The sequence below is a fragment of the Falco peregrinus genome, chromosome 7, assembly GCF_023634155.1.
Source record: "Falco peregrinus isolate bFalPer1 chromosome 7, bFalPer1.pri, whole genome shotgun sequence".
Classification (NCBI taxonomy): domain Eukaryota; kingdom Metazoa; phylum Chordata; class Aves; order Falconiformes; family Falconidae; genus Falco; species Falco peregrinus.
In genome coordinates, this window is record NC_073727.1 from 51293419 (window position 1) to 51365507 (window position 72089).

Genomic DNA, 72089 nt, shown 5'->3' on the forward strand with positions numbered 1-72089 from the left:
AGCCGCCGTCCTCACCATTTTACTTTGCTCATCCTACAGCCATGAGAAGCATGGTAGAGCTGCTGGGAAGGGACAAGAGGGAGGGGTTGCCGTTCCCAGTGCTCCTCTCTTAACATTCTTCCCCTTTTCCCTCCTGCCTCTCCATCCATCAGAGCTGTGACTAAGGCATCCCTCTGACACCCACCCCCTGTTTTTTGCCCCACTTCCACCTCCCCAGGCAAGGAAGGACACTGGCCCTGCAGCCTTGGAAACCCCTCTGGAAGGTGAGTCAGCTCCACAGATGCAAAACAGCACTGCTGGAGATCCAGCCAGCATGGATGTGCAGCTGCAGCGTGGCAGCATCATTAACTTGGACAATAAGACTGAGCCATAGCAAACCACCCTGGATTTGTATAGTTCTGTGTTTGTTTTTGCAGTATTTCTGGCATAAACCCCTTTTGAGGCACATAGTTGTGAACCTTTCAGTAATATGCCTTGTATACAATGATAGAAACAAATCCTTCTTTATATGCTCGTGATTTCAAATACATTTGGTTTGGTTTTTTGTTTGTTTGTTTTTCTAAGAAGAGCAAGGAGAAAGCTTTCATTTTATAGACAGTTTTGATGTCTTAATGTATGTGTATAGGTCTTTTCTTGTATTTTTCTTTTTCAGGTTTGTCTGTCTACAGGTTCCATGACTGTTTGAAAGCAGATGAACAGTAAGTAAGGGTTTTAATCCTAGAAGTAAATTGTAACATAATCTGTTAATGTGGAAACTCTCTAGCTCAGTATGGAAATTAATCTGAGATGTGTAAAAAGGTGCTACTGACTAGAATAGAGAGGTGAAGGTGAATTTTGCAGAAATAAATCTCACATTTACACCTCTACGGTGTAATAGATACATGAATATGCTGGATATTGTAACATCTTCTATGCGTAAACCTCGTCTGACATCACAGGATCTCAGGAAATTACAAAGACTGAAGGAGAAGTTGCCTATTCAGGTCAGCCCCTCAGTGAAATAGCATCCTACTCCATAAAACATAATACACACTGCAACTTCATTGTACATCTCCTGTCCAGTTGTGTGGGTGCTTTATCTGAAAGAGCATTGACATACCACTTAATGAGGGGTGTTGACCTTTCCAGAGACAGTGAGGTAAAAACATGCATGGGGCATCTTTTGCTGCCAACCCCCAATATTCCAAAATCACGAGTCAGACCTCCCCAACTTGCAAATTATAAGAGTAGCTGAAAAATATGTTCATGAAAACACCAAACAAATGTGTTGGTGTTCTCTGCTATGCATTTTATTGAGTCTCTGGTTTTGAGCCCTCAGAGGTCATTCAGGTTAAAATTTCAGCCTTTTGTTCTCTGTAAGTGATACCAAATTCTGCTGACATTCTTATCCATTCAATTACAGGACTCAGTTACAGAAACTGGGGAATTACAGTGAACTCCGAGGGAGGCACCTTCACAGCGCTTCTGATGCACATCTCAGCCAACATGTGCTGAACTGTATGAATTAAATTCTGCATGAGAGATTGCTGGGCAAAAAGCATTAGGAGATACAGAAGAGCTGGATTTGTGTCCACAGGGATGGTGCTAAAGCTTCTGAGTTTCCTGCTCACTGCTGCCAGGACACTGAACTGTTGATTGATTTAGGTCCCTGTGATCAGAGATCCCCCATCCATGGGGATTGTGGCGTAGAGAGGAAAAGGAGGTCTGGATTAGTGGAAAGCCAGGATAGTGAGCCATGGAGGGACCCCCCCATCCTTGATGTGATTAGCACCTGGGAGGAATGAGTACACCGTGCGGGAATGGAACCCTCCAATGGAGACACTGAGGGAGTATTTACAGGATCCTTTTGGTAATGCAGGTAACACATGCCAAGCACCCACACCTCCCTCACTCTCGAGGGTAAAAAGGCCAGATTTTACCACACAGCAATGGCACACTGTGGTGCTGAGCAGTGGAGCAGGGGCTTAGGCACGTGTCTCTGTGTTGCAAGCACCACCTTCACCACAGCTTCAGGCACAAGCATTACCAAAACAAATTAAAGTCTTCTGCAGCAGTCACAGGACTAGGGTGATCAGGTTTGGTGCTTGTGAGAGGAATGATTTCACACCAACATGGGGTTTATTTTTTTTTGCCTTTACACTCACACTTTCATCCACGCTCTGTTACTGAAAGGTCAGTTCTCCTCCTTGTCCTCTGCTGTCTGCTTCTGAGAGACCTGTGCCTGCTCATGTGCCCTTGACACTGCCGGTAGCCCCAGCACAACTGAGGCAGCGGTGGCAGCAGGAAGATCAGTTAAAGCAGCTGGTCCCAGTGGTTGTACCTGTGCTTGGGAGCCAGGCCTTGAGCACAGCCCCCTCCTGCCTGCAGTGGAGTGCCACTGCTTCTTGCAGTGCTGGAGAAGGAAAGGTTGAGAGGGATGCAGCAGAGAAAGCTATGCACAAGGATTGTGCTTCCCTGGCACAGGAGAGGCTGAACACTGCAGTTGTGTGCACACATGGATTTCTGAGGAGGTGGTTTCAGAGAGCTGCTTAAGGTAAGAATTTTAGGCACTTACTGCATTTGAAATATGGACTGAATTTTCAGTGAGAACCTGCCAGGTACTCAGCATTGCTTGAAATTAGGCCATTCCTTAAGCTGTGGGGTAGCCAGTACCATCCATGCTACTGGTTTGTGGCTCTGCCAGACGCATTCAGGCAAGGATGTTCAACCATATGACGTCTTCTGAGCTCCTATATCTTATGACGTTTCTGCTTCCAAGGGCGCACGTCTGCATTTTGACCACTGGTTCAAAGTCTTCATTTGCTGCTTGCTCCTGTAAGGTTATTATTTCCCTCCTCTGCACTAGCTCTTTTATTGCATAAAGCTTTGGTGTCTTCATTTTAAGATGTGTCTCTTTCAGCCCCAAAACCAGGTCTTTTGGACCCTCCGGGTGTCTGGCTTGAATCCTACTAGTGTTGGGGTGCCAGAGCTGTCCTGAAGGTTGCAGGCATCAACTCCTCAGCTCTGCACTGCTTTAGCACATTTGGCGTGCCCTTTGGCAGCCACCGCTTAGTGCTTTGACACCAGAGTTTTGATACTAAAAGTGGTGTTTCCTGGGAGCATCGCTTTGATTCTTCTATCACTGGTACAAGACTTGTTATTCTATAAAGCAATGCATTTTCCAAGCCTCTGTAGCAGAAGTCATCTTGCTCCAGCCATGGATTCATGGGCAGAAGATGCCAGTGGGATGCCCTGGCTGCAGCAGCTGCTCATACCAGTGTGTCTGTTTAGCAAGTACAGATGGAAAATGCTGTTGTTTTCCCCTCATTGATCACTGTCCAAAGCATCTGAGGCTCCAACAGAAGAGCCAGAAGGGAACAAAGTTGCTGTTCGCACAGCTCTGGTACTTCCTATTACATCTCAATTTCTTTAAAAGTTACTTCAGGTTGCGTGGTGTAGCTGTGTTGGCCCCTCATGACAGGCCTGTTCTGGCACAGGGCTGGCTGCAGGGACCTGCAGCAAGCAGCTTGGCTCAGGTGTAGGGACACACAGGTTTCTCCAAGACTAGGGCCCCGTTTGTTCTTTAACTATGCCTTTTCTTCTCCCTTTTCTTTCTTTCCCTGTTGTTGATGCGGGTGGCTGGAGTACCCCGTGCAGTTCTGTTATTTCAGGCAGATAAAGACATCTCTAATTGTCAGTATCTACCAGCCCTGTCCCTCTGCCATTTTTCTTCTGTTATTTTACACAGCTATTAAAAGTGGCTCCCTCTCAAGTTTCTGGTGAAATTAATAAGGTCAGCAGAGCCCGTAAATCTGTTTCCCTCTGAAAGTGGAGGAAGACACTATTGGCACAGGAATGCTGCTGGAGAGGCTAAGGAGGACATGATTGCAATTAGGCTGAACAATTACAGCAGCTTCTCCTCATTCCTCCTCTCCTGCCCCAGCAAGGCGTTCATCTACCACCCACACAGCCTTCCCAAAAAAGGGTTTTCTGCAATACTACACTTTTCCCAAAAGCAGCAAGTCCATAATGGGGGTTAGCCCTCAGCTTAAGAGACCCTGTCAGTCCCCCGCCACCTCATCAGCTCAGGGCCTCATTGCTTTATTTAGTTGTTTCTTCCGGTAAGGTCATCCTCTCCCCCCTTTTCTGCTTTTGCCCATGGTAAAACATCATTGCCAGGAGCGATATCAAGGTGCCACCTGCTCCGGCAGCAGCTTCAGCTGTGGTGGTTGAAGGCGACATTGCTGTCGGCCACCTCCCCTGGCCCCTCGATCACAGCTTGGCACGCTGGAGCAAGCTGCCGCCCCTCTGGAGACTTGGGAGCGTTGGAGCCTGACCCCACGCCAGGAGCGCGTCTGCGGGGTGGCGGAGGCAGCCGGGTGCAGGGTCGGCACTCCCGCGGCTGCCAGCTTCTGCGTGGGAGCTGACAGCCTCTCATTTGTGGGCACCTTCCCTTGGAAATTTGCCCCTGAAACCTGGCCCGGCGCTGGCTGCTGCCCTGACAGGTTGCCACAATGGGAACTTGGCCGCTCTCTGCTTAAACAGGCACCGTGGCCCAGCAGACGGCCTCTTCTTTCCAGGGCCTCCGTTTGCACCTGTGCCTGATTGTGTCTGCAGGCAGGAGAGCTGAACAGGAGGATGTGCCTGAACAGCTATACCATGCTCTCGGAAAGCTGCTTAAATTGCTATTTTGATCTCTATCACTCCTCAGAAACCTTCTCTTTGTTTAAAGGCAGCTAAGCTTTTGCTAAGTCAGTCCAGCAGGTGTTCCTTGAAGTGACTTTCCTCTTCCCTGCCGGTGACAGGCTCGCTGCTGAGAGCTCACTGCGCAGGATGCCATGGGGGGCTGCACCAAAACCTCCTGGTCCCCGCTCTTCTCCTCCTCCACCTGGCTGTGGTTGCCCTGGCACGGGCTCTTTTTGCAGATGTGGTTATTTTCTTGAGTGCCAAGCTCCTTCTTTGCAAAACCCATAAACTTGCAACTGCTCACGTGGCGAGGCCCAGCCTGGCTGTGCAGCCAGGAGTGGTTTATTATGAGAAATGGTCTGTCGGCTGCTGCAGGCTCGCAGCAACATAAACGTGTTGTCTGCAGAAAAAACAGAGAAGTGAGGGGAGGCAGGGAGAGATTAGCTGTGAGTGGGAGGGTGAAGATACGGGGAGTAGAGGTCAGAGGAAGCGTGGGTTTGAAAACAAGACCAGAATGTAATGCCATTGCTCTGTGATTTTTTTTAAGTAAAAAGGCAGATAAAGCTGGCAGGTTTTAACATGGGCAAGTGTCCAGAAACTCCTTCCAGTGCTAGTAACTTATCCTTATCAGTTCTGCCACCCAGCTCCCATCACCACTGCTCATCAGGGCATCGGGAGAGTGCTGTGGTGGCACTGGGTTGCTTGTTTCTCAGCTGTCAGATCACAAATAGAGGTTGCTATTTTTCGAGACTTGGAGTAAATTGGAGAAAAATCAGTGGGTCCTCATCTGGCTGCTGACCAAATCAAAGCCTCAGTTCAGTGTGGGAAGCCTCAGAGAGGATTTTAAGTACTGAATATTTGTCACTGACTTCGCAGGCTCCATTGCTCTTACCCCTAATCTTCCTCACTTGCTCATGCTCTGCATGTAGAGGCAGGGAGGGATGATAATGGACTTGCAGTTGTACTTGCTGTTCCCGTAACAAACGGCAGGATCCTCACATAAATTGTTTGAACATGTAACACTGCTCTTATTTCTTAACGATAAGGGCTTAGGAGCTGCCCTTTTCCAAAATGAAAGAAATGAACCAAATGTTATCTCTTTGTTTTAAAAATGATCCCTGCAACTACAACAACAAAAAGTCATTATGATGATCCTTAAAGGTCTTACAAGTTTTATGGGAGAGATTTTCCACTCACCAAGTCTGGCTTCGCTCCCGTTCCCTCTCCCTCTTCCCAACCCATGTGGCTCAAGCTTTCTAGGGCAGCTCGAGCTTCTAGGTAAAGCTGAGCTGAACAAGCTTGTGCCAGAGGGCATGCCAGAGATCAGAGCTGGAGGGAGAAGTAACTCCTTTGGATACTGTGTCTAAAGCCAGGTGCTCTAGAACTTGCCCCAGTCCCAAGTGTATCCATCATCAATTATATATATCTATACTCAGTGTTTACACAGGTTTCTTGTTTATCATGAAACATTTACTTCAAGGCTTTGCATCTGCTGTTAAGCCCAACAGTAGTGTCTATTGCTTATACCAAAGAAATAAAATTTCATCATAAGCTTTTGGTGCTATGGCACAGATCTATTAGGTGGCTGGAGCTGGGCTCGTGCCAAGCCGCAGCAAGCTGCCTGCTGACTCTTGCTTGGACAAGTGAACACAGTAGTGGTATGTTTGAACTTGAAAATTTCTGAGCGTAAAGAAACAGACCCCTCCTTTTTCATGCATTTAATAGTTCTATGTTTCTGGAGGTGGTAGGGAAAGATTAAAAAAATCGGTTAGAGGAGCATATACAGACACACACATGTACGCAACACACATACGTATAGGTTTGCACTGATGAGTCTTGGGTGAAAAATGTGATGATGTGAAGTCACTTTTCTGCCACCCCAAGAAAAATCTTGAACCCGTGGAGCTAGTTTCACAATCTCTGGAACAGAAGGCCTGGAAACTTAACCCATTTGATTTCTGTATAGCCCTGCTAACTTAAACATGCTTATGTAGGTTAATGCACGCACCCATTAACTTTCCCACTGTCAACTGCTGTCAGTGTAGCTGCTTAACACCCTGCTGGGAGGGAGATGGATGGGCTCCTCCAGATGCCATCTTGATGCTGCTTTTTTTAGCTCAGCCCTGGGGGATGGAGATCCTAAATGGCTCTCCTGGAGCTGCGTGCAGCCCTGCAAAGCAGTCTGGAGACACACTCTCTCACCTTAAATTTCCAATTTAACAGCATCCCATGCTATTCTTAGGTATATTAAGTGGAAATAATATCTTTCCTAAAGTAGATAAGCATAACTGCCTTGCAGGTGGGGAAAAAGAGCTGCTGAGAGCTTCAGTGATATGGGCTGAGCCAGCTGCAGAAGTGTGAATTGCCCCCCCAGGTATAAGAGCTGCCACTCAGCCCTCTGCCCAATCCACTAGACAGTGGCTGAAATCTGGAGTGGGTGTGGGGAGGTGTTAGGAGTGGAGGGGGAGACAAGGGAAAAAGAAAGAGGGTGATGCATGAATGAAAAGAACGAGGCATGTGAAGGCAAAGTCCTCATCTCTCTCCAGAGGCCTCATGAGCAAACTGAATGGCTACTAATAAGAGCAACTTCCTTCAGCACATTCTGTACTGGGTATTTAGCCTGGCTGTGTCTTAGCAATGTGTTTCCCTGCACAAGATTGTAAGGAGGTGGTCAGCATCAGTATGCTGCATATAGTAGAAAGCAGGTGGATTTACTTAGCTTTTTGGGTGGCAAAAAGTGGGAGCATGTTATATTGTCCAGGCAGGAGTTAATATTAATGTATTTTTCACTGTCTTCCTTTGCATGTATCACAAAATCAGTCTGTGCGAGGAGGAGCAGGGGGAGGAGGAGGGAGAGAGAGATATGTCTAGAGCCAGTGCAGACGGGAGGCATGGCTGAGTAGTGAAGAGTGAAAAATGCTGACCAGGCTTAGGCCACACACAGAGGGCTGGCTGCCCTTCCTGACCCTCCCTAGCCGTGGAGAAAGACAGACCTCAACAGGGCTGCAGCTGGAAGGGAGCATGCTCTTTTCTGCTCACATCCATACGGGGGTACTGTGAAACTGTGGGGTCGGTGCCATCTTCCAGAAGAAATCTCCTGTTGACAAGGAGGAGAAGTGGGTTTTGTTTGGCCCTGTATATAGTTGCTGGGAGTGTTGTGCTCCCTCTGCGGAGTTAGAAAGTTGGGTGGAAAGTCTTCCAGCTGCTGGACACCCACTGCTGGAGTAGCTGCACCTCCCCTGCTCAAGAAACCAGCCTGTCTTGGGGGTCCAACCCATGGGTGGAGACAGGCTCTCGTGGGCTGAAAATGATTCCAAAGCCTAAGCAACTTCTGCTGTGCTGAGGTATTACTGCTTTGTACAATTCATTTTTGAGCTCTTATTGACAATTACCCTAAATTAAAATGAATATGCTGCTGGCTGCACATATGGTGATGGGTGAGAGGAAGGCACAGAGATGCTGTGTCCTGACCCAGACATCACTCCTGCTGCTTAACCTGGGTCTGCAGCAAGGAGAGGGGACAGCAGCGCTGCCCACCAGTGCTGCTCTGGACATCTTCAGGGTCTTAGTTGCTGCCCTATACCTAGCCCCTGTGCAGCCCAGGAGAGGACTTGATGTCCATAGGGACATCCACCCATGCTGGCCAGAGCAGACAAGGTGGCTTCTCAGTGTGCTCAGTTTGGATCCGAAGTCTTCAAAACAGCTGCAGCAGGGTGGAGGACCTGGCTGTGCTGACCTGGCCCTGGGGTGGTGCTGGGCTGCTGAGCCTTATTGTCATGCACGCTGCAGCCCCAGCTGTGCCCTGGGCCTGGCCAGTTCTCACAGGCAGATGGCATGGGGCGGAGGCGGGGGACAGAAGTCCAGTGGGTCTGCCTGAGGGGGCCTCTCTCGCCTGCGCTGACTCACTGGGCTCCACGCTGGATGTCTGGCAGGGAGCCTGCTGCCGTTTAGGAGAGAGGTAGTCATCCTCACGTGCCCGCATCTCTCCGGTGTTTGCACAACCACCTCATCCCCAGGCTGGGGGAGGTGAAGGCTGGACAAATGTGCCTGGACAGAGCTGTGGCATCCTGAGCTCAGGGCTGTGCTCCCAGGGGAGCTGCTCCATACCGTACTATTTAGGCACTTTCCATTGCCTAATTGGAGTTGCCAGGGATCGTGTGTGTCATCCAGCAGTGCATGAAGCGATGTGACGACAACTGTCACTTGTCTCTGGTATTCCCTATTCTCCCTGAAAGAAGTCTGGACAGAAGAGTACCTGGGTTTGTCATCCCACAGAACAGCACGTGCCAACATGTGTGCGCACACCCTTGATGGCACATGCTTAGGGGAGACACGGTCAGAGCTGTGCCCCTTGCGTGCAGACCGTCAGCAGCCCCTCTCTGCAGGCAGAGCTCGGGCTTGGAGGCAGCTCCAGCTTCATCCTGTTCCCCTGTGCTCTGCAGCCGGTGAGAATGAACACAGGGCGTGTGAGAACACCCAGCACAGGCCAGCATTTATTTGGTTTGCATGGTGGATTTTCCTGTTTTCTGAGAGCGGGAATGCTGCTTGCTTGTCTGCCTCCCCTAGCACAGCTGCACCTCTCTGTCCCAGCCTCAGCTGCCACAGCTTAGCTTTGCTTCAAAACACATTCTTGTGCTGGGTGCAGTGCCTCTGCGCTCTCGGATGGAGATTGGCTTTTAGCTGCCTCTGCCTGCATGGCATCTGCTTCCCTTTGCCTTTTTAATCCTCTGCATTTTCCGTAACCTAAAATAAACCAGTAACAAATCTGGGATGCACTTCTCCAGCCAAGGGGACAAATCTGGGGCTGTGGTGTTTTGCACCTACTGTAATTTCTGCAACGGTCCCTCTTCCTTTTTCTTTTATCTTTTTTCTTTTCATTACACAGAAGAATTGTGAGAAATGTATTCTTATGTCAGTAACATTCAAGAGCTAAAAGAAAAACTGCCAGAGAACCTTAAAAGTCTGACATATTATCATTCAGAGGAGAATTTTCAGTAGAATTATGCTGGAATTTTTCCAATAAATAAATTCTGCAGACTTTAAGGGAGAGCTTTTAGATTAATGGAAATATTACTTAAATTAAAATTCATCCCATTAAGCCATCAATTCCATTGTCATTGCAGCATTATGTGTTTAATGTTAATGACACGCACAAATAAAAAGGAAGAAACCTATTTGTTTTATTGTGCCAAAAGCTATGTATGGTCTGTTATGGGAAGTTAAATACAAGCTGGAGTGGGCACAAGGCAAGATCAACAGAGACTTGGTTAAAATGCACTTGCAGAAGGTATATTGCGAGGTACTGTGTACGGAAATGCAAAGAAATATGTTTGGGCTTGTATTTTCAATGAACTGATTTTTTTTTTTTGCTTGATCTCTTAGTGACTTCAGGAGAAGGCCTTCTGCAGCTAACAAGCTCTGTCCCTTTGCGTTTGGACTCTCACAGAGAGGAAAGTGGATCTCAGACTCCAGCTGGGACAGGTCCCAGGCTCGCTCTTCTTGCACCAAGGAAACAGTGGGCAGGGGAGCTGGCGAATTCAAACCCTGTCTTGAGCTCTCTCACTTCCAACATGACCTCTTGCAAGACTAGGTTTCATGGCACCTGCATCAGGACCTTCTGCTTCCAACCAGGCTGGACAGCTTCAGGGACAGTGCTCTGAGCCTTTTGGAGCCTCCACTTCGAGGGACAAGTGAGTAAGCAAAGGGGAAGAGCTGTCTTCTATGTCGTCTGCCTTTTGGTATGATTTATGCTAGACTAGAAGTGGGGAAGGCAGCAGAGAAGATTTCTGTGTTTTCTGGTGTGTCCCTTGTCAGCAGGTGACAGGGTTCTTGCCTGGGATGGATGGGAGCTTGACTGATCTCCCACTATAGGGGTGTTTGTTTTGCTCCACCCACCGTGGTGCAGGTGTGTGTTCTTGGGGGACATCCCAAGTGTGGGGTCTGCTTCTGGTGCCCTGGGGAGGGTGGATGGAAGAAGCCTGGAGAGGCAGTGGGGCTCCAGCAGACATGGACTGTGTCCCTTTTGGAAAGGGTGGCTCCTAGTAGCAGGGCTGCGGGAAGCAAAGACAAATTGGGCTAGCCCATGTGAGAGCTGCTGCATCACAGCCACTGGTGCTGTGTTACATCCTCACCCCAAGAGTCTGCTTGGCCTTCTCATGACAGCTGTTGTGTTGTGGTGACCAGGATCTCTCAAGGCTCTTCCCCATGTTGCTGTGGAGAGCCCAGCTGTCCTGGCATCCAGATGCAGATAACATCAGGGATTTTCCCTGCATTCTTGTTGGAAAGCAGGTGAGCTGCATAGGAAGGGGACAAGTGTCTAGCATTTAAAGCACCGTTTATAAACACAACCTTCACGAAGTTCAAGTTTAAGGGCTTTACATGGGCTTGAGAAGGATTTGAAGGCAACATCTAAATGTATCTAACTGCAGTGAAGCTATTTAGTGACTCAGTTCAGGCTCCAGCCCATAGGCTGAGGCATGCTATTCAACAGAATAAGCCAGCACAGAGATTGAAAGGTGAGAGGGATCATTGCCCATTGGTATCTTCCGTACCCATGTCAACACCCAAGGTCAGAATAGCTCCAGTAACAGCAATCTAGGTGATAGGTACCTTCCACCTTTCAGAAGACAGACCAGCTGCTGTTATTGCAGATGGAGGAGCTGCATCTCAGGAAACGCTCTGTCCACCCTGTGGAAAGGAGTGAGCAGGTTTATCTGGCTCTCAGGGCAGGGCTCTCCTTGCTGCATTTATCCTTGACTGAAGGTGAAAGGGTCTTTGGGCTGGAGGGCCAGTTCTCAGCAGAAGGCTACAGGTAAGGCCTTATCCTCCCCCAGACCTGGGAAGGTTTGACCTGGAACTTGTTCCAGTGTTCCCAACTTCTTGGTCTGGGCAGCAACTTGTTGGGAAAAGTATTGGATCAGATTTCATACCCCATGGGGCTTGGGAATGTTTGTAGCAAATGGAGAAATGATTCAATTTGAAGCTTGAGGTGAGTTTAAGTGAACAGAAAACCAAAGCAGGTCACTAGCACATCCCTGAGTTTCTCATGCCCTCTTCTCAGGCTTTGCTATGCAAAATGAACACTTTCCTTGCTGAGGTTACGAACGCCTTCCAGGCCAAGTTCCAAGGTCAAGCCACCCATTTGGCCTTCTCCATCTATAAGAATTAACTGTCTTCAGCATGAGTTTGAAACAGTTGAAATGCCTCGTTGTTAGAGCATGTTTTGAGAACAGCTTCAGGAGCCCTGAACAGATCATTACTTGTACAGAGGCAAGGTTGCCAGACATTTAACTGCAATTGCTATTTAGACTCAGTTACCACAGTGGCTTCCCAGTATTTCTCTTCTCCCCACGTCCCTATCCATACTCCTTCACCACAGAACAAGTATTTTTCACCAGTAGCGCAAGATGTATTTCCCTTGGATTCCCTTGAGTGTTCCTTGCTTGTGGTCAGTAAAAGAGAAGTTCACAGCAAGTCTGAATGCTACATATTGTTACGGCTACTTTTCCATAGCTCCATTTCTCTTTCTGCTGAGGTAGGGGTGGGCTTTCACTCAGGGGCACTCCTGAGTGTCCTTTCATACAGGAACACTCCATGTTCACTGGGTTTTGTTTGTTTGGTTTTTTGGGGTTTTTTTGTTTGTTTTTTTTTTTTTACTTTAGCAAAAGTCTAAAGGACCTTCTCCACATTCTTACGAAATTGTTCTTGCTTTCATCTTCACCTTCTGCTCCTCTAGAATCCTCAGACATGGTTCAAGGCGACCTTGTGCCAGCAAACTTCTTCACATCTGGTGCAAACCAGGGACAATTCACTCCCAGAGAAAGAATGGGCAGTTTGTGCATTCCCATCATCACCAAGGATGTCCTGCAATGGAAAATAGTTTCCAAGGCTCCCTTCTCCCACAATAAAATTAGCCTGTGGGCAGATGTACAATCAGAACATCTCTATTTTTCTTGGCCGTGAGCCCTCTGCAGCGAGTATTGTCTTCTTTGGGAAACCAGTGAATTGCTTTGTATTACGCTCCGCTTCCCTGCACTCGGGACTGCTTTGCAGGACCCTGTATGCTTAATGCAGTCCCAGGGTGAATTTAGTTCTTTCCATTTCAGCAGAGTCTTTTCTCCATATGACTCCACCTTTTTGGCAATGGTTGCCATTTGCCACAGCCGTAGCCAAAGGCCTCTTTATAGGCCTGTATTGGTACAGACAGACATTTGAGAAATGGGCATGGCAATTCTTCTTAGGGGAATTCTGAAGAAAATGTTAAATTATCCTGACCTCTGGTCTGTATGATTAGTATATGTGATAACTTCCTACTGTCAGCCAGGTAGATGTATGTAGCAAGGCAGTGTAGGGTGTTAAGATGGCCCTTTTAGCTGTGGGACAACTCATCATTAACAAATGCTCGGTGGTCACGTTGACCTGAGAGCAGGGGCAGACCTTGTGCTTTCCTGGTTTGCCAGGAACACCCGCACAGTTTGAGATCAGGAAAATCTCTCTTGGTGGTCATCCAGAGGTGTGAGGCTAACATCCCATGGGGGAAGAGTTCAGACACCATCCAGTACATCTATACAGCAGTCACTTGTAATCATTGCTAATCTGATCAGAGTAATAAGTAGTTATGGTCTCCTGCATGGATTTATTGGTCTGAGGGGATACCACTGGCAGAGATAAAGCAATGGACAATATTTACCAGAAATAAATGTTGACATTTATGGAAACCTAGAGTGTGTATTCACATCTATTTTGAATGTTTTCATGAGAGCTACCTGGGAAGCCTCTTTTATGGGTATTTTCCTAAAGGGTAATAAGTTTTTCTCTTAAGATAATATTCTAAAGGGATAGATTAAATTAAAGGTTCATTAAAAAACTATTTCTTTTCTCCTGAAAGGTGAATAATGTTTTTCACTTACACTGCTGCAGCCCATCATAATGTGTTTATTTGCATGTGTAATTTGGTTATCTGGTATTACTTCAAACTCAGTATCGTTCATTTCTGATGAGTAAAGAACAATTTGAGCCCTGGTCCATTACATTAATCTCACAAATTAATCCCACTGAATAAAATCTTGCCCCCATTGATGTTGACAGCAAAACTGCCATGGACATTATTGGAGCCAGAGTTTCACCTGCTACTTGTATGCTTAAACACACATCTAAGGGTTTGCAAAGTCCACATTCTACTGAGCTGCTGTATGCCAGGGGCTTGCCTTGTGTTCAGGCAGCAACTCCTTTCCTCCCATAGTGATATGGAGACCCCAGGAGGACAATTCTGTTGAAAAAAATCAAAGAAGTCCTGTTGCAAAAATCCTGACCTGCTTTTCATCTTCCAAGAGTTGAACAGGTCAAAGGAGTGGAATCTAGACTGTCCACACCATTTGCACGTGGTGGTTACTCAGGGTCAGCGTCTCCCTGTGCAGTCAGGCAGGGATTGATTTTTGTTTGTATAGGTCTGTCTTGCAGCAACAGAGAAGGACGTTATAAACATGGGAAAATCTGATGTGGAAAAGCTGGCAAGGGAAACTGTTCAGTCTTTAGGACTAATATATGTGCATGCAACTAATGAACGGTATATTATGCAGCCCAGAAAAAAAAAATATTGAAACATACAAGAAATATGAAGTGAAACATTGGGCTATGGATGGATGGTGCTTCCTGACTTAATAAATATCCTTTCTGGTTGGCTTGGGTTTATTTTATCTCTTTATTTTTCACTCTCACTATTCAGTAGGGGGTTTTGGGTTTCCTAGACTCTGCAGAGGATCAGTCATTTTTTCCCTGTGGCATTCTCAGTGGAACATCTTCATCCTGTGCATATTTACAGATGACTGGGTGCACTGAAGTGCTCTTATTCTTTTTTTTTCCTGAAAAGCTTAGTTTTAGAGAGGAAAATCAGAGGGTCAGCTAACTGAGAAGGTCCCCGTAGGGAACTCCAGGACCTTGCTTTTGTTGAAATTCCTTGGAACTTCATAATGTTAATCTTTTCCACCTGATAAGTTAACCAGATACTAGAGGTCATGGTTAGTTTTTACCAAAAGAAGAAAATGGTTGGTTTCTGGGGGGTTTGGTTGGTTTGTTGGCTATTAATGCAGGATGGGCTTCTTTGCAAAAACATACAAATCCTGACCACAGCCAGAAACAAAGTGCAAGTGACAGTGTCTTTGCACTCAGCTTTCTGCCAGCACTAACTGGCTGGCTGTCTGGATTTCTTTTTTTTTTAATTTTCTGGGGGTTTTTTGTGTGTGTGTGTCCTGGGCATAAATTCCCAGTTCTTGTTTCCTTTTTTTATGTTCTCTGCTTCCCTGGACTATTGCCGCTCTGCTGCAGACACAAAGCAATAAGCAGATAAGCTCTCCCCTTTGCACCTGCATTTACTTGCCTGCCTTTAGAATGGAAGCGGGAAGTCCTTCGCAAGGGCTGTGCGTGAAGGACAGCAACTGCATCTAAACGGCAAGAGTCTCTGCGCACAAAGAGGAGATTGTCTTTCCTCCGCTTCCAATAGCACCTGCCTACTCTGCAAATTAATCTTTGGATGCCTGAAGATGGGTACCCAGAAAATGAGGTACAGACAGTGGCAGTGTGTGACAAATTTAGATTAGGAGCAGTCTGTCACAGCCAGAGATGGTATCCATTTCTGAACTCATGGGCAAGAAATACTCATTGACGTTAGTGGGAGCACAATGGGGGCCCAGCTCGCCCACAGTTACTATATTAAATGACCTGTAACTCCAAAGGTCTTGGATGAAATTTATTATTCTGCACCCAGCACATCAGTTTGCAGTGACATTTAGATCAAGACAAACTCTGAAGAAGTGATAAGCTAGTGGGAAGGAAGGGAGGAAAAAACCCCAAGAATAAATTTAATCTAGGTAATTTTATTAATGATTTTTCAGTTTAAATACCTGTGGCTAATTTTGTTCCAATCCACAGAAACAGCCCCCTTTTGCAGAAGGAATTGCAGATCCTACAGAGTTTCGAAAACAAACCAGGCACTAGGAAGATTTTATCATGGAAACTGTTTTCATTGTCAAGTAGAGAAATTTCCTCGTATTTCTCATCATTGATACAGGTCTTTGGCTGATCTGCCACGGTTTCCTACTAGTCTGTTGATCTGTTCATGGTGCTAATCAAGAATATTGCCCCTTGTGCTATCTACAGGTACATGTCTGTGTTGACATGTATGTGAAATGGCTTCTTCAAACACTGTTCTATTGCTTCTTCAGTTTGGGAATTAAAATGGAAAACACTTTCACTCCTTAATGTAGAAAGAAGAATGGAAATGTTATTTTAAAATATTTAAAGTGGTTAAAATAGCAATCAGCACAAAGTGAGTTTCGTCCATTTTTTTAAAAGCAGCCCCCCAATGGCAGGTGAATTGCAGGCTGTTGTACCTGGATAGAGTCTCCCTTCACATTTTGATGAGATTTCATGGCTCTTTCATTCATTTATGGTAATGCATCAAATTACGCTTCAAGAAAGTTAGAAATGAGGAAAAGAGATGCCACTTGTTTAAAAGTATTTTGCATAAATACAGTGACTTAATTTGGGGTAATGCCAGAGGTTAATAATGCAGTCTAGAAGTGAATAAAATGCTGGCATATCCTTTGCAAGGTTTTCTTCCATTGTTAGATATCCTTGCTGCCACGGATATGTGCATCTTTGTCTAGCTTTTTCCAGCTGTGTGCTGTAGTACAGAGCAATCATTTTATTTTTGGGGCAGATAGAAGTCCTGAATGTATAGGCCAGTAATTTGTTATACTTAAGAGCCTGATAGAGATTTCTGAATGTTATGTGGCTTTATCAGGACAGGGCAAAGAGATTTGGACAGTCTGATGATCAAAATCAACATGTATAAGAGCACTCATTGTGTAGCATTTTGGTGTTGTTTTCTGGCCTGAATGTAGCTAGCACTTCAGATGTGTCTATAAGTAATAACTAAGACATGCCTTCATAACTGCAGATGGCAACCCTGCAAGGATTGTGCTGCACTTTTGGCAAATGAAGTTTTCTCCGAAAACAGTTGTTTAGAAAAATAATAAATTATTTAACTTGTGCTTCTACAAACTAAGGACTTTGAAACGACTACTTTCTCTTTTCATTTTTGTGCTTTGTTTAGGAGCCTATTTTTTGTGATATTCCTCCTTTTAACTCGGTTTGGTAAGTGTGTTACAATACCCTCCGTTTGACAAGTCTTCTACAGTACCCTTCAGAGAAATGGTGGCTAAAAGGAGCCTGGGAAAGTACTCAGGGCTGTGGGAGTGTTCTTCTTATTTGCTGGGCCTGCTTATCATGAGGAGTCGGGACAACAGGGGAGATTTCTCTTCCCTGGTCCTCTGCTCGCAGGTACTTTGAGAGTGCAGACAGAAGTGCTGCTGAGCCAGAGCAAAACCCCATTGCACAGGGGGGCACTAGGACTGAATCTGTCTATTCCCATGTGAAGATGTGGCCCCAGAAGCCTTGGATCAGCTTTTCAGGGGACAGTGAGATAACAGCAGGAGCAATGGTGATGGCCAGGTCTGCAGAGCTGTCACACTCTCCGGTGGCCTGGGAGGTGCACACTCCCTGAGCCCCCACAAAACACTAGACCCAGCCAGGTGGGTTGGGAGGTTGGATGATCAGCATTCATGAAGGCTGGGTGATCAACATTCAAGTGCTGCTGGTGATGAAATGCTGCAACACCTTGAGGTCAGACAGTGACCTTCTAACCAGCAATAAGCTGAAGGTCTTAATGTACCACAACAGGGGGCCAGAGTGCATACCAGTGATTAAAAGCAAGTGTGGCTTGTGGTAGCTCAAAAATGTAACACTCGGCATCTTGCCCCCTCCTGGTAGACCTAGATACTGGGCAGTTTTAACTTGATTTTAATACTGGTATATCTATGAATGAAATTGTAATATTTATGCAGGGTAGTTTTTTAAAAAGCTTACTGGATGTGAAAACAAGTTTGTGTGTTTTCCCTTTTCATGGAAGCAAGCTGAAGGTCAGATTTACAACGTTTCAAGATACATTCTGTGCTCATTTACACAGCTGTAATCTTGAGTTATGCCACCGAGGACAAGCAATTGCTCCAGACTTACAGGGCTATAACTGACAGCAGAATTTAGCTTGGGGTTGCCAAAGCGAGACAGGAAAGAAGCTGTAAGGGTGGAATTTGGTGTTTGTGGAGTAGCTTGCCTACATTCAAAGAATACAAGAACCCACAGATTTATTAGTAGTGTTTTAGAGCATTATTGAAATTAGGCTTAATTATCTGTGTAATTTACTGGAACCAGCATTTTAGCATTTTTGATCAAGTATATGCCATTAATTTTAAAAAGAGATGTACCAGGCTGCTCTCAAAAAGTGAAATAAGATTTCAAAAGAAAGCCCATAATTTCTAAACTGCATGTTTCAAAAGCTTCGAAGGTTTTCGTTGGTTGGCTCTCTCCCCTCACTTTGCAAACAAACAGCCTGTTCGCAGTTTATTCATATGGAAGAAAGCTCATGTCGCCCCAGAGGGTTATCCCAGCAAGCAGGGAAAGGAAATGCCTCCTCGTTCCCAGGCTTGCCAAGCTCTGGCATCCCTCTCCCTCCTGTCCTCGCTCCAGCCCCACGAATACACCTGGAAACAGTGCTGGCCACCCTTGGAGGAAGGAGCAGAAGACATGGAGCTGTGAGCAGTAACCCACATGCTCCTTTGCAGCGATGAAAGTGCAAGGCTCCTGTTCAGACCTGTACCTTGTCCTCTCCATTCAGACACACTCCACAGGTACCGCTTGGTTTGGAGGTATCAGCCCCATGCCTAAACATCTGTTTCTGCACTGTCTTCTTGCCAGCCCTCTGGTGAGGTGTTGCCTGAGCTCCTGGCAGAGGGACGTTCTTGTGCTGAAAACAGCAGCCGCGCCAAGGTGCAGTGGACCTTGCTTTTCTGCTGGTTTCTGTGGAAACTTTGGAGAAGGTCCTTTAGCCATGGTCATGTATTAAATAGCAATAAAGATGCTTCCCTCTTTCTGAAAGAGTGCTTTGAGGATACAGACATTAATATGTATGAATAGCTTCAATCTTGCATGAACACTGTAATGTTGAGGGCCAGAGGAATGCCAACACAGCCAGGTTATTAGCTGCCGTTTTGCCAAACCTCTGCCCAAGCAAGCCTTTGTTTTCGAGACAGCTGCTGAGTGGTGTTTTTCTGTGGTCAGCACCTCTCTAGTTCAGATTTTCACTTTTTTCCCTGTATACTTTCTCACCCCTGCCTCCTTGTAGGTCTCCAGCAGCACTGAGGTGGTCAGCATGTAATTTTGAGAGGCAAGCAGTAAATACAAAGTATAGGATGTTGTTATGGAAATGTTCTATGTTCTGGCTCCAACGGCAGAGAAACATCAGCTCAGACTTTCCCAGTGAATGATTAACTTTTGTTTGCACAGAGGACAGAGCCACAGTAAGAATGCAATTAATTACACTGGCAGTCCAGCCAGGCCAGCAGTCAGCAGCGCTCTCACTTGCAGCTTCTCGCTCTTCAGGTCTGATTTGAGAGTAACTAATTAAACGCAGGTGCAGGCTAGAAGACTTGTCGAATTAATGCACAGTGTCTTTTTTCCTGTGTTCCCAGGCATTTTGTAGCTCACAAGAAAAGAGCAGGCGCTTGATGCTGCAAATAATAATAGAGTGCTGATGACGGAGGTAATTAATCCTTTATTATTCTGGTGCGATAGGCTGCTGCTAGGGCTGTCATTCAAGTACTTCTCATGCAAAAACATGTCTCAAAGGTGAAAGAACATGGAGTAGGTGAAAAACTGAATCGTGTTTTAATGGACTTTCTGGTGTAATGGGCATAGATATGTCTTCCAAGTTTTTTGGCAAGATTATCAAGACCTGGTAGTTAAAACTCAAGGCTGGACATTCACTGCGTTAAGTCCTGGGTTCTGTCTGACTCACCAAGGCAATTTTAGCTGGCAGGAGCTTGAAGTGAAAAGTCATGCTGGTTCAAATGACACATGGACATGGAAGAGCAATGCAAAGCTATAACTGTGGCTCACTGTGGGTTTTCTTCGCTCTTTTACTGCCTCCTGGACATCCTCTGTTGGCCGCTGTCAGTAACAGGCTACTGACTTCAGCGGATCTTAGATTAATCCCAGCACTGTTCCTCCTGATGGTGCATAAGGGTGACTGTCTTCCAGCGGATGTCTAAGGAGCTGCAAAAATAGAAAATACTATTTTGGTTATTTATTACCAACAATGAATACTGCCAAATGGTGTTTGTTGCTAGTAATTTTCTGTTCCCCAGATAAGGTTCCTTACTGATTCATATCAACCTCCAGGACTCAAATATCTTTCCCGGTTAAAATTAAGGATAAATTATGAAAATGTTGGCCTTCTGCTCTCTCTGTTGTCATCTACTTGCTTGTAATACCCCTTCCTCCCAGACACTGGAAATGTGTGATTTTACGAGATGGCAAGGAGGAAATAACCTTCTTCAGTAGAAGCCCCACAGAGTGCCAGGCACTAGGGGATCAGCCTCTACACAAGGAAAAAACCCAAAACGTAATGTATGTGTTTATTTTAAAGGCAGTAGTGGTTTCTTGCTCTTCTTGTTACTTCATGATGAAAATGGTCCAAAGCTATTAGGAATGTTTATAGTGAGAAAATAATGCCGAGTCTAATCAATGGATTGGGTAGGACAGACCATGTTTTATTCAGTGTGGGAACCAAACACTGCCATATTGTACAGATTTGCTGATCTGGAAGAATTGTACTTGCTTTACGGAATGCAGCTCAAAAGCCGAGCGCATGAATATGACAGAATTTTAAGACAGAAACATTGCTTGGAGAGTTTTCTAAGGGATTGTAATCAACTTACGTAAGTTCAAGAAATCAACAGTAATTTATTATCCTGCCATATTTTCCAGTGGCTTTTGTTTTCCTTGCGTGACAATTCTTAACCCATTAGAGGCAATTTGCATTCAAGTATTTAGATGAGGATTGTACTCTGCTACAGATTTTAACACTTAACTCCATGTTAAGGGAATAGCTGAGGGCAGTTCTTAAGGTGAGGACAATTCTTTTTGATTCTTCTTCTTTTGCTCTTGGCTAGTTTCATGTGGACCTGTGGGAAATTTTATGTGGTAGAATGTTTGTCCTCATTGGGTGCATAAAAAGTTTGAAAAAATGCTTTCCTACCACTGTTTGTATTTTACAACAGCAAGAAACCTCACTGCACTCCTGGATGTGGGTCCTGATGGGAAAGAGCTTGGGGAAGGGTGAGGCCCTAAATTACTGCTCAGGTCACAGGAAATTTAGTTGTAGTGTATGTGTGTGCATAACCATCTGTTGTGCCTGTAACAAGTATGATTTTTTTTTTCTGAAGACCATGCTTCTGAAATTTCCAGGAAGCTGCTCTTTGCTGCTGACAGTTGCTACAGAGGCGATGGCAGCAGTGAGGTGGTTTTTGTTCATGTCTTCTTGTCTTCATTAATTTCCAGTGTGTCATTTTAGCCAAACATATGCAGTTGCTATTAACATGTTCAAAAGCATGATGCTGGCTAGGCAGCTATTTACGTGACAGTAAATATTTGATGAAGAGTTGTGTTATTTTTAGCCACAATCACAACATCATATTGGGATTTATAGGCCTGAAATATGTCACCTAACACATGACCATTTGTTACCTTTACTGTTTCCTGAGAGTTTCTTTCCATTTTCCTTCATAACTTCAGCTGGAAAGGTGGTGATTCAGAGAGTGTTGGTATGAAGTGTTGCACCTAAGCTACATAGTAGGGGGAAACGTCACGCTTAAAATCCCAGGTCCCATACCGATGGGGAGTGCTGCAGCCACTGAAGCAATAAACCCAGAAAGGCTGTGCAAATACGTGGATGTACAAATGGATCTCAGAGCTGTGATTTTCATATTCCAGCAATCACTGCCGTAGGAGTGCATGACTGACAGCAGAAAGGGCTTAGATTTACTGTAGAGAGATGTAAATTGATAAGCCAGTAGACAGCCATCATTTTTCTTTTATTCTCTCTCTGTATCCCATGTCTTTCTCTGCTGGCATAATCAAAGCTGACATAGTGCATGCTATACCAAGTTATGTTTTTTGTAATTATAAGACAGTACATGAGATGTGAGGGTGTTACTCAGGAAATGGCACAAAGCTCACTGAAATACAGGTTTTCAGAGTGATACTCTGATAATATTGTTTTTCACATAGATTCTTGATACTCAGACACTACATCTGTGTCTTTAAGCTGTCTGGGTGCTTTAAGAAGGGATAAGGACAGTGGAAAAAATGAGAGAGCTTTTCCTTTTACATAGAAGAAAATGTACAAAGTGTGAGATATTAGTTTTCTTTCCCCTCACTTTCAGCTGATTCTGAAGCATTTTGCTGCACCATATATGTTTCTTAAAAAAGGGAATGGGGGGCCAACTTAGGGGGAAGAGGCAAAGAAGTCAGGAAATCAAAACGTAGAGATCATCTGGAAAGACCCATAAGAGCAATCAGCCTTCCCCTTAACACTAACTGGTGTGGCACACCTCTCGTGTCTTGAGGCTGAAGGATCCTTTTCCACTCATCCATCTCATTAGGCTCAATTGCCTCTGACTTGAGCTGCAACATTATTAGATCTAAAAAGAACAGGCTATGAGACACAATAGTGTTGTTATGATGCAGATGCACTTGGAAATCTCATTTTTCCTCAGGTCTGAGAAAGTATGGTAAAATCTGAACACCAATATTGCAGCTCTTTGACCTGAAATACATACACTGAAAATTCAGATCCCATCTGGATTCAGTGAATGTGCAGCTTAGAAGAAGGTAAATGAATGAAGCTTTCCTCACTCTGAAGCTCCAGCAGGGAGGTACTCCAGATCTTCAGGGCAAATCCCACAGCTGTGAGTAATTTTTCATGTACTTTCACTTTAAAATTCTGTAGAATTTTTATTTGTTTAATCAAAAAAGCAAAGAGAAAATAAAATGACATTTGGATTTTTTAATTTAGTCATATTACGTTGAAAATAGTAGAGAAAATGGGATTATTTCACTTGATAAGGAAGAGATTATTACCTTCCATTCAAACACTGTTGTCTTTTTCCATGTCAGCCTCCCTCAGACTCACTTGCATTTCCAGAAACAAACTGAGAAACCTATAGCTATACTTCATGGATGTTTATGTGCAGGCCTTGTCTGCTCACTGGTGCACGGGGTTGCCGCATGGGCAGGAAAACATATGTCTGTACAGTACAGATGCGTAGGGGACAGGCCCTTAATGACAGAGCAAGTGGGATGAACTGTATACTTTGCATGTAAAATTTGATAGCGTAGCCTCATATTTAGCCACAATGCAGTTCAAGCACTTCCTCCTGCCTTTGCTAAATGTGAGCTGCCTTCTGTGCTTGTTTCGGTCCCCTCTACAAAGATGGGCAAAACCTCCCTGCATGACAGTGTGGGTTAATTTATTTATTGCTGTGAAGAATGCTATAGAGTCATCAGGAGATACCAAAGCAGAACAAGTCCTTGTTATTTGCACAAAGACTGATATTTCATTGTCCTACAGGCCCCTGCCCCTTTGCCTAAACGGATTCTCACAGACTACACCATTGGCTTTGCTCAGCGGGGCTCAGGCTCATAATATCTTAAGTCTTGCTTTGCCACGCAGTGACCATAAGGTAGAAAGCAAGGTATTTATCTCCCTTTCATCTTTAAAACAGGGATCTTGTTACATCCCATAGCTCCTCTGCTTAAATATAGCTAACAAGTAGTTTCAAAGAGGCAGATTTGATCAATTTTTATTTTTCTTTAAGCAATTAACTCAAGTGCCAAAATTAGGAGCACGTTTGTGCTAAATTGCCTCTGTAGTTGTTGGAGAAAGAGAAATGCTTCTGAAGGGAGATTTAGGTCTTAGAGGCCCTTTGGAAGTGCCTGGTTCCTGACACAGATGGTACCTGATTTCAGCGTCTCAGCTTTAAATCCTTCCAATTAAGCAGGATGAACCATGGTGTTGGGAGCTTGCTGAGAAGATGGAAGGAAAGGAACTGCTGGTCATGCACTCTTGTCAAAAGGCAGCTCCTTGTCTTATGGCAACTTATGGAGTTACAAAAGAAGGAAAGAAGTCCAAATGGTTTTGGCTAGAACTAGTGAATAAAGCAGCATGTTGAACTGCTAGTAACTTAAGTGAGAGTGGTTGTCTGAAATATTCTTAGAGATCAACCCCAACTGACTCACATCAATCCAAGTGCTGTTGAAATCATTCACTTGCATGCATTGATGCATTATTGCTCTTGTTGTAGGACTTTTCAATGGAAACTGGCTTGTTCGGGGATTATGGAGAGCACTTTGCAGAAGGACAGAAATTTCTCAATAATTCTTGCTGTGCAAACATAGCTCCATAAGAGCTGCAAAATGATTTTACACAGGTCACTGAAAAACTTTGCAATTGCTATGCTGACTTGCTATGAGCACAAATTAGTTTCAAACACAGGAAGAGAAGATGCGAAATCTTATTACCAATTTCCGAGGCCATCCAATTCACAGGACACCCATGCCAAAAACATGTTTACTGGACTATTTTCTTAACAGGATCGTTATGTTTCCTTCAAGGTCGTTCTTAAAGAAAGGTTTTATTTCTTCTCAGTCTTTCTTGTATGTTTCTCTGGCAGGAATAGGCCTTTGGGAGCCTCTTAGGAGCGAAAGTGTAAGAAAAACCATCTTCCAAAGTGTAAGAAAAACCATCTTCCAGAATGTGTGCTGCATGCTTGTTGCTGCATATTCCTTCAGAATTTGCTTTTAAAATGTGTATTGGTTACAAAATAACCCCAAATGAGCCATTATACTCTGGTGTGTAATTATGTATTTAGGACACATACTACACATAGCTTTAAAAGAAATCTGTATGGAAACAAATTGCATTAGATTTACAATAGCTGAAGGTAGTTGAACAGCAACACCTCAAGCCTTTCAAAATACTAATTTACACCATTTTCTGAAGTAATTATCTCCCAAGCCTCAGATTCCAGTTTCAATGCCTTTGCTGCATAGCATCTGTAGAGGTCTCAATATAGCATAAAAGACCTGGACTTGGCTGTATAACAGCCCTGATATAGATTTAGTGCTCCTGCATCATGTACCATCTTGGAGCAGGATTGCTGGCCTTTGGGACAGAGCATAACATGGATCTAACAGTGCATTGAGAGTGAAGATATGTGCCAAGGAGAGAGGCATCCCCAGGTGCAAGGGTAAAACCCAACTTTCTGTCTCCCCAAAGATTAGCGAGGAGCAGGGCTGTAAGTCTTGGATGAATGGTTCTGGGATTTACCTGAGAGATGGGCGTACCTATACATCTGAGAAGATGGAAAGGCCTCTGGCTTCTTGTTTAAGGGATTCAAACTGCCACTGGAGCAGCGTAGCACATCTCCACAGCTTTGACAGTGTTGTACCACATATTCTTCTTCTTTAATTGGTACTTGGCAAAGTACCTGCCTCTTGAGGGGCCAGTCCTCGAAAATAACCATGTGTAACTGAAACGGCAGCAGGCATCTGTAAGGAAGCTGTGCGTCTGCCTGGGTCGATGGTATGAACAATATCAAGTGTGCTTCCCTGCCTTGAGACAGCAGTTCCTGCATTAAATCTACAAAATGCCTTTCTTTGCACAGTACAGTTGGAAATATTAAGTCACGCTTATTAACATTGGCACATATAAAGCAGAGCTGCAGTAAACGAGTTCAGTGTCCTGAGGATTTGAGGGTTGGGGTGTTGTTTTTCCTTTACTGGAGCTGAGCACTCAAGAGACTTTCATTAAACCTGGGTCTTTGCAGCTCCTCATGCTGATTCTGCCACTTATTTATTGTTTGGCCTCAGGCTAGACACTTAACCTCGTGCCGCCCTAATTTCCCCATCTGGAAAATTATATTTACTTACTTCTCCTGAGGATTGTGCAGGGCTTAATGAATGCCTGTAAGGGATTTGGAGATCCTCAGACCTGACATGATGCAGGACTGCAAAAGATTCACTGCACGTGCAAGGATGAGGGAGCGGGTGCCCAGACGGGAGAGTCTGCCTGCGTTCCTGGCCTGGAACGGAGTCCAAAAGTGTAACCAGCAAGGGAGGACCATACTGCCTATTTTTAGATGAACTCCTCTTCCTTGTGGCCTTTTCAGATTTGCTGGGAGAAAAAGGAGGCAAGTGAGTGAAGGGAGGGAAAGGAGGGCAGCCGAGGTTAACTGCTTTCTCCTGTTGGTCCCCTGGATCTTCTTGCCAGTGTGATAACAACTGGATCTCCCAGGAAGGTAATGATCTTCCCGGATACTTCATCTTGCTGCAGGCTATTAGTGAACCCAGGCAGTCCCTTTGCTGCCCATTTCTTTAGCAGGGAAAAATGAATCTCTGACCAAAAAAAAAAAAAATCCTACATATAATTAAGCAGCATTAGAATGAGGCTTGTGCCTTTGCTGATGAACTTCAGTGAAAGCAGATGGTCACAATGGTATTAAAAACTAAAGACTTCAGTCAAGCTTTTAATTGAAAACAATTGGACCCTGCTGGATGGTAATTACCTTGGCTGCTTGCAAATAATATCACAGCACTGCTACCTATGAAGAAAGAACGGAAACTGAGTTAATAAGAACTGCTTGATCTGCATATAATAAACAAGGAGCATCTAAAACTATTTTCTCTGGTAGCTTCTCCCCTGCAAGATGCTTTCAAGTGGTTAGTAGTGTGAAAAGGAACACAAAAGTGGCAGAAATTGAAACATGTGAAGTGTTTGGTGGGTTCAAAACTTGAAGAGCTTGCCTTCCTGTATCTCCCTCCTTTTTTTAACAGCTGAAACCCCAGACAGGTCAGAGAAAAACAGCAAAACAAAATAAAAAGGAAAAGCTCTAGATTATCCAGCATTCCTCCTCTTTTGAATGACAATGATAATGGCAGGCTGCCTTTATCTCATTTTATCTGCTTTCTTCTTCCCTTGTCTGATGGACTGGAAGGCTGGGGCCTTCTAAGCATCCAGAGTTGTTTCCCCTGTTCTTAATTGGATTTTAATGATCATTAACTCAATATACCTCAATCTCTAACAAAGCAAAATGGTACGTGACATATTTTGCGGTGCTTCTTAAAGTGATCTGACAATTTTCTCACTCCTCCCCCTTTTCTGTGCCAGTATCAGGTGAGGTTTCGTGGGCTAGCCTACCTAAAGAGTTCCTAAATCCTGGTGTGCTATGTATTTGTTGACACAACACAACATTAAATACCACATTACAGTTTCTTTCCTGCCAGAGAAAATGACCTGTATTGCTGTGGATGTGTGGGTGGAAAAAACAATCCTAATATTGTCTCTTTCAAACACAGGTCCTGGCTGTGTATAAAATGAACCAAATCTTGTCACCTTTCACATAAACACCATTTTTCTTGTAGTGGTACTCTTGGGCATTGCTTTTTGTCCCCTTATGAGCAGGCAAGATATTCTGCTGCTCCAGAAGACCTCAGAGAGTAGCAGCTGCTGCAGTTTTGCAAAATTAATGAGTAGCTGTGAACTGCTAGTAAAAGTGATGCAATGATTTTCCATAACATATCATTTTAGAAGCAATGACTTTACCCGCTCTTTCTTTTCCTATCCAAATATTTGTCTTTTCAATGCACCAGCCAAGAGTTTGTCTTGTCTTGTCTGGCAGTGTGATGAAATGGACTTTTCCAGTATGTTTCATCTGGATTTGATGATTTAATGCCTGAAGTTAGCTTTCATTCACTTAACTTGCCATGATTAACACAGAGAGTGAGGTCCTGGGCTTGTGGAAGTCAGTACAAGTTTGCACACTGTGTTCAGTAGGATTTTGCTTATTTTTATGGAATCAAAATATGCTTAAAGCTTTATTGATGTAATGCTTCTGAAACTGCTGGCTGAGCACAGTCACAAGACATGAGTGTATCTCATAGAATCATTAAAATTGATGGCTTTTTTTGCCCTACCATCTAACCTGGGGTATTCTCATTTGTGCTTAGGACTTCCTGGTAACCTTACCCTTGGCCTTGCCTCTGCTGCTGTGCTCTTGGAGGACAGCTCTGTATTTGATGGGGCAGGTGTCCTGCTCTGTCTCATGGCCCTTATGTTCCACCTGATGGCAGGGTCTGAGCAGAATTGTGCACACAGACTTTCCAGTCCCTCCTTTATCAAAGAACTTGGGACAAGTTTGCAACTAGGAAAGTCCACCTTTCAAAAGTGTCTTACACTAGTGGCTGCGACGATTTTGTCAATTTTATAACAGCTACTTACTTTTAACTCTGCAGAGTATGATCACTTACTGTAATTACTGCTTGCAGTTTCAAGGGAGCTGGTATAGAGTATACTATTTTAAAGGTATAAGTAAGGCATAAGCTCTATTGATCTAAAGTATTCTGAGCGATAAACAGCTGCTGGGTGTGATTAAAGCTGAAGGGAAGCAGAGGCATTTAATCAATCTCCAAAGCTGCTCCACGTATATTACAAAGCAATTGTGATTATTGCTATTATATGACAAGCTATAGCATACTAAAGAAAGAGGGATCATTTTTCTTGGAAGCACTTAGAAGTGTTGTGGTGCTTCTTCTCAGCCTGCCTGATGCTGTCACCTCTGACACTTGGCTAAGTGACAGAGCGTGCTAGCTCAAGCAGACTAATCCTGAAGTGAAAATGCAGGAGCAGGGCCTTTCAGCTCCCCAGAGCCTTCTCTTCCCTGTGCCTAACTGTGGCCGACAGCAAGTGCTTGGGGAAGGAGCAGAAGAAACAGGGCAAGTGTACAATAATGCTGGCCACACCATTACCCTCTCTGATCCTTGGATCCTGCACAGCTCGGGATGTTCTGTGGGATATGTTTGTGCCTGTCTAACAGCCCTGAAGGGACATTTCTTCCATTATTTTGTTTAATTGTTTCTTGAACCTTTGGACAGTCTTGGCCTTCACAACAGCCTGTGATGGTGCACTACACAGTGCTGTCACGTTGCTTTGTAAAACAGTGCTTTTTCGTTCTTGTTTTCCAACTTTCTGCCTGATGATTTCTTTCAGTTCTTTCTCACTCTTGTGTTAAGCAATGGGTAATAGCTGTTCACCTTTTCTATTTCATAAACATAGAGACGTCTGCCTCATCCTGCTCTGTTGTCTCCTTGTTTTCCGAGGCTTATTTAGTCTCACCTTTTCCAAAGCTGACCCATTCCTCTGATCATCCTTGTAATCTCTGCATCTGTCCCTTTCCTCATTTTGCTGCATGCTTTTCGAAAGGGCATAACCAGAATTTCATATATTACTTTAAGATGTGGGTTTTTCTGAGTTTATTATTTCTTCCTTTTTCAGGTGTTCAGTGATCTGTACTTATTACATAGCTTATAAGCAACATGAAGATATGGATATAAGAAGGATTTCTGAAAACTGAGAGCTACATGAAATAATCTTAGGTTTAAAATTTATCTTATGTCGTGTTTAAACTATAAAAATGGAAAGTCTATGAACAGAGTAGGACTTTCCCCTTAGAAAATTTAATATGAAAATAAATTAATAGATAAGTATATTAAAGATAATAAATTAATAGATAAGGTTATTAAACCTTGCCCTTGCTCTATTTGCAACAATGAAGTTATAGCACTTAAGCCTGAAGAGGATAGCATTTACAAAGGCTAACTTTTGCCGAGGGTGTTTTGTGTCAGTCCTCTCAGTTTCTTCAGTCTTTCTCCACTGAACATAGAGAAATATGAACTTCTGTGGGCCATAGTTGAATTGTCTCTCAAAATTCTAAAGTAAAGAATAAAACTTAAATGACTCATCTGATCTTTATTATTCACCTAGGGAGAAACACCAAAAGTAAATGGAGCTTACATAGTGATAAATTAGTTAGGACATTAGGCATAGATAAAGTAGAACGGCATTAAGAAGCAATAGGTTGTGCTTTTCTACCTATATTAATTTAAAATTGACATTGCTCTTCCGTGTTTTATTTCCTTTTGGAAGAAGGTGACTTTCACTGAATCCCTCTAGTCAACTGCAGCTTGCTAGCCAGCCCAAACCAGCCCAAACTGCCAGCTGTTGCTGGAGATGAACTCCTTTGAGTTAACGCTTTGAACTAATTTTGGAAAAGCAAAGGGAGAAGGACAAGCCTCCTGCCATCTTCTGTTTCTCAGTCTGTCTTGCTTTTACTCCTGCCTTTGGTGTAGTACATGCTGTGTAGAGGGATCTCCAAAGATATGTTGTTGGAAGCTTTGCTTTTGCTGAGTGAATCCCATACAAGCAAGTCAGACCCATTTGGTTTAGCAGGCAAATGCAATACATCTCTGCTTTTGTTTCTCTATTATGATAGCTCTTTTGAAACTTTAAAATATTTGAAGCTTCTCATGACCTTCATGTGAAACCCTATGCATGGCCCTAGTGTGCTGGAGGCTGAGCCTGGTGCAGTTATCTTTGTTGCATAAGATTCCTACTGCAACAACCATTAAATCTTCTTTATAGTGGTTTCACATGAGAGTCACAAGTCTTCCGGGAAACTTATCCTGAGTGTCACTTTCTAATGCTATGAGAGTCTTGTGAGTCTTGTGAATGCAGGTTTTTAAGTGAGAGTTTAGACCAGTAAATCAAATTTCAGTTGGGAAATGTTGAGGTCCTCCATGGATGGCTAGAGCTGGAACACTTGCCCTGTGAGGGGAAGGTGTGGGACATAGGCCAGCTCAGCCTGGAGAAGAGAGAGCTGCAGGGAAAACTAACAGCAGCTCAAGTGCTTGACTTCACTTGAGTATCATTGAGTGTGCTAGATGAGTTGGACAGTTGAAACTACAGACCTAGCTGACAGCCGTTTCCCATTGCAAAGTGGACCATAGCAGTCTATTGACAAGAGCCTTGCTTTCCTTAGGATGATTGCATCCTAAGGATTTCCTAAGGATGATTGAGAAGCATTTGCGTTCCTGTGTTGTTCACCCAGTGATGCCAGCAAAAGTCTGGTACGGCTACATAGCAAATCATCCTGAGAACCAGTTCAGGTTAAAAGTAGTCCTTTGTTGTTTGGTTTTAACCTGTTTTTTTGAAGTTGACTTCTCCCGTGGTTCCATGAAAATTCATCTTGGTGCAACTGAGGCATAGTGCAACAGCAGGAACAAGCAACAGGGCATGCTTCAGCTGGTGCTGGGTTTCAAAGAGGCACTTCTCAGACTGTGGCTGTACAGTCAGTTTTTAGGAGCCCCCTGGAAGTAGTTCCCATCTCCATGGCTCCATGAATCTCCAGCTGAAGATGACCACTTGTGAAACCAGATTTCAAGCCAAGTTTGTGGCAAAAATAGACTACAAAGAATGATCAAATCCAAATAAACACTGGTGCACAATACTTCACTTAAGCTGTTTTGCCATTTTTTTGGTTTGCAAACTAACCATTTGTTAATTGGCCCCGTCGTGCATTGCTACTGGGCACTGAGAATCACTGTAGGCCTATGAGATGATCAATGTCTCCTGAGCAGTTCAGGATGGGACCTTGCAGCTTTTCAGGTCCTGGTGCTGTGTTACATTGACTGTGCTGACACTGGCTAGCCTGGCTGCCGTTCTGTATCCGATTGCCTCAACCTCATTGTCATTTTATACCCAGAGATTGTGTCTGGGCAGAAGGATGTGAAGGAATCACCCCCTTTCAAGAAAATGTGTTTGTGCCAAGGACGACAGGATTTTGAGGAGTGGCAGCTGTCAGCTAACCTCACCTGGAAACAACGTGCGATGCTTTGAGGGAGGTGGGCCTGATCTGGCACCTTACCATTCAACCTTGGCATCGCTTCTGCTGGGATCAGGGTAAATCCTGGCCAAACCAAGACCCACTTTTTTTATGTACCTTTCTAAAAATAATCACTCTTTTCTCCACTATGCATATTTCCACCTTCGTGCTAGTGAAAGCCCTGGATTGTTCCAGGGGATTGCATGGAAAATATCTGTGAGCTTTGGCCATGTCTCTGAAATACTACAGTCGATTTGATGTTTGCTTTGGCGCGTTGCTGTGAAAGATTGTAGAGTGCGTGTGTTTATACGTGTATGGGGAGAGAGGGCTCCTGCTCATTGTGCCTTAGTGAGGCTGCCAGACTGTCTGGCCCCATCTATTCTTCTGTAAGTGAAAAGGGCCTCACAGCACTTGCTGCGTGCTTGGACCAGGGCTCAGCTAGGCACTATACTTGGAAACCGTTCTGTCAGCTTGAAAAATTACCTTTCTGCCTGAAAATTGTTTAGTCCCCACTGTTATAAGTAACATGTAAGATTACTTGTCAGTGGAGAAATTTCTTCTTATCCCCTTTGTTTCCTCTGCATACTGGGCAACTTTGTATACAGTACATTTTGGTGGCCCTCTTGTTCCAGGCAGACAGTTGCTCTTTAGGAACAGAGATCTTCCATACAGAAGAATGAGAAGTAACATGTGAAAATTGTTGGTAAGATGCAGGCCTGGCTGAAAGACCTAGACATCATTCTTGGCAAAGGGTTTATTTTCCTCCTGTAGCTCATTGCTTTCTGAAGAAAGATGAGACAGGCTTTCAGGTGGAAGGTGTTTCTGTCCAGACTAGGATTTCTCTGCTCTGTGTAGAGCTGAAAAAAGCTGAAAGCTCCCACAGCACCCTTTGGGAAGACGAAGGATGACTCCAGCAGCCCATCGGTGAATTTTCCTGCCTGTAAGAAAACTCGTTCTAACATTTAATGAAATGTGTGAGCTCCTGCTGAAACATCATGGGCTGCAGAACCTGCACTTAACTAGTAATTATAAAGTACTTTGATATTGAACTTGGAGTCTGAACAACACTTAATAGAGCTCAGGTCTCCTTTCCTTTTTCTAGTGGCAACAAGCATTTACCTAAGATTCCCACTAAACGCACATTGATGGGAATTGCCAGGTACCTGGACCCAATCTGTAGCCCACCTAGCCTTAAGTCCTGTCTGTAGTTGCACTAAGTATCTGGAGGAAGATGCAAATATTGCTGGAATGGATGATTACAAACAACCTGCAAACATACTTGTCCACTGCTTCCTTGAGAGCCCTGTCTTAGCTTTTGTTTCAAGCAGCGGCTCTATTAATTTCAGCAGGGGAGGTACAGTAACTGATGCTTAACAATTAATTTTTTTTTGTTTCACCTGTCAAGCTTTGCTGGCCAATTTTGCTGTACAAAATCTGTAAGTAGGGAACATCGACGTATTCTTTTGTACTGAAGACATGAAGGAATTAAATGATTCAAGATTGTAAAGCCTTCATGAATAATTTAGGCTCTGTTTCCAACAAATATTCACTTTGCTACATATGCACTGATAACTGGGCTCAGCCATTTGTGGTATCAGCAACCGTGCCAAACCCCCATGAGCCAAAGGAAATAGGCTTTTATTCAGTGTCAGCCATCAATCTGTTTCCAGTCTTGAGGACATACTCTTGTCAGTTAGGGGCTTTTGTTTGAGAAACCTGGTCTGTTAACTGGCAAGAAAAATGGATGGGCCCAGACACGTTGCCTTTATGACCTCCTCTACAATAGGTTCTGCAGCCCAGCCAGCCTTGCTCTTCTCACTGCAGTGCTTCATGTTGCTCTTGTGAATATATATTGCTGCACATCTTAGGCCAATGTGCACAGTCATTCATTTTTTCCTGCTAAACTGACTGAACTGCCTGAGAGAAATGGCAAGAGATTTCTCAAGCCAAACCAGTCAGTGAGCTTCTCTGGGTCTTGGCCTGATGGTTTTGAGGGATCTTCTTGGTGTTATAAAGATTGAAGAAAGCCTGGGAATTTATATTTGAGAAGTAGCCTACGTCGGATTCTCTTAATCCTGCTGCTGCTGCAGTGTGAGACCTTTAGGCAAGGATTTTCCCAATTGAAGCTTTTTAGGTTGGGCTTTTTTATTGTTGTTGTTGGTTTTAGGTTTTTGGGGGATTTTTTTGGTGGGTTTTGGTTTTGTTTTTTTTTAATATATGGAAATACTAAAAGCAAGCCCACTGTTCTTGCAGACATGTAAGCAAGCTTGCTTCATCAAGAGAGCACATTACAAACACTCTGTCTAGTGCAAGCGGATCCTCTAACTCAAGCGCTGTTTCATACTCCATGCTTCAAAGCATTGACCACCCAGCTAGCATCAACAACCAGCAAGGTAAGGAATGGCCCGCAGACCCTCATTTTTCACTAGTGCTGAGATTAAACATTTGTTTCCTCTTCTTAAACCACTGTGTCTGAGTTCAAAATGGCACTGTGTCTGCATGCATCCCCTCTGCCAGGGCACAGGCACATGCTTCCGTAAAACTTGTCAGAGGTAAGGTGCTGCTGAGAGCTATGCATCATCAAGTGCAACCCTATGCATTCGTAAAGATTAATGAATTGGGAGGAAAAGCGCTTTTGCTGTGCTGCTGCTATTTCAATATGAAAGTGATACCCTGAAATGCTCTGTTCTACTTCAGTAGCTCTAAGAGGAGCCTTTCTCCAGAGGGTTTCAGTACCCAAATTAATTGAAGTAACTCCAAAGGGCTCTTTTAAATCTAATTCCCTCCCCCATGTTTGCAGTCTCTTCTTCCCCCTGCCCCCCCATGTTTGCAGTCTTTGCAGTCTCTTCCCCCCCCCCCCCCCCCCCTCCATGTCTACACCCTCTTTTGAACAAAAAGCTTTAAAATGCTTTTCTGGAAAGGACTAGAATGTAATTCAGATGAAGTTAATGTGAAGTCAAGGTTGATAGCTCATGTCCCTGAAGCCACTGGCAGTGGTTGAGCACCAGCGAGTGTGAGACAGGAGTTCAAACACAACTGTGAAACTCGTGAGTGAACTGAACAAAGAGAGGGCTGGAGGCTGGGGATCACTGCTCCCCCTCCTCCCTGTGTGGCTTTCTCAGCTTACGCTGAACCCTTTGATCACTGTCCAGCGCAGGGTTACAAGGCAGCCTGGGCCAGGGCCAGGGATGTATACACGGGTGGAGGCTGCTGTAACCTGCGGGTGGAGGCTGCTGTAATCTGCTCTTGATCCACCCTGTACCCTTATTTCCATAAACACTGCTGCACATCACAGTGGGGTGCATCACTGCCGGTGCTCCTTCAGCTGAAACACAGGACTGTCCCTGCCAAGCACAGCTCCTTTTTCCAGAAAACTCTCTGATAACAACATTTCAGACAAATATGCCTGTATTTTGTAACCACCACTCTATTTTTGTCAGGTGCATTTGTATTTGATGCTGAAATCTAAGACTGTGAGTACAATAGTGCTATTGAGTGCACAGTGTTCCTGTCTTTCAGAAGTGGCTGCTCTGGGATGGCTGCATGGCTGAGCATGGCTAGCTTGGGAAGGTGATGCTCATGGCAAGAGCACTGCCAGGATCTCACCTCAGGAAGCACTTCCTCGAGACCACCTGCTTCAGGGCAGTATTTTAGCTCCATATTCCTCTAACAGGGATTCTAGGCCTGGGCTTAGTGGCTGTTGAGAACTCTTGAGTCCAAGAGTTCTTACAGATATGTTACCACTATCATTCATACTTAATTGTTGACATGGTAACATGCAAAATGAGCTGAAACTCTTGAAGACAAAGGCTAATTGGCTCTAAGGTAAAGTGGATGGGAATTAGCGGTGGAGGCGTAAGCTATGGCCCCTTGTGCTTTTCGGTTACATTTGTTTGTGGCCATTCCTCCAGCAGCAGGTGGAAAGAGGGACCTGGTTCCTCTTGTCTGCCTCTGCCATTGTGTCTTCTGAGAAGTTACCTCCAGCACAGTGGCAGAAGTAGACTTTTTGTGAATGAACACTGTCAGCAGCAGGCTGCATGTCAGCTCTTCTGAAAACCTCTGTTTTCTATTAAATCCTACAGCAAACCTGATATAGGTTCCACTCTATGATTTCTATGGGATGGTCAGAAGATCCTAGAGGAATTATACCATTCCCTATCAAAATCTCTCTGGCTAGCTCCTACAGTACAGTCTTGCATTACCCTCTTGTTAAATGACACCGGATTTTCCCAGACGGTAGATCGACTACCCCTAATATATTGCACAAAGGATGTTGCAACCCTGCTATTATTATTCTAGTGCAAATGCTGAAACTGGTTGAAGAGAATTTAGAAATCTGCCCTTCTCTCTTCAGTTCCCCCCCCTCAAATTACTTCAAAGGTTGGTGAAATGAATTTTGCCCAGACAGATGAAAAGCAGTGTCACAGTGTCTTCTCATTCCTGCAGGTTTCTGCCGAACAGGGCTAAGGCAATACACAGGCAAGTGCCTGGAGCAGGACACTGCAAAACCACCACGAGCCTCCCGGTGCTGCAGCTCAGAGTCCAGCTGACACCACCGAGAGGGGCCAAGACATGTCAGGGCAATTACTCATGGCTTGGGCATGGGTAGTGGTGTGCCCTGTGTGGTGCTGGCAATACAAAAAAGCTGGCCTGACTTGGTGGTAGAGCTGCTGTCTGGCACCCTGTGGGACCCCTCTCCTCCCTTCCTGCTGCCTGTGGCCAGGAGACAGCTGGGTGTGCTTGGCTCCTGCCCTGGGACAGCAGCACTGGATGCTGACTACCCTTCCAATGCATGCTCTGGTGTAGCTTGGTAGTTACAGTGACAAAAGTCCTCCCTTGGAGATGAAGGTAATCTATTTGGTGCTCAATCAAGAAATAATTAATCTCTTTGTATAGGGTAGAAGATGAAGCTGTAGGAGCCTGAGATACCTTTGTGCTTATTTACTTATTACTGGACCCACACCAGGGACTGGTGCCTCTGAGGCAGCATTAGGAGACAGGACAAATTCCCAGAGCTGCTCCCTGCAGAGTGCCCCAGCACTTGATGTCACCCCTGGCACAGCACCCAAATTGTTTAACAATGTCCATCAGCCCCAAAGATGTGAGAAGGATACGGTCCTTATCCTGAGCCTGAATTGCAGGACTGCCCTGAGGTGAGATGCTGTGGTGGGTACAGCAGGAGGGCAAAATGGATCTGGTTTAGGAAAGCTACCTGTCTTTAAGGTGATTTTAAATGTTCACATTTTTTATGCAGCATTTTGGAACGTTTCAGCTACTCCCATTTGGAATTCAGTTCCTCTCCCTGTTAATCAATAGCAGGCCTTAACAAAACAATATCTCACAGGAGACACAGGCACACAGTGCTGAACAAAGCAAAACAGCCACTGGCTTACAGCAACAATTGCTGCTACACAATGGGTTTTCAAAGCTCAGTATATATTTTGTCCCTAGTGGGAAAACCATAACAAGACTGAATTAGTGGCTAGGCTTGCCAAAGGGAGAAATTAAAGTGCGATGGCTTGTCTGACACCTTGAAGTAGTTTTATTTATTTCTGGAGGAGAGGACAGTGTGAGAAAGTAAGGGGCCGCTTAGGGAAAACTATTTTCTGTTGCTTTCCGAAGTGTGATGTGGTTCTTCATGCCTGAGGGCTTGGTCCACGTTGGGGATCAGTAGTACCTTCTGGTGAGAGGGCTCCTGAGAGGTGCTGGCGAGTATGGGGATGCTGCCTGCGGCGCTGGGGAGGCACCGGGGTGGAGGGAGGAGTGTGGCTTTCAAGGGGCGGATGGGCTGGGAGTCCCTTGTCCCTGCTGGGGGAAACTGGGGGCTGGTTTGCAGGTGGTTGGTTGGAGAAAGAAAAGGGAGAGACTATGTGAGAGCAAAGCAAATTCCCTTCCCTGCACATGGTCACCTCTGAGCTTGCAAACTTAACTGCTCATCTGTGGATCTTGACAGCTCCTTGCTCTAGCACTAATGGGTTTCAGGAGCTCCCAGTGAGCTGTAATCGCCTTGGTTCAGGGCTCAGCTTGCACCTTTACAAGCACCTTCACCCCTTGCTGTTAACCTGTGGTCTCCTTTATTCAGCAGCTAAGCTTGTAAATTCATGTAACCAAATAGCTAGCGCTGTTAACTGCCCACACGAAAGTGAACAACACATCCATCTTCCAGAGCCCAGCCAGCAGCCTAATGACACTCCTTGCCGTGCTCACAGGTACCCTTTCAGATGTAACTAGCTCTGGCCCTGCAAAAACAATTATTTCGGCGCTCGCATAGGACATGTGGCTCATCTGGATGGAGGAGGGAGGCTGCCTGGGCAGAAGGCTTCCCACCAATGGTCCCCATGCACCACTGCCCTGTGCCATCATTGCCCCATGCTGTGGTCTGATAGCTGTCAAGGGAGACCACCCTGCAGGCGAGCTGTGTGTCATGCCCTGGAGCAGAAGCATGCTTGCAGTGGTTTTATTTTGGGTTGTGACCAATGTTTGAGAAGTCTTTTCGAAAAGCTGTGCCTCAGTTTCCCTGTCCATAAACTTGAGTGTAATTTCCTGAAATAAAGCACCACTGGGAGGACAGCTGCTAATGAAACACTAAGTGATGCTGAGGTGTCTGGCCTTTCTTGCCAAAGTCAGTGGCTTGAATCCTCTAGTCTTGAAATTAATCTCTGCAATAAGATTGTCTGGATGCAGATCTGGTTTCCTACGAAATGAGGCTCATGCAGTTGCTCTGTGTGGGGGGGGGAGTAGATGCATCAGACCCCTTCCAAGTTGTCCCTATCAGCTAATTGCAGCCCAGCAGGGCAGAGAGGTACAGTACTCATGGACAGTAAATCCTGTAAGCTCTGAGGAAATACTCATTGCAAGCTCTTTCTCCTGCTTCCAGCTCAAGGGAAGCTGGGTTGCAAGTTCACCCTTTACTAGAGACCCCACATGGGAGCTCAGCTGGGGACACTGCTCACAGGAAACAAGGCTTGGCTGCTTCTGCCGTTGCTTGTGTTACTACTTGTTATCAAAGGAGAAAAAGTGCAGCTTTCTGTCTGCAAATAACATAGACCTGCCATTGGCAGAGAACTAATATGTTCCCTTTCTCACCCCAAAGCAATCACAAGCAATCAAAGCTGGGTGTATGTGAGCTGGCAGGGGTTGAATGGACATTGCTTTTCTTTATTTGCTGGCTGCTTACCTGGTGCAACAGGCAGTCTGGGAGAATTTCTTAATTAAACAGGCTCTGGACTGGGTGGCACACATACGCTGCCAATGGGCATTATAAAAGAGCAGTTATTGCACTTCAGCTTGGGAAATGTGCTGGTGTAGTTGTATTGTTAAGAAAAGTCTTGGAGGAAGGGAGAGAAGGAACCTGGGCCCTGGTCTCCACTCCAAAGACTGTTTGTTGTGTTTATGTTAAACATCGCTGGATCTAACCTCAGTGGAGAGTGGGTGGAGGGCTAATTTGAGCTGCCTTTGAAAACAATTTTGAGCAATGCACAGCAAGATCTCAGGGAAACAATGTTTATAATCTATATCCTGCCTCAAACTGCATAGGCACTGCACTCTTGCCCCACTGCCAAAATTAGCAGCAGTCATCAGGAAGCAGCTGGTGTCTCAAGCATGAGCCCTTGTGTTCAGCCATCGCTTGGTAGCTTTTATATAGTTATATAGAGAGTTTTTCCTGGTTATTGAGCATCACCTACTCTTCACCTTTGCAGTGGCAGCAGGAAACCTCTCGTATGTGGAGCCTGATCCAGTGTCCTTAATCGTGCGTGGTTCCCGCTGATTTTAGCAGGAGACTTGCTTTGTGGTGCGCAGGAGAAATGTGTCCCTCAAGGAGTGGACTGTCTTCTGTCCTCCCTGAAAGAGGGTGGGGAATCCAGTGCTTTGCTGTCTGTCTGCCTGTACATCATCAAAAGCGTACAGGCTATGATACACAGTCCTTAGATTTAAATAGCATTAAAATTTAGATTTCAATATTAGGGATTTTGCCAAGCTAGGTAATACTGAGTTGAGAGTGTTTGTCAATTAGCCTTCCCAACCATTAAATCCAGGTTGCTTTCAGTTTTTAATTGACTCTGCATAAATTAGTGCACCCCTTCCTTTAGTCTTTTTGAAGATGAGTAGCCGCTTCTCGCTCCAGTCTGGGCTTGGGAATATTTGAGAAGTGGCAGTGTGTTAATTTCTGCCCCAGAAGAACTTTGCAGGAGAAACAGCTCTTTCAGTTGTTCGGTGGCCACAATACATTTGAAAGACTTGGTGTCAGGGTGTTTTGTAATGATTTAAAATATTAAATAACGCAAACTAACAGAAATAAGGCAAAATACATAACTTGGGGGAGGGGTTGGAGGCAATCCTGTGCTGTCCCTTTAGCTCTTGCAGTTTTTACTCTGATAAACAAGCTTCGCTTTCCAGAAGGTTGAGACCTTTGTCCTGTCTTTGTGACTGTTTTACTCCCATTTTGTCCAGGGTAGGGAGGAATAAATAATTTTGGCTTTCCTGCTGTTTCTGCATCTCCGATGGCTTCTTCACCAGGAAAGAGGAGAGAAACAATGTGGAGACCCTGCTCATTCTTTACTATTTTCCCTTTTCTTTCTCATCACCAAAAGACAGAAGAGGGAAATGACGGCAGGCACTCAAATATCCACTCATCTTTTTCAATTCAGCTCTTTAACTGCTTTTGTTATCCAGTGGCACGATGGTCTTTGGCTCATTATGTACTGGCTTTTTAATTTAAATGTATCCCCATTAGGGAGCCAAAAGATCCAGTCTTAGAGTTCTTTCATATGATTTGTCTAACCACCCTCTAAATTATTTGTCATGGCTGTGAACCTCTGGAGATTTTTTTTTCTTTTTTCTTTTTTCTTTTTTTTTTTTTTCTTTTAAGCACTATAATTTGATCCAAAACATCTGTAAGAAATCACAACTGACCTCCCATCTGGGCAACAGCTCAGCTGTGTCCTAAGGCTGGGTAGCGTCAAGTGTGTGAGCTCTGTTTCAAAAGCCTAAAGTTCCTGACATGGTGAAATTCCTTTCTTACATGTTTGTTGACAGAAGGCGGGCAGGGCAGGGAAGGGAAAGGAAGGGAAGGGAAAGGAAGGGAAGGCAGGATCAAGATGCTGTGCCGCTAGGCCAGAAGTGAGTGGAACATCTTGTTACGGAAATGGCCTCAGAAATGCTCCTCCCTGCATTAGAAAATTAGCTATTTAAAGCAGGATCGATTGCTAGTCTTCTTTGCCACTGTTGTCATTTGGCTCTGTCATGTGTAAATAATATTTTCTCATGAAAGAAAACTTCGAGTAATGACAGTGCTCCTCTGGCCACGTCCTGTTCCAAAAGGGAGGAATCAGCTCATCCCTGGAAATGGTGTCTCCCTCTGAAGGAAAATCTAGGACCTGTGTTTTGTTTTTCTCTAAAACTTTAGATGAGTAAATTTCGAGCCCCAAATGCCATCAGAGTGGTACAAATGCATCCCAATATCTAAGATGCATTTGAGCACTGGAATTACATAGGACAGTACTCATGTGAAGGCAAAAATATGTGGAGAAAAACAAAAAAACTATGTGACTTAGAGCAAAACCCACTTTCCCACAAGATCTGTATCATCAAAGTAGCAATACGTGCTTTAAAGGAGTTCTTCAAAACAGATTGCTTTACTTTTACCAGTGTCAGTGAGCAAAAATCCTTTTATTCTTGGCTCATCACAGTTCCCAACCTCTCATAGGGTGAGGTCACATCTTTCAAAAAAACTGGAGTTATCAAACACACAGAAATGAAAACTCGCCCCTCTGTGTTTTGTTAGCTATGTTCTGCTTATGTTTTTTCCTTTCTCCCTCTTAATTTTTGATTTTCCAGGGAGATTAACCCACACCCGGCTTAAGCACCCTCAAACCTTCCTGAAGTTGAGATGCACATCTGGATCCCAGATCTACAGCTCAAGCCCATCGCTGTTTGTTATTGTTTGCATTGCTTCAGGCCCTGCTTAGGGATTGTACAAAGTGTTCTTTAAAAAAAAATAAATATTGAAATGTCCACACAGCATTTGAGAGAAGCACACTTCTGTAAGGTGCTGGTGCTTGATCGTTACAGAAGCACAGAAAAGAATCTCTGGGGGTCATGTAGGGCATTGGGGCTTCTGAAAAAAAAATATTTTTACAATATTAGGGGCTTGGAGTCATCCACATTTCCATGAAAGCCCCTGTACCAAGTGAAGGGAGAGCCTCTGAAGAGTGTTCAAATGTCTTGTGTACGGAAAGTTAAAGAACTCACTTGGCACAGGGATTGGAGGAGATCTAGGCCAGCTGAACGTGGCTTTTAAAGGCTGGGATTTCTTCTCATGCTGACTAATAAGTCCTAACAGAGAAAGAATTGTTGAACAAACCTGTTGCTGATTCTTGAAGGTTGAGGAGAAGCAGTAGAGCTGCTGGAGATGCCAGAGGTACGGATCATCTTGTCTGTCTTATACTTATCCCCCTGCCCCCAAACTCCTTGTTTTATTTTTATTGGGATTTTTGTCTGATGAACCCTATTAAACACATCACTAGCATTGAGATTTGCCAATTCCAATAAACCCATCTGCTTTATTAACTAACTGCAGTCTCTGGAGTGTTTCTCACCGGCTGAGACATGAGCAGCCCTTTCTGCCATCTCCAGTGCTGTGTGTCAGCTCCGGGAACAATGGGAGGGGACCCAGGAGGTCGCAGGCAGGAAGCACCACTTCCCCTGGATAATTAACTGGCTGGGAGACTGAGGAATGAAGATAGCACATGAGACACACACAGTACAAACTGCTGAAACAATAAACAAACAAACCAACGACCAGCACTTCCTTTTCTTATATTGTTAAGGCTGCTTCCTTAGTTCAGGTTGCCTGAAACCCACCCCTCAAAAAGCAGCTTTTTAGGTTCACTAATTCTTAACCTCTTCGCTGCCAGTTCTTGCTGAAGGCACAAGTCAACATTTGCCAAAGTGATGGCCATCATAGGGCCTACTGCTCCTCCTCGGGGCTTGCTGGAGAAACTGGAAATCCCTGTTTCTGAAATGGTAAAAGCACTTCTACCAAAAATTCAGTGAAGGGAGAATTAGTTTGGCTGTAAGGCTGCATGGCTGTAACACCCTGGGACCAGGACGGTGCCCCAAGTAGGTACCAGCATCCGGCCTGGGAGGTAACTCAATCTAGCTCTTAGACCGTTGATTTCCAGAGAAACTGGCCTCAGAGCCAAGACCTGGAGGGAACCTGGATCAGGGCTTTGCGGCTCAAACCCAGCTCCTGTATCACCCTCCAGTGTGCCATTGTTTCACCATGTCTATCAGAGGGGGGTCAGCTGCGGCACCGGTGCTCTCTGACCTCCACACCAGTAAATATCTGACTGCACACTTCCATTGGGATCCTCTTCTCTGACTCCAGGAAGGACTTCTTCCCACAGTTTCCTCCCTGTCCAAACCACTCTTTGCTGTTTAGTTGTTTCTGACCTGTTAACACCAGAATTATGAAAGCGGGAATCAGGCAACGGCAACCTCCTCTACCCCAGGTAATTTTTGCAGATGTCACATTGAAGAGCAGCCAGGGACTATCCTTGGCTTTGTGTGCAGTGCATCATGTGTGTTTTATCCCAAGGAGGCTGGTGCTAGTGGCACTCAAGAGCTGAGGTGATGGCGTAGGCCTGCATCCATCATATACTGGTACTGGTTGGTGGATCTTGCTCCACCATGTCCTCAGCCAGCAAAACACACATGTGCAGCCACAGACAGTTGGGGAGAACTGGGCTGATCCCACTGGAGCTGGAAAATTGCTTTTCAAGAGAGATGCTGATGTTTCTCCCCATCAGCCTGCAGACTGGGAGCAAGGCAGGAGCAGGGGTGCTAGGGGGGGGGCCATGGCCCATCCCTGGACTTGTCACCCCAGCAGCACCAGCAGAGGCTGTCCTGGGACAGGTCCTGCCTGCTTCTGAGTGCTCCCAACTGACAGCTTATTTGTTATTACTTTAAATACCCACTGTTTGTGTTAAGCACAGCAAGAAGTCTAGTAAACTGAAATGGTGACATTTAAAAAACGAAGTCGCTCAAGTAGATGTTTAATCTTTCTAATAAGAAAGTTATCTGCTAAATGCCAAGTTTAACAGTTATGTAGTAAGTCCATATCAAAACACAGATAATGACTGGTGGAGTATGGTTTAGCAACTGGTATTTAATTAACCTATAAAGTCTTTCTTGCTTAATTGAAATTACACTTTTAGCCCACAGACTAAGGTGCAGAGCTGGCAGTTCTGTCAGTAAAACAGTTGCTTTAAGCACTGTGGCACCTGAGGCTATGTGGTGGCTGTAAGCACTGGGTGGCTTTCTGCATGGGGGTGCTGCTGAGGGACACTTTCAGGCTGGCTTAGGGTCTCTCTTCTCCCTTCTACCCTGCCCTTCCTGTCAGAGGAGCTGTGACTGCCATTATCCTGCCTGCCAGCTCCTCCAAAGTCCTCCCTGGTGGCTTTGTCCCCTCACTGGAGCGTGGTTACAAAATCTGCTGCACCAAGCCATGCACTGGCTGCTGCCAGCTCCAGTACACAATAATGTGGATCAAGGCAGGCGTACAGTGGGAATCTCCAGGGCTTCCTGCACCTCTAGGTGCATAGAAGATGATGGTCATAGGGCACCACATGGAGGAATAATGAAAACCAATTACAGAGATTAGGCAGTGTGATAGGAAACCTGCCACAATTGTGCCTTGTCACAGAGATGAAGAAGATCCATGATCTGCCACAGACACCACTGGGTGCCCTTCAGCTTTACTCAGAGCTGGAGCCCCAGCAGCGCTCTGCAGTGTTCTCCACCATGATGGGCCACCTCAGCTCGGATCCTCTGCTGTCACGCAGGAAATAGGCACCTGAAGAAATGGTGAGTGGCGTGAAAGGGCTGAGACAGCGGATCCTGCTGCTCTGTTGTGACTGGCATCTGCTGTGTGTTCACGGTGTGTTTTGTTGAGTGGGGTGGGAGTGGGTCCTTGAAGAACCGCTCTCCCTCTCCTTGGGGAAATCAGCCCCCCTCTAACTGAGAAATGCTTCACTCCCTGGCAGGTTTCCACCCTTAGCGCCTGGTATATTTTGGCACATTTCAGGGCTCAGTGAAGTGTTTTTGAAGCTTTTCCTTTGCTGCTGCCAAAATCCCTCTGTGTCACAGTATGTGTCTCCACAGCACAGAGTCAAGTGGAGGCATGATGGATTTGCAACGTTCAGCCTTCAGTGAAAAGGACGAAATGTGGAACAAACACTTCCTAAGCACAAGTCCTTCCAAGGGGTTTCCAACACCCAGAGTCACTTGTATGGTGCCACTCCCCTGAAATCTGCAAAGTGATGCTGTGTTCAACCAACTGCTGAAAGCTGAGGTGGAAGAGTGGTGCTGTGAGAACAGCTTTGAAGGGAGCTGGGAAGGGGCAGGTGAGCTGGTATGTCAGGGAGGCACTGTACAAAACCCCATTCCTATTTTCATGTCATGAATCAAAACTTCCACCCAGATCTCCTTGATAACTGATTCATTACTGCACGTCATACTAACAGCAGGCCTCTGCTATATGCCTCTTTTCACAGTGTTAAACAAAAAGCCGTGGTTTACAGTTTAAATATCTTTATTTCTTGTGGAAAAGATGGGACATGTGCTTTTCAGGACTTGATGTATGGCATACGTGAACTGTGCGAGAGATGATGGAAACTTTTTTAGGCAGCGATAGCTCTCCTTTGCCCTTTTTGTAAAAGTGCGGTGATTCTGTACAACGAAGTTGCTTCGAGAGCCTTAAGGAACAGCGCAAGTAGAAATGTAAACCAGCTCCCTGTTCTCAGAAGACCAAAACACAATCCCTGCCTGGCTGTGGCAATGAAAATAACATCACAGCACTCTTCTGTAACGATCCCCTAGATCCTCAAAACCCTCTGTATGCTGTGCTTGAGAGACTCCTAAGAGCAGAGAAACTTCATTTGCAGTCACAGGATTGAAAAAGCAGGTTTCCTTCCTCTCTCTGTGTAGTCCTTGTCAGTTTAGTTAATATCCTGAGTCCATGTGAGGCAGCAAACGTCACTTGGGGAATTGCCAGGGTAAGGGCAGCATGCCTGCTCTGCTGTCAGTTTTTCCAGCCCTTGCACCTCCTACTGAAGAATGGAAAAGGCACCTGACTGTGTACATTGAAGGACATAATAACACAGGCTGGGCCAGTGGGGAGCTTAGCTTGCATGATAACTCTGACTGTAAACCTGGGTGGATGACTGAAGAAAAGGGAAGAATGCAGACTGGAAAATACAGGCAAGAGATGTATGTGATGACTTGCCTCCTTTCCAGCTTTGGGCAATGAGACTGTCCTGAGCAGCTGAAAGTAAACGTCAACTCATGTGTGGCATGCCAGAGTATTTTGAGACAGGCAGAACATAGTAACATAATTCTTGATTTATCTACTCTGTTTAAGGTCAATCTGGCCTTTTCATTACATGTCTGCAAAAGGAGAAACTCATTCATAAGTGGAGAAGCAATGCTGTCCTGGACAGCAACATGTCTGACTGAAATGTGGTAAACAGACAAAAAACCATCCTAACTGATGTGACTGTCCTGTACAGAAGAGGTTCATCTCCTTTTGTGCAACATATAGCATAAAAAAAGGCATTGTTCATTAAGTAGTCCCAAACTAAATTTTACTAACTATAATGCCTTGCACAACTTAATTTTGTGTTTTGTCGAGTCAGGCAAAAGAAAGGACCTGGCTGTGCAGCACTGATATGGAGGAACCCTCAGGACCAATATTCAGGTCCTACCATTGCCTGCATTATATGTAAGAATTAGTCTCATCTCAAATATTTAAGAAATAGTGTCATCTCAAAATGCAAAACAGCAGCTAAACAGCTAAATAACAAGGGGAGAGGACATACTGCAGTTGTGCTGGTGGTGGGTGGAGGCAGCGGTGCCCCCAACTCCTGCCTGTAACTGTGCCAATACGATGTCTGGGATGCGCAAGGGATTTTGAAGCTCTGGGACCTTTGGCCTTCCCTTTCTCCCCCGATGGCAGGGCTTGCAGTGCTGGGTGGACAACAGAGGTTGGTGTTCATAGGTGCTGAGCAGCTGTTACATGATTGCCCCAGCTGCAAGGAATTGGCCTGGAGCTGCCTCTCCATCCTGTGCCCCAGTGATGGTGAGCATCAAGACCAGATGGTTGTGCCGGGGCTGGGACATAGGGCGTCACGCAGCCAGTGCAGCATGGGGAGTTTCGTACTCCTGAGAAAAATAGTTGTGCCCTGGTGCTCCTGGCCTCTCCCTAAACAGTGAATGGGTGGTCTTCTGCAGACTTCTGAAGCAGCTGGTGACACCCGCCTAAGGACCATGTGTATTTAGAGTAATATATAGACACACACAGAATTTGCCAGAGCCAGTATGCCTGCAGATTGGGGTGCAGGTGAGCTGTCAGAGCTGTGAGTGCTGGAGGATGATTTCCACTGTTTTCTGCAGTGTGTATGACCACAGCATGATGGTGGGCAGCAGAGAGAGGAGGCAGAGGCTGGGGATGAACACTGACTGTGTCTTTCTAGCATTCTTCCCCATGAAGACACAGCTTGATTCAACTAATGGCAGTCATTAGGGATAATACTTTGGTGAGGATTCCAGAGCTCCTTTATAATTAACCCCAGGGAGCTTCTATTTTTTTCTACCTACAGTAACCTGTCATATGTGCCTTTTGCTTCAGGTTGGTTACCTTCACCCCCACCCTCTCCCCAGCCCCCCAATTCAAGATGAAATTTTACTTTCTCCATTCATACAGAAATGGGGCATCCCTGATGGAAATAGCTCTCCTGCCACCTCTTATATCTGTGAGCTGATAAAGATGAAGGGTGTTTTGGGATCCTGGCCAAGAGTGGCATCTATAAAGTTCTCTTAATAGCTGCTGTTCTAAAGGCGTGGGCCAAAAGTGGCATGAACATGTTAAGTGGCTTGGTGATACCTCTGCTAGAATCAGAAACACTTCAGGGATTTGATGTGGTTAGTCCTCAAAAGACATCCAAGAAAAAGGTATTTTTAGTTCCTGTTTTCCTGGTGGGGAGATTAGCTAAAGCAGAATTTAGTTTTAGATTTGGGTACTTCTGCCAATTAATTATTTGCTGAGATTTCTAGTTCCTTAATGGAATGAGCATTAATACACCCAAAGCTGAAATGAGACCCAGCCAGGGCTCTGCTCCTCCTTTGTTGTCTGTCTCTGGCCCTGACCTGTTCACACCAGTCACGTCCAGCAAGAAGGATATGTATGTTGTTAGCAGATGTAAGTGGATGTCTGCTCAGTGGCTGTGTCTGTCCTTCTCCCAGGATATCCTGGGATAACCTGCAAGCTTATGATTTTCCTGAACTTTAGGTTCAGTCCACATTTTGTATTTAGCTTCAATTTGTGACTCTTGCCTATACATTTTTATAATTAGCACTTGAATCTGCTTGTGCTTTTGGTCTTTGCACTATCCAGTGGCAATGAGTTCCACAGCTTAACTTGGTGCTGTCTGAAAATATACCTCTTTTGCTCCTTTTCAATCTGCAGCCTGATGATTTCTGTGACAACCCCCACATTTTGCATTTGCAAGGAATAGTGAGTAATATTCCCCGCTGAGTTTCTAAAAGCACTTCTTATAATCATTCTTGACATCCTGCATGATTTTCTTCAATCACATATCTCCTTTTCCAAGCTAAGGAGCCCTACACCATTTAATCTTTTCTTATATGCCAGCTCTATCACTGATGATAATTCCATACTTAATAAAATATCCAGGTACCACCAAGAATTAATAAATTGCCCAAACAGACCAAGTGAAGAATTTTGTTTTCTAACCTTGTCACACAGAAGCCACATTCAAGACACAAGGAGATGCAGCATGAAAGGTAACTGAAGTTTCTCTGGAAAATTACTGCCTTAGCATAGCATAATGTATTGCACTTTCTAGAAATCAGTTTTCACCACCAATTCAACAGCACAGAAATCTGAGCAACTGCCTTAAAGTTATTACCCAAATTAAATATGTCTTAGCACTGGCCTTTTAGTGATAAGATCTGAAATGAGAATATTTTTCAAGAGTTTCATATGATACATACTCATGAGAACAAATTACACGTGTTATACCTACAAATACCCATGGCCATGTATTTTTAATTTAACTCAGATACTGATGTCAGTAACCAGAAAGACAACACAGATGCTTTGGGTCTCAGACCCAGATGTTTTGGTCGCTGTAACAACACCTGTGCTGGCTCCTTTGGCAGCACTAGCAGCCCCAACACAACTACTGTTGCTGCACAGCCCTCAGAGGAGCAAACAAGCCTGGTCCTGCTGCAGGGGAGCCTGGGCAGCAGCCTGAGTGGGATGCAGAGGTTTTTCTCCATTGCAAAGTTACCCCAGAAGCTCAAGGGAAAGCATGAGTGAAGTTGTTAATATTTTACTCCCTTTGTTCTCTGAAAAGCAGAAGAAAGAAGGACAGAGCTTGTTGTTGCTTAAAATAAAGCAGGTGGGTTTTTTTGGCTTTGGACTTTTTCTCTGTTTACATTAGGATTTGCAAAACGGGAAGGGTCAGAGATGTGAACACCCCTGTCAGGCACCTATGTCAAAGTGGGAAGAAATGGCAATGGCTCAAAAGTTTTGGCAACCAGCAATACAGGGAATTCATCTGAACTGTAACTTAATGAGTGGGCTCCCCTGCATAACCAAATCTCTCAGGGTCACTGGCATGATTTAATCTCAGTGGTTTCATTTCACACTTGTTAATAAGGTTAATAAGTTAGTCTTTCTTTCAATGACTTTGTAAGTATACCTTAAGAAAGGCAGGGTGAAGGTGGAGAAGCAGTTGATTAGAAGGGTGAAAGCCCAGCTAGAACTCAGGGTGGCCACTGCTGTAAAAGATAATAAATAATATCTTTACAAATACATCAGAAACAAAAGGAGGGCCAAGGATAATCTCCATCCTTTATTTGATGCAGGGGGAACTTTGCCACAAAGGTTCAGGAAAAGGCTGAGGTACTTAATTCTTTCTTTGCCTCAGTCTTTAATAGCAAGACCAGTTACCCTCAGGGTACTTGGCCCCCTGAACTGGAAGGCAGGGATGAGAAGGAGCAGGATGAGGTCCCTACAGTCCAGGAAGAAATGGTTAGTGACCTGCTACTCCACTTAGACATGCACAAGTGTATGGGCCGGATGGGATCCCCCCGAGGGTACTGAGGGAGCCGGCAGAGGAGTTTGCCAAGCCACTCTCCATTATTTATCAAATTCTGGCTAACCGGGAGGTTCCAGAAGACTGGAGGTTAGCCAATGTGACACCCATCTACAAGAAGGGCAGGAAGGAGGATGCTGGTTGACAGCTGGCTGAAAATGAGCCAGCAGTGTGCCCAGGTGGCCAAGAAAGCCAATAGCATCCTGGCCTGTGTCCGAAACAGTGTGGCCAGCAGGACAAGGGGAGCAATTGTCCCCCTGTACCCGGCACCGGTGAGGCTGCACCTCGAACCTTGTGTTCAGGTTTGGGCCCCTCACTGCAAGGCAGACACTGAGGTGCTGGAGCATGTCCAGAGACGGGCAATGGATCTGGGGAAGGGTCTGGAGCACAAGTCTGATGGGGAGCGGCTGAGGGAGCTGGGGGTGTTTAGCCCAGAGAAAAGGACGCTCAGTGGAGACCTTATCACTGTCTACAACTATCTGAAAGCAGACTGTAGGCAGGGGAGTGTTGGTCTCTTCTCCCAGGTTACAAGTAATAGGGCAAGAAGAAATGGCCTCAAGTTGTGATGGAGGAGGTTTAGATTGGATGTCAGGAAAAAGAATTTCACTGAAAGGGTGGTGAAGCATTGGAACAGGCTGCCCAGGGAGGTGGTGGAATCACCATCCCTGGAGGTGTTTAAAAAATGTATAGATGTGGTGCTTAGTGACATGGTTTAGTGATGGACTTGACAGCCCTGGGTTAACAGTTGGACTTGATGATCTCAAAAGTTCTTTTGCAACCTAAATGATTCCATGATTCTATGAAATACACTAGTCATAGACCACTTCTTTTTATTTGTGTGTTAATATACATTATATTTCAGTCTCAATGCCTTATATCAGCATGAACACAGGTGCCAGGCAGTGTTTGTACATATCTTCCAGAGAGGAGCAGCGCTTAACGATTTGGCAAGACATCAGTGTTTTGTTAAAATTCTCCAGGTATAACCAGGGACTTTCCTGTAATCAAATGAGTAGGTAGAGGATACAGGGGCTTGTTTTCAGGATTTTTTTCCACAGGCAGATTGTTATTACTGCTGAGAAGATGGGAGATATAATACAAATGACAAAATCTAGGTGATGGCTGTATTACCAAGCAGAAAACACAATCAGATGGAAAAGAGAAGTACTAGGACAAGTGTCTTGACAAGGTCAGATTGCATGCCAAAGGAGCTGCTTGGCCAGTGTGATGCACCACACCCAAACAAATTAACAAGGCTATTTGAGTTTGAAAAATTCTTGTTTCACTTAAAATTTGACTGAAAGCATTTGAAGAAAGGTGACCATTAAAGATTAGCAACAGAGAACAGGAAGGAATACATAGGTATATATTTTCCTTGTCAGTAAAGTATTTTCCAGTCATAAGAGTGTCTTGTGCTGCATGCTGATCTCGCAGATGGTGCAGTAAATCAGGGCTAACTCTGAGTGTCAGTGGAATTATCTTTGTGTAAATGGTATCGGAACTGGTCCCTAGCTGTGAAAGACAGGGATTGCCTTGGGGCACAAGCACAAATAGGAGAACTACAGGGTTTGGATTTTTTTTTTCTTTTTCTTCTTCTTTTTTTTTTTTGCCTTGGAGTCTGACTCGCTTTGTGACTTTGAGCATTTTGCATAATTCTTTTGCCTTGGTTTCCTCCCTGCAAAGTCAGCTGATAGTTCCAGAGGAGCTCTTGAGTGCAGAACTTTGATTATGGAAATTGCTATGGAAATGCTTGTTTATTACCATTAATGGAAGTAAAATACATTAGAAAATTTTAGCTCAGCCAAGGGACTTGGAGGGCAAAAGGCACCACAGATTCACCAGTAGCTGATTTTCGAAGTACCAGCTATTATTCCATATGATGAAGGAGAACTTTCAGCTTTAAAAGAAAGACGCCACCCAAGAGTGAAACAAAGAATACAATCCTGTGACTGCATGGATCAGACTTCAAAACTCAATAAAAGTTCCTTGTGACTTGCATGTGAATTCAATGTCAGGCAGCAATGACCACAAGCCCTTCTTCTTTGATGTCTGCTCAGCTTGTATTAAATTTGGGGGTGTTCTGCAATATCTCTGTAGATGCATAGGATTTGGAGGTCTTCTAAGGAGACACTCTTCCCCCCCGCCCTCATTCCTCTTCCAAAAGATGCACCTAACTTTTGGTTAAAGATTGTGAGGAGTGGGGTCTCTGTTGGTTGTCTGTACAGTGTCAGGAATATTCATTAATGCATGTGGACATGTTACCACAATAATCTTATTTGAATTTGAGACAAAGGATGCTCACATACAAAACACCCTACCTGTGTGCTTCATAGGCACTGACGTGCTGCCAGAAGGGAGCAAGCTGGCAATTTAGTAGCAGTGATAGATCAAAGCCAGAGAGTGATGTTTTCCTAATGTCTCAAATAATCAAGGGCTAAGTAAAAGAAAAAAGAACTTCTGAATATACACACTTTCTGGAAATAAAAATTCAGAAGCTTGCTCACTATGAATGCATCCTTCAGCTTTCTAATAGAGGAGGCTGGGGTATACCGACAGCAGAAGATTCCCAGCATTTACTGTGACTCTGGACATTGAAGATAGGATTAATTGTGCCTAAATGTGGCCAGGTGTCTGGCCTCCTCCTGCAATCAGTGGAGGAAAAGGTGATTTATCCAACCTCTCTCTGTCCCTGGGCTGTAGAGGGAACCTAGTTAGACCAGATACTAACTTGGAGACAGCTAAAATTAGCAAGATGAATTGCCCTTTTACTGCTTCATATGTTTAACAAATTGCACACTTTCCCTGCAATTGTGTATAAGGTCTCTGTTTTACGTGGAGAGAGAGAAGTGAGGCTGAGATGAACTGACTTCCCCAAAGACAGTCAGCAACAGAACTGCTATTCAAACACACGTGCATCTGATTCCAGCCCCTTTCTCCTACCTCCCCCGCTACCCCCTTCTTTCAGATTATACTGCCTGCCTAGGACAACAAAAAATAGTCTCTGTGCAGGAAACCATTTCCACTTCTCCTTATGGACATAAAGGAGGGTCAAAAAATATGGCTGAGTGGACCACCAACCAGCTCCATCAGGCATGTTCCGAGATTTAGGGTTGCTTGTGGGACATACAGGGCTCATTACCAAATTGCTCATTCCAGTTTCCTGAAGCTGGGTGGCAAGTTTCAGAAAATTTGACTTGTGAAGAAATATGCAGTGATTTACCTGCCTCGCCTGAGACAGCATTGCATCATTGCCGTTGCTGTCTTTGCTGAGCATATGGAAGCTGAGTGCTCCCTGGCTAGTATCCAGACATCCAAAAGTTAAATTGATAGAAATTGCCATGAGGGTTCTAGCTAATGGGAGACATAAAGAATGAAGCCTGTTTTATTTTTGCTTGTTTCTTTTCTTATGAGAGGTTTCTTCACAGAACAAACCTAGATACAACTGCATGCAGCGTATTTCTTCTGTCTCCCCCCTGGGGATGACTTACACCAAGTTGTGATCTGTTTTGTTGTTCCAGCCCATTGGGCTCATCAGTTTATTCAACTGACTTTTTAAATGACCCTATTTTTCTTGACTTTGGAAAAAGTGGCGAGAATCTAATTGCACTTCTGAGCACAGGGTATGATGTCAAGGCGGCGTGATGAAGGGAGGGGAGGGCTCTGCTTCGCAGGAGGGGAAGAGCTTGCTGGACAAGCCTGTTGGGGTGGCTTGGGTGATTTGCACATCAGTCATCAGTATACAGGATACATTTTAAGCCACATAGCTGGTGTCTGCACAATCCGGTGCAGATGCTTAGTAGTTTCTTATCCACAGAGACAGATGTTACAGAGAAGCTTAGATATGCACCTGTAGTTAGATTAAACGTTCGAGGCCCTATCTTCTTCATGCCATTAGAGCTTGGGGTCCCTCTTCACAGGCTGCTGTATATGACCTCTCTGGACCAAACTGTAGATTAATAGCTCCACAGATGGAGAAATATTTTTTTTTTCCTAATTCACAGTTCTGTTTCATTTTATGTTCCTTGCTAGATTAAGTTTTAGAGCTCTCTGAGGTTGGTTTTTTGTTTTTTTTTTAATGCAAAGTGAGACTAGACATTTTTACTGTTGTACAGTTTTGAAAGCTTTTTTTTTCCTTTTTGCTATAAGCAAAACCCAGGAAATCAAAGGTGATTCATCTTTAAGCAGCAAGTGATTTAAACCAAACAATGCTTTTTGATTTATGATAATGAAAAAGATTGCAGACTGATGATGGGTCAGATGAAAACTCACACTGCACTGATTTTTATGATAAGTATCACTACATTCATGCACTCAGCTAATTCTTCGCTATCAGTTTTATTTGTGGGTTTTATTTATTTTAAAAGTTTTTGTTTAGGGAATTTATTGGCAGGGTGTGATTGGCAGCCTTGGAAAAAGAAGTCTGCTATTCGGAGAATGCATATAACATTTCCTTATGCAGCTCTGCCAGTGTGCCTCTACTTGTCAGGACCACAACAAGAGTAAAAGAACATAAGAACATCTTTCTGTGGTCAGATTAAAAGTCTGGCTTGGTATCACGCCTTCCACAGTGACTCTTAAGCAATGCCTGGGGGGAACCATGAAAGAAGAGGACACGCAGGGTGATACTTTCTCCCAAATATTCTACCAGCAACCAACAATTTGTGGCTCAGAGAGTTCCCGTGCTGGAGGCTAGCACATGAAGGCACACTCACAGCATTGCCACACACACACACACAGCATCCACAGCATCCTGTGGCAAGATGTACCACTTTCCTAATTAAATTTTTTTGTGACAAGACATTTTTTTGTTTTCTTTTTGGTTTTTTGTTTGTTTGTTTTGGGGCTTTTTTGGTCACCTGCTGCTTTCATTGGGTACTCCCCAGTTTTGGACTGGAAAAGGAATACCTATGTCCCTATCTCTTTGTCACTCACCGTGGGGGGACATTTGGTGTGTGAATCTTCCCTTCAGCAACACAATTTCCTTTTTTTTGCCAACTTAGATGATGACCATTAAAAACATTAAACATTAATGAACACTAAAAAATTGAGTCAGTCCCAATCATAAGGGTTTTGTTTAATCAACTGCTTTGTAATTTTTTAAGCTAAATCACGTATTTCTCTTGTGGATTTATAACTGCTGGAAGTATTTCTCTGTCATGCTTTTAATCTGTTTTATTTTATTTTTTCCTGCACCATAAATTTAGACTGCTCTTTGCTTATTTAAGCTTACTGTTCATGAAATCTGCTTGACTCCAGGAGCCAGAGCTTTAAGAAATGGGTCAAGTACGGTGAGACTGAAGACGAAGCCGTAAGAGCTTGCAGCATGAGGATTTTTTTGTTGTCATAGTTGTTTTGTTTTCATAAAACTCATTCAGGAAACATCTAAACCATGCTGTACTTAACACAGGCTGATCCAGAAAGTCACAGCTGGATTTTATGTTTAGGAGAGAGAATCAGCAAAACGTAGGTCTGGAAAGGGCCTGTTAATATCATCTGGATCATCCCCCTTTCTGAGACAGGATTCCTGTGTCATTTGCTTGTCCCATCTGGCCTTAAATTTCCTCCCATGACAGAGGATCAGTGGCTTTGCTAGATAACCTCTTCCAGTAAGGTTAGTTGAGTATCCTTATCACTAGAAAGTTTTCCTAATGTCTAAACGAAGTCTCTCTTGCTGCAGCCTAAGCTTGTTATTTGTTATCCTACCCTTTGTAGAGGTGAAAAATCTTTGCAGTGTTTTAGAACAACATTATCATGTTCTTCCTTGGTCCTCTCTTCCCTACACTAAACAACCACTACTCTCCTAGCTCTTCTCACAGGCTGCCATTTCTAGACTCTCTGACCACACACACACAAGGATTAAAGCTCCCTTGGCTTGGGATGTGTCTTTATTGAGGCACGAAAGTGGACCCGCTGTTTCTTTGGAGAGAACATAATGCCTGGGGCGGTGCTGGGGGGAGGAGGTGGACTATTTCTCGCTTCCTACTAACACAGCCTCTCTGCTCATCCCATGACAATGTTTTCCTTTTACCCACAGCAGCACCATGTTGTGTGCCCAAGCTGTGCCTGACAGCTGTGCTACCTCTGTGTCCAGCCCCTGGTGCAGAGCTGCTGCCCTGCCAGCCAGGCCCTCCCACCAACTCCTACCTAAGGGCAGCGTTTTGCACTTACCCCTACTGAATTAGGCCTTTGTGTGGATTGGAGCCCCACACCTGGGGACAGAGCTGTCTCACACCTCGACTGGGAGACCTTCAGGTTTCAGCTTGACTGCCCGGGGACAATGCAACGCAGTACACAGGGGTAGCAGAGATGTCTGACCACAATCACATCATTACTAAATGCAACTGAAAAATACAGGAGGCCCTGACCTCTCCCTGTACCTTATCTGTCTTGCACCTGGACAGTGCTACAGGATAAAATTTCGTGCTTCTCTGCCACAGGCCATGTTTCCAAGTAATGGTTGGTCACTTGCTTTTCTCACAACTACCTGTACTTTGGACTTGTTGGCCATACGTTCAGCCGTGAGGTTACAGCTCCCATTTCAGCCAAGCTTGTTCCACCTCTTCATTTGAACTCATCTGATAGTTAAGAGCACTGTCTCTGGACTGACTACTTGCAACCTTTTAGGGAAAATCCTCCAGTGTGCTCAGGAATTTTTTCTGGGCCAGCCTGTCTGGAGTGCACTATAATCATTGTCCTCACATATCCTGGACATGTGTCCAATATACCGTAAGGGCTGGAGTTCACTGATGGGTACCAACATATTTCACTCTTCACAGTAACTTCAATATGCTTGCCAATTTTTCACTTCATGCACAGTGGCTTTAAAAATGCATTGAAACAGCATTTAAATGATCTTAATGATAGTGTTGGCAATATCATGAACCTGTATTTGCTTCTTTCCTGTGCTGGTCAGATCTGCCCAGCCCACCGGTGTCTGACACACTTTTCAGCTTATAAAATTAAGACATTAAAAAGATTTATCTACAGGTCCTTTAAATGAAACAAGCTGGTTCTGGCAGTTAATGTTTTTTGCCTCTGTCTGACTAGTGTTTCATGAGTAACTGCTCCATGCTGGTCTTGCACGATGGAGCATATGCCATACTCAGTACTCCTTGCTACTGTACAATCCAGATAGCTCTGGCAGTTGAGGAGTCACTTTGGTAGTACTTCTCCACACTGCCACAGCCTCCAGTTGTCAGAAGAGCCTCCTGGTAGAATGATATTTGGCATTTCTGACAAATCTGAAAGAATTAAGTGTTGACCTGTTATTACTGTCCATTGCCAGGACATCATCAAACTGACATGATCTCATTCCTACACAAGTACAGAGCCTGCAACTTAAGATCCAGGATTAAAGGCGATCCTGGAAAATTTGTGTATTACTGCTGTCTTGCCATTTCCTCCTTCTTACTCCTTCCAGCCCTCTCTCCTTAGCCACTCCTTCACCAAAGAAGGCAGGACATAGATGGGGAAGATCAGACCAAGTGATTGAAATGGCTTTTTGCAAGGCACCTGATAAACTCTATTCAGTTAAGCAGATAAATCTGCCCTTCATGAAAGGAGCATTACAAAGATCCACCAATATCAGGTATGTCGATCATTGTGATTTTTTGTTTGCTTGTTTTGTTTATTGCCAGGAAGAGCATAGACCTAGCACATGGATAACAGGCCAAAACAGGGGGAGAACGGAGGGTGGAGGGAGATATTTGGTTTTGGATAAGACTGCCTGGATATACAGGTTACAAGATTCATGATTTTCTGCTGTGATTGAGACTGAGCTGGCTGAGACAGCAGCTGTATTAGCTTGAACTAAACCCATCTCATTGACAGTTGTATTTGCAGGCCTGTCAATTGCTCAGGCTTGTCAAATTACAACATGTCATTTTTATTAGCTTGATATCTGGAGAGCTATCTCAACTATTAAAAAAGGTGGTTAAAACTATATCAAATGATTTATATATAACATAACATTGCTGTTGGGTTGCCGATCACTAGAAAACTTTCTGATGCTGCTTCCAGTGCCTCGCTTACTGCTGAGTAGTACCTTTTAATATAAAACAAAAGCCATTAGCAATGCAATGTGCTAAAGTGCTCAGAAACTGACCTTACTCATATTTTGTATGGTTGCCAATAGCTTTAATCAGTTACCTTTTCTGAGTCCTCGGCTTGACTAATACCCTTGTGAGGCCGCCTAGAATAGACTTCCTCTGAAATAATTTGTTCCCTTCCCACTGAGCTACCTCTGATCCATAAAGGCAACTTTGGAAAATCCCTTTGGTCTTCCATTGTATCACAGTCTATGTCACATAAATAAGACAGGTAAGTAAAAATATTAGTGTGTTTCCTTGGGGACATCATTAAGTGTTCTGCTGAAAGGAGCGGTGTTTATCATTTCTGATGCAAAATAGAATGAATAAAATGACTTGTCCAAACTCTGAATCTGAAGCAGTGACAGAGCTGGGATTAGAATCTATTACCTGAATCCCAATACCAAGATTTATTCACTAAAAATAAATAATCCCAGCTTCTCTAAACCCATCACACTGAATTTTCAGATTCGGTCTAACTGGGAATATTGATATATCATTTTAAATATTCCACCCTATTTATACCTTCCCCCTGCCAGCACACCTCAGTTACCACGTTTCCGTGTGCATGGACCACATGTTAATTGTCAAAATGTTTTAATTCAGCGCAATTGTAGCTCACTCGTAGGTGTAGAAACAGAACAGGTGGATTACCAGACACCAACCTTTCCTTCAGAGTCAAAAGGAACATTCTTCAGAGTCACAATCCTTTCTGTCCTTGGCGCAGAGTGCAGTAGAAGCCTTTCCCTGCAGGTAGGCTATTTGGAGATTAAGGGTATTTTAGTGAACATTATTTTTGACTGGGTTCAGTTTCTCTGGAGGTAGTTTTTACATGCTAAACTCACATCAGTCCAGTAGATCTTGTTATAGATAGCCAAGGAATTTGTGTACTATGGTGGTTTCAGAATTTCTGATAGCAACCTAGGGATTTTATTTTTAATCTTTTTATTGATCATGGTGAAAAGTTATCAGTGAGTACTGTGTCCTCACATGTCTAGTTGCCACGATACAAAAGTTACTCACACCTGTATGTGCAGCTGTGGTCTACTGGAGTCTTAGAAGATGCATTCCTATGTGCATAACAGCACAGTTTCACAAACCTTTATTTTAATGGGAGTATTTTGTTAAATAACTCTCTTCCTCACCTCTGTGCAGGTGCCAGCCAGTGCAACCCAGGGACTACTCAGGCTAAAAATCAGTTTTCTTGTGTACTGCTGTTTATTTAGCACACAGAGAAAATTATTTTTGTTGGATCGGGACACATGGCCGCTGGGCGGCTGGGCAGCTAGGCAAGCAACGGGGAGGGGCTACGGGAGAGGGAAGACCAAGAGGAACCAGGAGCAGCAACAGAGAGGGACGGCATGGGGGAAAAGATTTCCGCGCTCACGAGAATGGTTAAAGATTTCCCATACTGGCACCTTGTGAACACATACATTAGAGCAGCTGCCTCCTGTTTTGTTTCAATATTTAAGTGATGTCAGTCACTGGAGACCATGGGTGCCTTTAGTCACCAGTAGCAGTGCAGCCTGGGAGACTGCCATGGTACCTGAGCCATGTAAACCAACATAGCATGCGGCCATGTTCATATCTAATTAAATAGTATCTGATCTAGGATTACCTAATTCCGCCTTCTATTTAATGAAATTCCTCTAGCAAGATCTGGGAAATTGGTTTTTTTTTCTTTTTTCTTTGTGTTTTAAGTCACCTTTATGCTTCCATATGGCTTGTGTGACTCAGGCTTTATCATTTATAGATTACAAAGTCACAATTTAAGTCCTAGATAAGACTAATGAGTTAAGCATGGCAGACAGAAACACTTTTTCCTTTTTTAATTAAAATTCTAACTAAATTTTCAATCTGCAAAGAAGGAATAAATTCGCAGTGCAGCTTGAATACAAAGAGTTAATTTGTCTGATGAGTCAATTCTGAAAAATTCTGCAATGCCTAACAAATGAAAGTTGCATGATTTGGTGTGATCATGTCCTTCCCCACCCTGTGCTCCATCATGCCATGAAAACTGCATTATTCTTCATAATGATGCTAAATGAATTTTTTAAGGACTTATTCTTTAAAGTGGAAGATTTTTTGACTGTATTTTACCTGGATGCTTATATGCTGTTTATTCAGTTGTCATTCAGCACTTTCGTATTTTCCACGCTTGGTGGGAAATGTTCATCCAGCTCTGATTTGTTATTATTTGTGATAAAAATGCACCATTCTCCAGTAAAAGTATGTTTTCACAATACTAATCTAAACCATGTTTTTCACTTTCATGTTAAACTTTCATTACCTGAGGTGAAATAACACTAACCAGGTGGTTATACTTGAGCACAGAATGAAAGGAGAGGAAAGGCTGCACTATGGCTGGGGGGTGAGGTACGTTCCTAATAACCTACTCTACCTTTTTGCGTTTGCTTGAACCAAGACATTTGGAGACTGTCAAATGTCTGTTCTCTTGCTTTTGTTAAATGTAATTTTATTTATCTCAGCAGCAGCTCTCAGACTCCACACCAGCCCTTACTGAGTGGATGAATAGGCTTATTTGTTTGTTTATTTATTTATTTAGTTATTATTTTTTATTGCAGTGAGTATAGATTAGGACAGGGAGAAGGAAAACTCGTACCAAAGCTGGTGAAAATTCCTGTAGTGGAGAAGGTCCTGTGGTGCACAAAATCTTTGAATTCCTACATGTGCTGGGTTTTGGCTCCCCAGAACAACAAAAATCACTAATTTAATTTAAGATATGGGAAGGGGGACTACAAAAGGGCTAAAGACCTTCAGGAAAATGCATGTGTGTGACCCTCTGTACTACCAGTTAGAGGGAAGAGCTCTGCTCTTCGTGCAAGTGCAGGTCCTCCCCTGAGGTCTTGTGAATGCTCTGCACGATCCACGTGAGATCCACAAGAGCTGCTGAAATTTCGGTGCAAGTCTGACATTTTTCCTCCTTCAGGTAAGCATGTATTTGTTCAGGTTGCTTTAAATTGCTCTTCATTGATCCCGATATTTCATATTCAGTATATTTCAGCCTCAGGCTGTTTCACACTCAGGCTAAAATATAAAAAGGTCACATACAGTAATTAAAAATATATTCTCCTCATAAAAACTGAAGGGGAAATTTAAGCTTTAATTAAGTCAGAAAAAAAAATTGAAAAGCATAATTTTCTTATTCAACACCTTTTCCTTGAATGTACTTTGCTTTAGGACACACACTCAAGGATACAGTGGAGCATTTGTTTGCTTTGAAAAACTATTATTAAATATGTTACAGACTCTTTATCTCTGTGTGCAATCAGCAGAGCTTTCACTTTGTTCATCTTTGCAAAGTCGTCATTGCTGATAATGATATGTGAGCCTGGAGGAATTGTGGTAAGAAATTTTAAAATTGCTGTGATCTGAAGAGGGTGACACGTATTTCAAAAACTGTGTGTACATGGGTCAGCATAGGTCAGCAGAGAGATTTTAGCAGTAGGATGACTATAATATAGAAGTTTAAAAGCAAGTCCTCAGGTATTTAGTGTGCTCTGTAATTTCTTTATATAACTATATACTATGTGTCTCTCAGAAGTAGATGGCCTTAGATGATAAAGGGTCTCAGACAAGCATTCTGGAGTAAATTTAAAGAATTATTCTCCACTCACTCCTAAACCTCTATCTGAGACCATGTCTTCTACCTCTGACAACCTCCAAACACTCCTCATTTCTGCAAAACCCAGCCCCAGACCTCACCCAGCCCCATTCCCCACCTGCCCTGTTTCACTAGCAGGATGCTAATGACTGTGCCCACACATTTTGTTTTAAGAAGTTCTGTTCATTTGCTTTGTCACATCCTTAGTTTCCACTGGAAAATGGAAAAATTTTGCCAAGATTCATCTGTGGGTAATTTCTGGTACTATCACTTCTTCTGTGCCTGTGACCCAGGGACAGCTGACTCCTTTTCCTTATCTAGGAACTGACTGAAGGGAATCTGTTGCTTTTACAGCTGTCAAGTGCATCTGACAATATTTGTCTTTGTATTCACATGCATGCTGCAGAAGGCTGCAGAAGGCAAATGCTTTATCCTTTTGTTTTCTTGGGTTAGGATCCCCAGAAGGTTAAAGAGAATTAAATGCAATGTATAAAAACTTTAGCATCAGAGCTTTCAATGTTGTTAAGGGATTTAATATATCATAATTGTTCAAGACTTTGCTGTTTCCTTGTGGGTCTGTTTTTCCCTCACTGTGATTAAGTTCATGGTGAAGTCTAGATAAATATGACATTTAATGCAATCCTATTCCTGCTGCTATGGAGACATGCCTTGTTGAGTGTGTCTACTTCACTTTGGTCTACCACAGCATGATAAGTTCAGCACGCTTCTGCCAGATCTTCCTAGCTCCCTGTCTTTGTTGTTAATAGCTTAACATGCATGTAAGTATACTACTTGGCAACTTAACACAACATTTGTCTTCATTAAAGTGCTTCACAGACCTCAGTTAATGAAGCCCTGTCAATGTGGGTTTAGGTGGGAAAGGCCTTTTACAATACAGGAAAAATGGTGAAATTGAGAGACAGGGACAATTCCAATGCACTTGGGTACCTAGGAGCTGGGTTTTACTTGCAGTCTCTCCAGTGGAAAAGCCATTTAAAATTTTTTCTGTCCCCTTTCACAGCTCTGTGGGCAGTTTGTCCTTCCCCTCAGCCACACCAGTTCTGTTATCTGGGGGGACCTTCTGGAAAGCAGATCAGTAGCAACTTGTTGGTAAAAGTATATCCTAGCCCCATCTCTTTAATAGAGGACTGACACCAACAGGAGTTTTTGCTTGTTAAAGATGGAAGCAAAATCAAACCAGGACTTCAGATTTTGCTCATGATGACGGGGTGATGGTCCCTTAGAAAAGAAGCATGTGCTCCTTGCTGTACATGCAAAGAGGGAGACAACTTTTCACTCTGCCTAAGGTGAAGAAATGTTTTGTAAAGGTAAAACAACACAAACAGCCTTTTCCATATTTCTGTGTGGTTTTGTGGTTTGATTTGGTTTGGTTGTTTTCTGGGGGGTTTTGTTTCTTTTTTTAAAATCTGCATTTGTTCAATGACCTCTTTAAGCCATGACTTCACAAACAGAGACAGGGAAACGTAGGAATTAGTGCCTGAGATTGGAGGGAGGACAAGAACTTTATTAACCAGCATTTGCAAAAAAGAGTGCATATTTTGTAATAATTTCCATGGAGATATATGGGAGCTTAGTACAGAAAAACTACAGGACTCTCAACCTAGACAATGTGCATGCAGCTCTGTCCATATCAGGTCAACATGAATACTAAAATCACTTTGTTCTCTAGCTGGTCGCAGTTCTCTGCTTAACAACTTAGCAAGATGGGATACGGGGTCCTGCCCTTGACTTGCTGCTTAAGATTTCAAATCCCAGTTCCCCCAGGAAAGCAAGGGCAAACTCCCATGGAGTCAGCATGTCACACTGCCTATACCATGGGTCCATGTGTGGTGTCAGCTTTATGCACTGTTTCTTGTCAATTTTATTTCTGCCCTCTCTGTATAGGTTTTAATAAAGGACATGCTAATGAGGACTGAATGGCATTTATTATCCAGACAGCGTATCATGGCCAGTTAACCTGATGGGTTGGTAAGAACATGTCTCAGCTCCATACCATTATTCAGCCCTTAATTAGGAATTTTTTCTTTAGTAAGGGCTGAACTGTGACACCATGCAAGGCTTTCAGATTTACTTCACATTGCTCATAAGGAGCAAGTGCCTCTTGTGCACACTCCTGAGGAGACAGTCTTCCACCAACATCTGTGAAGGGCTTTGCTTGACTTTCTCATTCAGCAGACTTTAGTGCGCAAGGGCTGTGTCTGCATGCAGGAGACCCAGACAGATATAGTTGCTCTAGTCCTTCAACTCCTAAAATTTTAAAATGTGTTAGAGGTACTTTATTTCTCCAAGTATGGAAATCAGGGCATGCTTGCGTTACTATTTGGGCTGTAGTACATACCCAGGGCTTACCTCTGTATGGGTTCATGCACTTTATATCTCTGGTCCTATTGATTGAGGTTTATTCCTTTTTACTGGACCAGCAAACCTCTAGCTGCAGGGTCAGAGACTTGCCAAACTGCTGTAAGAGCTGGGATCCCTGTTTTAATGGGGTATGAACAAGGTGCTTGACCTCCCAGAAAAACACTGTGGGCATCTCTGGCCAAAATTAAGCCCTGGTGGCATGGACAGTTACTGCACCAGGAAAAACCTCAGAATATTTCTTTCCATGAGCAGGTGATGCAAAAGAACTGTAAAAGCAAACTGATAGCAACCACACCGTGCCTTCTGTCAAGTGATAGAAAAATGTACTTTGATCCTTTGGGAGATACACTTGAATGTAGCTAGTCATGGAATATTTAAAGGAGCCTTGGGGGGAACTTCTGGTGAGAGACTTACCTGTGGTAGCTGCAAACTGTCATGTTTATTTTTCTCTTCTGGGGAGAAAAAAACAATGCCTGTTTGCAGTGATGATGGGGGCTTGCCCTGTAAAACAACTTTCTCTATGGCTGTTGTGTAATATTTGTGGGGAGGGAAAACTGAGCAAATCAGGTTTGTTCGCAACAAATAGGACTTGCTCCTCGGAGGCTGTCGTGATGCAGCTTCCCCAGTTCAAAATGATGTTAATTGGCTCCCACCTAGCACCAAAGGGAGGCTCTGTGATTTCAGATGTCACCTGCTGGAAATGACTAGAAGACTGGAAATGTATTCAATTCCTCAGGGAGAGTTTTTTATCCTTTTAAATGAGTTTTTGTGTGAAGAGGTATTTGATAGAATATCCCCGGTGTAAGAGAAATAGTTTCCCTGAGTTCAGGACTAATTATCCTCAGGGACACAACAGAGTGAACAGCTAGATGAGCCAGAAATAAAATGGTATCTTGTGGCTATAGTGGGAAGTAGGCAGTTACACTCCTACCATACACGATTAGATGGCTATCGAGCTTGTTATTGTCAGTGAGAAAATGACTGGCTTTCTCATACAGAGCCTCCACAAATAACAGAGTACGTGTGCTGCAGCAGCCCTCTCTCTCTGTGTTGTGCATAGGGAGATGTACATCACTGGCAGCCTTCGCTGGCTGTAGGTATTTCAGACCAAGCAGGGTCCTTATGCAGTCAAAAGAGAACTTTTTGTGCATGTGTTATTACATGTAGTTTTCATGTTTACATAACATACATAGTCAAAATACACATCCCTTAGTGAAGGATGAGACAGCAGGCTTTTGTTGTTCCTTGCAAATCCAGGAATAAAATGAGGTTTTGTCATCTTTGCCCAGTGTTTGAGATCTTTTCCTGTTTTCTTTCTCTTTCCAATTTTTCTGATATTTTTCATTGACACTCGGTTCAACATTCAAAGCTCCAGGTTGTGACTGGAAGCAGAAGGGTAAATGCATGTTGAAAGTATTCTTGTAGTCTGAGCAAAACCGACCAGAAATCTCATGATAATTTCAGGAAAAAGTTAGATTTTTCAGCTTAGGGTTAAGGTGTTTTGTTTTTCCCTCCCCTCCTCAGCCAAAACTCCCATTAAAGCCAGCTGTAGTTTTGCCTGAATAAGGACCGCAAGATCTAGCCAGATTTTGCAGAATAAAAAGTTCATCTGCTCTTTAAACTCTGGATAAGCATCTGAACTCTGTGCCACATTCCTAAATTAGATCATTCCCAGCATGAGCCTTGCTCCAGCAGAAACCCCGCCAGGCTACACCACTGGGCTATGCTGGAGGAGGCTCCCGTGGGGCAAAGGTTTTGGACTGTGGGGCAAAGCGGGGGGCGTGGGGAGCACCAGCACCTTGCAGCAGGGGAGGGGGCAGAGGGGAAGGTGGGGGGGAGAGGGCAAGGGGCAGAGCACTGGCCTAAGGTGCACGGTTCACTGTATTTGTTGGGAATTGTCACGTGTCCCATGGCCCACCAGTGCTGCAGTGTGCAGCCTGGAGGTGAGAAAAGCCCAGAGCGTGGCAGCGCCCGCCCCAGCTAGGAGGGATGGGTGCAATCTCTCGCCTGGCTGAGGGCACGTCTCGCTGAGGCTGCTATTTATATTTGGGGGAGACAGTATGACAGCACATGCAGCCTCTGCGACACTCACCCTAACTGTTTGAAGGGCAAATGCCTCCAGTGAAGAAGGCAGTTTCTCTCTTAGCTCTTTCCAAGGTGCCACTTGGAAACTGCCTTTTCTAACGAGACCTTGTTTGTATCCATCTGCTCAAACTGGGGCTTGTGCGAGAGCACAGCGCTGCAGGAGCAACTGCCAGCCCCAGTGGTCCTCCACCCCACCTCCTGGGGCAGAGCAAACACATCAGCCATGACTTCCTCTAAAGGACCATTTGGAAGTGTTTATTGCTGAAGATGCCCAACAGAGACATAAAAAGGAGAAAAGTCCCAGCTCTAGCCAGTGGATTTATGCTTAGCATGGTATTTTAACTAACTGTTGAGTCTGTGCACTCAACATGCCTTTGAGAGCAAGATGTGCATGGGGAAGTATGAAAACAGGGCTTGTCTGGCTGAAGAAGTAACCCTTTCATCATCGTCCCTTCCTGCAGGCTCTCCAGGTGACAACACTGGCAAGACTTGGGGTGCTGCCTCCCAGAATCTCAAGGATTCCTAAATTTTAAATGAGCATTGTCAATGTGAAGGCAGCATTCATAAATTACCATTCTCTAAACAGGGTACTTGCAACTTGTGCATTCACATATTGCAGTTGCAAAGCTATGAATTTTCTGATTTTTGTCACACTCTGATAAGATTAAAAAAACACAGTTATATTCGATCCTGCTGACTGAGTTGCAGAAGTAATTTCTCATTCAATTGAAATCTAAAACTTTGGAGATTTCATGTCCACTGGGATGGAAAGTAATTTATCAATTCCCATTAACTTCGGCCAACAGTCAGGGAAGTTTTTCTTTTCATTTTAACAAAAAGGATAATGTATACCACCTACATTTTATACACTAACAGGAATTTCAGAAAGAAGGCAGCTAAAGCTGGGCTCTCTGCCTGCTTAGAAAAAAGCATCCTTTTTCTAAGAAAAAGAGAACTTTGTATTTGGTCTGCAACTTTTATGAGGAGGGGGATTCAAAAGTCAAAACCTGTATGTTTTGAGACTTGCCCACTTTGAGCAACTTTAAACAGCTTTGTGGGAGTCTGAGGGCCTTTCAAGCCCCTTATTTCTGTGTGTGCACATCTGCATTTTTTTAGGGTTTCTTTTGGGAGCTCTTCTAATACACAAACATTTATTAATGGTCTTACAACAACTGCAGATTGCATTTTTTCCAAGGCCTGCAGGCAGAAAAGGAGAGGCTGCCAATCTCTTACAAAAACAAGAACAGTGACATGAACTGTGTTCATTTCTTGTAAAGATAAATAAAACACAAGAAATGCAAAGAAGAGGCATTTAGAAGGTTGTTTTAATTCCTTGAAATTCCTGTGTTAGAACATTTGGAAGAAGAGACTTGCTATTAGTCAACTGTATTGATTTCTGCCACTAAGGAAAGTGGGAGAAAAAAATATTTACTGTGCTAAACTGCTGGAGCTTTCAAGCAGTTCATATTGAAAACTGTCTCCTGTGGTCTTCCCTCCCTGGCTTTCCCTCTGTGGAAAGGAAGACTGGAAGAGGCATCAGGAACAGAAATGAGAGGGAGCTGCTCTGTGCCCATCAGCCTCCTCAAGGGAAACAACTGCCGCCTTCTCACTGTTGCCGATGGGTCATGGAACAGTTTTCACCATCATGACAAATCAAGTACTGCTGTGATTAAAAAGCTGTCATTGTCAGTTTTTGATCTGGTTCCTCTACGGGGCCTTCTCAGGTGCTATGACTGCTTGCAAGCACAGTTGTTAAAATGGTCAAAAAAATACTTGTAGTTGATTTGTTTCTAGCTGCTTGATATTTAGGCTGATTTTCATGGGAAATTATGTGGGGGTTTTTGGGAAAACTGGAATAAGCTTCTTGGGTTTTAGTTGTTTGGGTTTTTTTTTTTCTGGAGATTTTTCCCGGTTTCATTTACAAAAATTAAATGTTAAATTTTCACTCTTTGCTTTCTTAACAAAAGACAAGAAAAACAAGCTCAGCCATTTCACTAAACTCTTAAACGTGAAGGCTGATAGATAGATAGATGCATTTTATAGTATGGCTCTACTCAAGCAGCTGGGTAATGATGGTGTCTTCTTCCTCAGCGTGACTGCCACTTGTGTGCATTCAGTCAGATCTTCGACTTTATGACAGAAATAAGTCTTGACTGCTTTTCACTCCTCTTAGCCCTGCAGAGACTACATAGCTAAGCATCAAATAAAGGTAAGAGCTAACGACCAGATTTTTCAGTGGTAAGCATCGAAGCCTCAGCAGCTGAGACTTCAGCAGGCTATTGATTGCTCCTTACAACAAGGGAGTAGTAATTTCTGATCAATTGCATCTACACAAGTTCAATGAATACAGGGGACATGGACAGGTATAGGCAAAGGCCTGGTTGATCTGACAGATTGTAGTTTTATTTCTCATGGTATTTGAAATGGAAAAGACAAAGCTTCATTGCCAAAGTCCAGGTAGGACTGGAAGGACCAGGAATTGGAAGGTTTTCCTTGTAAACTTAGAGCATTTGAGCCCGAAAAACTGTAAGCATAGGACCTGACAGTATTTTCAGGACAGAAGGCACAATGCAAGCACACTGCCAAACAGGGGGCAAAACTTGATGGGAGAAAAAGGATCTTGAACAGTCATTCATATGTAGTAGGACTGATTTCTGCTAGGAGGAAAGAATGGCAATTACTAAAGATTAAAGGGATGTGGGTCAGCTAAGTGCTGGCAGGTATGAAAGATCCAAAAAGGCCCTAAAAGGTATACTAGCACTGTTGATAGAGTAATAAATGAGCAAAACTTCCATTTTTTGTTTCTTTTCTGAAGTTTCCAATGTATTTAAACATATAAATTTTATCAAGAAGAGTAGATCCTTGTAGATAGAATCAAACACAATTCCAGGATCCACATTTTTCTGTGCTGAAATAAAAGCTTACTTCACTCCACAAGTGTCCCTAATCTCAGGTTAAAAAGAAAAAAACAATCCAGTTGCAACGCTCAAAAGAAATGAACCCCAAATAAACCAAACAGACTGCCTGTGTACCTGAATTTTGAGTCTTAATACAATTCTAGGTCTGAGAAATCAAAATGAAACAGTAATGAAATAGAAGGCTGAACCTGAAAGATTAAAGTTAGGTTTACCTTTGCAGGGCTCTACTTTAAGACATCATTTGTTTTCATCATGATTTTTTTTTTTTGTTGTAGCTAATAGTTCTTTTAATATGAATTGGATTTCACATTGAAACTGAATAGACGCTATATTATATATAGTACTTCCTAGATTTCATTCTTAAGGTTTTGGCTGTAAGACTTCAATACTGAATCATTAGTGTTTGAAACTGCAGTACATGGTAAATCACCGTAATAGATTTTCTGTGATGTGCCTGAAATTAACATATGAATTTGTAAACTCCTTTCACATAACTGAAAATAACTACTGTGTAGAAATCTGAGATGGAGACTGTAAAGAAAATGTGATATTTTGTAATTTTTGAAAATTATGAAAAGTACAAATGGGAGAACCTGGGGAAGCTGTAATGGGCGCTGCACCTGCTAAGTCCATTTTTCATTAAAGAAGTAATGAAGCAAATGTTAAGGGATGACAGCTGATGAGTAATAACACCTTTATGCATATATAAAATAATCTCTGACATACCAAATTGGTACCTATTTTTTTAAAAAAAGCACTGAACTTATAGCCAATGGTAATGATGGCACAACTAAAATGCAGCTATTTCTCAATATTATTAAGAATTTGGTACAATACCTCCAGCCCTGATCAATTATTTCTTAGCAACTTGGGTATAAGCATTGTCTCATGCATGGACAGAGTCTAAATAAATGGTGGTGATTTGCATCAACATATTGAATCCTGGGAGGTGCCCAAGTGAGGTGGTGCTGGGCAGTGTGATGTTAGATTTTGTTTATGGTGTTTATTAATGTTTTGCAAGAGAAGTGTAAACTGCACATCAATTATGTTCCACAGGGACTAACTGGGGAGGTGTAGCAGAGGATGGACTAATCACTTCATCACTTGCTGGGCACTCTGAACTGGTATAATTTAGTATAGTCCAACTAAAAGTGGGAATAAATTCTCCCTGATAGGAAATTTATTTCCTAGGCTTGTATTTAGATCTGTGTTTTATTCCTTTCAGACACTATATATCTATTCTTATATATGAAGGCTACTGGCTTTTCTCTTATTCTGGGTGTTGGGAATACTGAATGGTTCTTAAACTGCTTGTAGATGATAGAACTGCAAATAAAACAATTTTATTAATGATGAAAAGAGGAAGCAGATAAATACTGAGGATCATGAAATGATACAAAAAGGACCAGAAAAGATTGGCAGAGCAGGGACAGGCTGCTGCTGAACCAAACACGACTTTATTCTTTGGGTGCTGTATATTTACAGGGTGCACTCACCACCATCCTGTGGAGAATAAGGAGGCCAGAGCCACCCATGGAAAAGTGTCACACAAAGGATACAATATGATGCTGTGCTGATTTTTGCAGGAAAATTTCTCTAGTTCTTTTAATTCCATTTCTACCCTGGCAAGGACCCCCTGACCATGCACTGAGGACACGCTGCTCTTTCCTGGGATGAAGGAGGTGGACGGGGAAGACAGAAAATCCCCTGCGTGGGTGGGCCTCTGGAAGACACCAAGTTTTTGGTCTTGTGGGTGGACAAGTGTTTCTCAGCTGGAACCCTCTGGACAGGAGGTATATTTCTGTCAAAACAAGTTTTAAGGAATTTTAATGCCTGTGTAAGGCCTCAGCAGCCTTTGGATACGCCTGCACAATGGCAGAGTTGCAGGGCTGACTGCAGTACCAACATTCTAGCTGAGCTGGCTTCCACCAAAGTGGCTCAGGTGTCAACAGCACTGAAATTGCAGAGTATGATCTTCGCTTTTGCTTAAACCAGCCAAGCTAAAATGTGGCAGCTACTAGTGCTCTGACCACCAGTCAGGCTTCCTTTCCCTAGATCATGTTTTCTGTGGGGAAAGAGTTTAGAAGGGGAAGTTCAAAGGCAGCCCCAACAGGCAAGGCCAGTGCCTTTGAGGCTGCTGAGAAGGGTGTCTGTAATTGTAGTAGTATTTATCACATTACAGCAGAAATTAAAACCCTGTAATATCTTCCATAGACCCTTAAGATGCTTGAAGACAAGTTTTGATTTAAACCATTGGCTTACGTTACTTAAAGCAAGAAAAGTGACTTGAAATAGCTTAGGTATGGGTTTGAATTTGTCCTCTTGCCTCTGGTGTCAGTGTGAAAACTTTTAGGAGTAGGAAATGGAGTGGTTGGAGCGGGTATACAATAAACTGTGAGAGGAGGATCTTGCCTAACAATACTGTGTTACCAGTGGTTTGAGTGAGTGAGATGTCTTATTTATTCCCTTAGAGTTTTCCATATTGATTGGGCTTAAATGTGCTCCTTTTACAGAAATGTCCATCAAGGTGATTAAGTCTTGCATAAAAAGTGCAGTAAATTCTCTCTGGCTCCAAGAGATTCTTTTGCAATCACTCGGCACTGGCACTACCTCCCCAGCACCTTGTAAGTCAGGTGCTATCTGGCAATTTTGAGTTAGTTCTTCTACCTTGTTTATTCTTTGAGCAAGTGCTGGAGACAACTGTGTTTGACTATACGCATAGTCATCTGTGGTATTCACTGCAACTTCAAGGCTGGAAAACTTGAAAAATAAAGGGCACTGGGATGGGGATTGAGAGCCTTCCTCCTGCTGCCTCCACCTTCAGGCCCAGACCCATGGAGAGGCAGCTGGTGGAACAAACAGTAAAAAAAGGGGGTGGATTCACCTTGTGGCAGGTGCAGGGCAATGTAACCCTCACAAAGCTTGGGGAACATCCACCTAGCAGTGCGAGGGATGTGCTTGAGGTTTCTTTACATATAGAGAAAGATCATTCAGCATAATGCATCCTCTGCAACATCTTCTGGGCTGCTAACTTGATCTAAGGAGTGTAGATGTTGGTCCACTTGCTCTTGACTGGCATGTGGGACATCACCTACCCACAGGGGAGTGAGAAAGAAGATATTTGTGACCTTCTTTCAACATGGAGATTGTAACTATTCTTTTCCTAGACCTTTCAAGTCAAAAGTCATCTTGTTGCCTCTTTTCTCACAGGCATAAGAACCATCAGACTTCTCAATCATGAAGGTAGCATTTAACAGGGTGCTTTGTCTATTCATTGATGGAGAACCCATCAACCAAGGTGTCTATGCCACTGGATTTATTTAGCTATGCCTGAGATGTACTTGATAAGACATTACTGTGTAACCAGTACCCATGTGATTTTCCTCTGCTTCTCTGTTGCTGCAGCACAAATTCTGTGGCTGAAAGCCTTTCATGGTTCTTGGACTCAGATCTATCCTGCAAATGTTACATAG

At 43.9% G+C, this 72089-nt stretch overlaps 1 long non-coding RNA gene across 3 annotated transcripts; it reads left to right on the forward strand.

Annotated features, from left to right (window-relative positions):
* The first annotated feature begins 9842 nt into the window (after positions 1 to 9842).
* LOC114010350 (uncharacterized) lies at positions 9843 to 41910 on the forward strand. Of its 3 annotated transcripts, none has more exons than XR_008748257.1 (4): positions 9843 to 9964; positions 10048 to 10355; positions 33591 to 33730; positions 41175 to 41910. It is a non-coding gene; the product is annotated as an uncharacterized LOC114010350 (long non-coding RNA). The 3 variants fall into 3 exon arrangements; XR_003551736.2 differs by having other exon boundaries at positions 9860 to 9952; positions 34857 to 41910; XR_003551737.2 differs by having other exon boundaries at positions 9860 to 9952.
* The last annotated feature ends 30179 nt before the right edge of the window (positions 41911 to 72089 follow it).